Source organism: Ceratosolen solmsi, unplaced genomic scaffold (genome assembly GCF_000503995.2).
Source record: "Ceratosolen solmsi marchali unplaced genomic scaffold, CerSol_1.0 scaffold10, whole genome shotgun sequence".
In the NCBI taxonomy this organism is placed as follows: domain Eukaryota; kingdom Metazoa; phylum Arthropoda; class Insecta; order Hymenoptera; family Agaonidae; genus Ceratosolen; species Ceratosolen solmsi.
The window spans coordinates 3,482,172-3,543,119 of NW_011948412.1; the positions used below are offsets into that span (position 1 = coordinate 3,482,172).

The following is a 60,948-nucleotide window of genomic DNA, read 5'->3' on the forward strand; positions in this document are numbered from 1 at the left end:
AGGCGTGATCGGTTTATGACTACGAAGGACTGGATTTATGTGCCGCGACACTTAAATCTTTGTTGAAACGGTGAAAGTAGGATTTCGACAATAGGTAAAAGATACAAAGTATGCACATTGGGATTGTGCTGATGATTGTGTTGTGGAGACACTGCACATGATGATATTTAGCGCGTGACGCGACGAGCATAGTAACTGCAAACAATGTAATAAGGCGTTGGTCATCGATAGTAAATAATTATTTAATGTTGAAATAATTCTATAATGTTAAACTATTGAACAAATTGATAAATTTATTCAAAATTCATAAATTTACTAATGCAAATTTTCTTAGCGCACATTTTCATATACGTAATAAATAGGTAACTAAAACGATCAGATTTTAAATTATACAATTATTTTATATATTTCATTACTTTACTATTACAAAACGTTAAATCCATTACAAATTAATAATGAGATTTATCATTGAATGAATTTCATCTTAAATACAATTTAGTGTACGTTAGAAATATTGAAACATAAGAAATTAAATTAAATAAAAAAACATAAATTAAATTAAATATATAGAAGTAATTACATGCAACAATGTTTAATTTAAAGTATTAATCATTACATAAATAAAATTCACTCAAAGTAGATAATTCCATCGACCTAATTGGAAGTAATATTGTTGATTGGACATAATGTAGAACCGAAGAAAACGATTGTTTTTATACTGTTATTAAGAAAATTCTGCTAACTAATTATTAAATAATTTCAAATTGTTAAACTTTAGCCAACTTGAAAGTTCAACATACGAATTATATGCAAGTAGATATTTATAAATTCGAACTTGCATATAATTTTTAACTTTCTCGATTGTTACATAGTGTCTAATATTATTATTACAATTTTTATATTTATTTCTAAAAAAAATGAAGAAAACAATATTTCATATATAAATATTAATATATCATTCGTTATTACGTTCAAAGATACGAATGAACATTATTTTCAATTTCATTTGAAACCGAATTATAATTGATTACATATCCCGTTGTAATAGTCGTATATGTGCATATCGCTCACATAAATTAGTCTATACATATATATACACACACATATATATATATATATATATATATATATGTATATATAACCTAATATATCATATTAATTACAATTTAAATATATCATTATTATTAAAAAGGACTACTCTTATTATTGACAAAATTAACATTATATTATTATGTGTCGAACTGTACAGTGTGGAAATTAAAAATATTCTATAGTTTTAAAGTTTATGTACATTATTATAGTTAAATAATAATTATCGTAAATATGCAATAATAAATATAATAAATTTAACAGTTTCATATGTATTTTAAATATATATGATTGAGTTTCACATAAAGGATATTGTCATCAAGAAAAATTATTTTTTTCTAATATATAAAATTAGCTAAAAAGGGTGTTCTCAAAATTATTCTGAAACTTTAGAAACTACAAAAGATTAAATCATATTACATTCGAACTTAATTAAATAAAAATGCTATAATTTCTTTTAGAATTTTATAGCACTTAATGTCGAAAAATTGAACTTTTTATAATGAAGATATTAATCTATCAGAAAGTACATACAAATAAAATTTATAAATAAATACCACATAAAGCATGAATTATTTTACAATTTTTTCAAAGTATAAAGATCCGTTCGTTTAAACAAATAAGACATTATCTTATATCATATAATAGAATATTTCTATTTATTGACTTTATTTAGTAATTTATTATCATACTTCTATAGCTAATTATATATCTAATTGTTATATAATAATAATATTGATTATTTTCAAAATTGTAATAATATTGAAAATGGATAAAAATAATAATAGCAATTCAATATTAATTTTCCAGCATTCATTTGAGTATTCATATAAATCAAACTAAATTAATGCTTTAAAAAATACTTAATCAAACGTCTGTTTGAAATTTTTAAAGGTTAAAATTTATTACGTCAGATGTATAAAGCGAATTTAAAACGATATCTGAGCAATTCTGAATTCTGTGGTAACTTCATCGATACGTAAGCGTAACTTGTAGTGAAAAATTAGGGAATCTTCTTGTTGTAAAGCACGAGAAAAAAGATGAGTTTATATGTAATTGCAATTTAAATAGCGTTAAAGAAAGTGGGACGAGAAAATGTTGTGGCGACTAAAAGAGAGATAGTGAAAGAAAAAGAGGGAAATGATTTACGATTGCAACGCTCTTTAGGTGCGAGACAGCTAAGCCATTGTTCGATGGAACTCGTCTCGGTGAAATTGGTACATTTTCGTCGATTTCGAGGTCTATTTTTTCCTAGCTATTTATTTTTTACGAGAAACTTTTGGTAAACTTATATTGTTCGAGATACTTTTATATACAAGCATTTTGCGCTAAATATTATTGTTTTTGTTTATTTCTACAAGAAGAAATAACGAATACCGTGGAATTTTGATTTTAATCTGGTTCCTGGAAAGTTTGAACGTTACACTCTGATAATACTACGAAATTGAAAATAGACCCATTCCTTTCGTTTATCTCTCCTTTCTTTAGGATGGAATAAAAATTCGAAATTTTATTAGTCCCATAAAACTACGTGACACTTTGTACGTTATTATTTTCTTTTCACCCTTGCAAACAATATTCATATTTTATGCTTACCGTTTTTGAATATGTGCAATATTTCAAAATTACTATTGTTTAACTATATTTATCTAAATATATAAAAATTCTAACTAAGTTAAATTCTAACTGTAATTTGATTTATTTTATCTTTTTATATTTATGCATTTCTAAATTTAATGAGTTATAATATTGATATAATTATTTTATCTCAGAAAAATGTTCAAATGATCCTTATTTAAAGAGGAAATTAAGAAAATAGCCAGGATGTATTTAAAATGATATCTCAAGTTTTCACTCGTTAGAACTGTCAGTTTAAAATATTATGTACGAGAAATCCTTAAAACCCATGGTTTCATTTGGAAAGCTCTATTTTTAATGTTGTAAAGAAAAAGAAACAAAAACGAACCAGAGAAACTTATGAATGTACATCAAATACACTCAAATTGAAACATAGTATTACTATAAATAATGGATCAAAATATAAAAAATCTAACAGATTCATTGTATACATAACGAAATTATTTTGAATATATTTGCCAAATGAATGTATGCATATTCAAATAGATCTATTATTGAAATATCTTTATAACCTAAATATTACATTTAACAACAATAAAATCAAAACTACTCTGTATTACAATATATTATACTAATCTTCATTTTCTTTAACTACAAAGTGATTTATAAACATATTTATATAATATTCTTTATATAGCTATTTATAATCATTGTACAGTACACAAATAATGTATGTTCAAGAGATATGTTCAAATATTTATATATTACAGTTACTAATTTTATATTTTGTCTATTAGTTTAGACAATACTGCAACCTTAGAAAGTTAAATATAAAGAAAGATAAGAAATAAAAATTGACAATATTTCCAAATAAACACAATTAGTACATCTTCTATATTTTTTACAAATTTAATTATTTAATAATTATGACGAAATGGTTAATATTTTTACGTGTCATATAGGTAGAAATTCTTAATTTTTTATCATATTTTATTAAATGAATGTATGAAATATTGTAATAATTAATATTTAATTACAATAGAAACAAATAGCGCTAATTATTATTAACTCGTATCTTAAAACATATACATAATTAATTTTGCACCGATTTTTTAATTAAATATATATGTATATATATATATATATATATATAATGTCACACCAAAAGTAGAATGTTAAAGAAAAGTAGGAATCGAAAACAAGTTCGATTTCTCAGGAAAAGTGTACTCGTTCTCTTCAGATGAAGAATCACGATAATCGGTGAACACTCACCAAGTTATTCGAGAGCGAATTAGAAAAAGCGAAAAGAGCAAGAACAGTGTTTCATACATTATGACTGCTCTTGGAAAATGAAATAGTCAATTAAGTATTCCACTTTAAAACGAAAAATAATTATGAACCATGATATTTCAATTTTACAAAGAGAGCCTCTTAAATCCAAATAAATTAAAAACATGATTAACTTAAATGTTAATAATTTGCATAAATTATTTTACCTAATAGAAAACTGCAAACTATGCTTATTATTAAATTTTATATTGTATGTGATTTTAAATGTAAATTTAAATTAATATATATCTTGTTATTCTTGTTATACTTAATAATTAACCGTTGGGCTCCTTCAAATAATGACTATATAGATATGAAAAACGAGTTCTTCGATTTAATAAGAAAATGTAAAATGAAATAAATAAAATAAGAAGTTAAATAAATTTAAAAAAATTTTTGAATATAAGAAAAATTTTCACAAGTATTAAAATAATTACAAGCGAAATAAATAAAGTATATATCCAATTATTGTTAAAAATCTCTTTTTAAAATAAAAACTATTTCTCGGCAAAGGTAGCCTTTCGCAAACAGTAATTCTTGTTGGACCACACAGAGTTTTGTTGACGGCAAACGATGGAAGTGAGATGTAAAATGGACCGAACGCAAAATGCCCTCCTCACGTAGTAGTGCTGAGCTCTCGACGAGCGCTCGCTCACGACAAGGTGGGGATCTGGATTAAAAGCAAACGGGGCCAACAGCTCCAGTACCAGAGCCATCTCGAACCTTGAACAGTCGAGGTCAAGTTCCTGAGAGTGTCGCCCGGCTCGCGTTATTTATTCTGCTGTCTCAACTATCCGAGACAAGTCGGAAACGACTCGCGCGCGCGCGCGCGCTCATGCACGTTCCTCACGTGTTTTCCCATCAGAGAAGAAATTTTCGCGTGGAGATTCACTCGTCACCTGGAGTCACGAGAATCGAGAGGTGCCGGCTACCTTTATGTAACGACTGCTTGCGCGCTGTTACGTTTATATACACTCAGAAGCCAATTCACGGTCAGTGTCTTAAAGTCAAGTGTTAACGACGATCTTGTGAAAGTGGGAAGGATTTTGAATTTTATTCAGAGTAATACAACTTGTTATAACATATCTACCGAAGCTACTAAAACTATAGTACTTGAAAAAATTATTAATTTGTTACGGCTATATCTAAATTAGATAGAACTTTCAATACAATTCAATGGTTCTCAGCCTAAGCTATTATGACTTTAAATATCATGGCTGCATTATATCCATTAAATTAATATAAATATAATAATTAATTTAATTTTTGTATATAAAATTTGTTTTTACTTTACGTATTTATATAAAAAAAATATTTACAACTGTTTAACTTATTATATTAATAGAATTCTGAAACACAATGTAGCGTTGTCTGTAATTAATTAACCAATTTTTTTAATGCAATTTATTATATTTTGAAAATAAAATTATAAAACAATAAAGCAATGTGTTATACATTTAAAATATATCTCACAGTATAGTACATCAAGTATACATTATTATAATGAAAATATATTTTAATCATATTTTATTTAAGTTTTTTTTTAGCAAGAATAAAGAAAATCAAACTTTCAGAAATGTATTTTTGTGCATTATATGCACCACAGTTAAGCATGAAAATTTATTGATTTAAAAAGTTATATTAAATTAATCATTCTTTATAAAGGTAGAAAGTATCTTTTTTTATTTTCCTTATAAAATTTGAATAATATCACTCGGATACTTCTGTTAAATGCTACTAATTGAGTTACTATCAATAGTAATAATTCAAGCATTGTAAGAGATATAATAATTCTTTCAAATTTTATGGAATATTATTACAAATTTATTTGAATATTTTTTATATTTATAATTTAACGTAGTTTTAATAAGATATTATAAAAGTGACAACATCGCAAATGAATTTATATTTCCATTTATGATAATTTTTTAAAAATTCCTTAAATTTAGTCAAAATTAAGTACTGTATCATTAATATTAACAAAGCTATTCACTATCAGTTAATCATAGATATTATCTAATAAATTTTAAATGCCATACTCAGATATGACATTTATTTTATTAATATTCTGACATTAAAATATATGTTTAAATTTTTTTATTGAAAGTCAACAACATTTGATGAAGAAGATACAATGTATCTTCTATTTTCTAATAACTAGAATAGTTATTAGAATACAACGTTAATTAACTCTTATATATCGCATGCTATTTAAGCGATGGAAACTGTTGACAGGAGCAAAATGAAACTTTGGTAATTAATAAAAATATTTGTAAAAATAAATCATATTGCCGTTATAAATATTCTATTGAGAAGGGAATTTCAAGAGCGTATTGTCGTTTGATTTCATTGTATAATGTAAAATGAAAGGGAAGCGAAGTGGCGCCTTACTTAAATGAAGTGATTAATTTTTTAGATTATGCTACCGAAGAAAGCAGTACGCCTGCTACTGATGGCTGTAACTATCGTTACAGCGCAAAGCAACGATACCTCCTCATCGTTCCAAAGTAACAAAAATCGCTTCCTATGGCAGAACCGCCGTTCCGTTGATAGCAGTGTGGCTTCTACCACACTGCGACACGATCCGACATTCGATCCAGACGTACTTAATCGCTTTCTCGAGGAGTATGCAATTAAAATGAGACGCACTACCCAGCGACCAAATGTAATGCCCAACAAGTTCAAGTTCGATCACCAGGGTCAAATTATCGAATCGCTTCCAGCGGACGTGAGAGTTAGAAATAACACGGAAACTAATAACTCTACGGATGTATTGGTGAGGTTAAAATAACGATACATTTACTTGAGATAATATTATATTCGAAAATTATATTCGAAATGCAAGCTTCCCATTTCCCATTAATTTGCAGTTAATATATATTTTTCTGTTTTAATCGTAATCATAAAGATTATTAATGAACAATTAAAAATTTAGAAGCACAGTAGTATATTAAATTTAAAAAAAACTTACGAAACTTATTATAAACGTACGAAAGGAAAAAAAACAAAGATTTTCACGTGTAATTTATACTAATTCTAAAAATTTGTATTTTAATATAAATTTTAATACATGTTTGTCGTAATTTATATGTAATTATTTAATTACACGAATCAACTATTTATATAAATTAGTTTAAAAATTTTATTATGATTGAATAATTAATAATTGCATTTCACTTTATAAGTATAAAATAATTTACAATTTAATAACTAATCACTAATCCATAATTATTAATTTATAGATATTAAATTATGTACACATATTTATACAAAATTTATAAAAATAAAGTCTTAATTTTAAAAGCAAACACTTAATTTACACAGTAATTAATGTCGTTTACAACACGTCACGGTATCTACTCATTATAATTTCAGACATTATGAACTTAATACGATCTATTAACTACATTAAAAAATTATGTATTAATACGAAAATCATCAGTAAAATTCAGTAAAATTGACACCTAAATGTATAAGTATGAGTTTACCTTTTTATAAGCTATAATTGCATTAAAAGTAAATATTAAATGCTATATTTCTACAAGGTTTACTTTTTGTATACATTTAATACATAACATAGATTAATAATTTAAGATTAAGTAATAAAATATTTTTTCAGTCTGTGCTGAATGATACAATAAAAAAACACAAATTATACAATGCTGATTCACACGGTGATAACAGAAATAGCGGATGGGTTACTCTTGATGCCATACCTTGGTCCAAAAGTAAAATCTCAAAGTGGCAGGCAAATCCCACGACTCAAGGACCTTGGCCTGACACTCAGCCATGGGACAAGCCAAACTTCAACAAACCCTGGAACTCAGAATTTCCCTCAAAGCCACCTACTTATGAAAGCAACAAACCATGGTAAAAATTATCGCTGAATTTTTTAATTAAATTTTTTAATTTTGAGTTATCAGCGAATTCTAAAGAATAAATTTACATTTATTAACGTTATCATTTTTCTATAAAAAGATAGTAAAGATTTTACTTTAAAAGTTATTTTCCTTTCACTAAATTAGAAATCTACTTTTATTTTAATTTGTATTTTGACTTGAGTATAAATTTCTACAAATTCTCTAAAATATTTATGCATATATTTACTACATTAATATTGATACAATTGTTACTTAAAATAATAATATTTCAAAATTAATGAATAATTTATATAATATGAATTTTTATGAATCATAAAATTATCATCGGGCCAAATAATAGATCACGCAATAAAATTCAATATACTTTATTATTTTTACACTCACAGTAGTTGACATATTTAAGATTAATAATATTATTATACAAATATATTTTACCTCTTTCCATTCATTTTTAATATTATAAAAGACAAACGGAACTATGTTACTTAATAATCAAATAACCACGAAAATATTGATTACATTAAAATAAGCACTATACATAAAAGAAACTTTAATATTTACATTATATATCTTAATTATCATTTAGTTGTCATTTTCAATTACCATTTTCAACTGAAATTATTTTTAACTACAAGGCAAAATAAACTAACAAAGCCCCACTGGTCCGATAACTCACCAACAGCATCGAATAAGCCCTGGTACTCTCAGGAACGGCCGCGTCCTGTTCAGCAACAGCACGATCGACCTTCATACCCAGCAATAGACAAATACGAAGACAATCCAAATCAGGCTGAAAAATGGCCTCCTGAGCGTCCCACTTGGGATCAATATACCAAACTCCCTTATCCATCTTCTGATATTATTACTGATAATGGACCATCGAATTTCCCCAGTTCAAATTGGGAAAAACCAGGGGAAAGGTAATATCTTGTCAAGAATATGTTAAATTTATTCGTTATTTGGAAATATAGTATATATGGTGGATAATTTTATTTTTAAATAAGATCATTCTAAAATATAAATACAATTTTTTTAATGTATATTTCTTTTGTAAATTCTAATTTATTATAATGATATGTTGTTCATATATAATTGTGAAAGTTATTCTTTTACTTTTTCCTTATATGTAATGCATTTCATTCAATGAAATGTATTTTTATTTGGTTCATGTAAATTATCTCATGAATACAATTATTATAATTAATATTTGTTAAAAAAAAAAAAAATAGAAGGTCATATATACTTAATAACTTTAGTTTAAATAAATAATTCTTTAAATCAATAATATATATATATATAAATTAAGGAGTTTGGTAAAATATTACCTAAAAGTTAATAAAAACAAATAAAATAAATTAATCCAATTTGTCAACTTAAGTAATTATTATTTTAATGTAAAAATAATAAGCTTTTAACAATATACATGAATATTTTCAATGTTCACATTTTAATTCATAATTTTTAATGTTGAACTATAATTACCCATAGGTGTATGCATTTAAAAAAAAAAAACAATTAAAATAATTAAAAAAAAATTTCTACAACATTAATTAAATGTTATATAATTATATAGCATATATTTATCATACTTCATAAAGAACATTATCTATGTAATGAATAGAAGAGAAAAATGTCAATGTAACATGCATTAATACTCTATAATTATACAATTTTAATACGTTTAATATCATTTTAAATAAAAAACATATCAAGTTTTAACAAATAACAGTTAATAATGAAAAGAAAAACAGTGTGTTTTATAATAAAATGCAGTCTGAATTTTGTTTATAATTTTAATAATTTATGCTTCAATGTGAAATTAAAATTAGTAATCTATAGTCTTTTTATATAAAATCAAATAATTTAATGAAATTATAATAATTTATTAAAGTGAGATTTGTAAAATATAACTTTTACATTGGAATTTATGGAAAATTAAATATTCTTATTAATATTTTAATCATATATAAATGAAAATCCGTTCGCTTTGTAATACACGTTTTTTCATAAAATTTGTTTTAAAGTTCTCATTTTTGAAAACATAAATATAAATAACAAGATTTGTTAATTAAAAGTTAAATTATTCTAGGCTTTCTAAAATATTTTATTGCTGAATCATGGCATATTAAAAACTTAAATAAAACTATTGAAACCCATAAAGACCTGGCTACATTCATCATACCGAGAGCAACGTAAATGAACATGGCGGCTGGAATGATCGTAATGACTTCTCGAATAACAATAAGTTCGGTAGGCCAAGTAACGAAGATGGTTACTATGATAGGCCGCACTTTTCACACTACCAATATCCAAGTACTAATGATCATCCATCGAATCATCCGTCAAGTGGCGATGGACAGTGGGTACTGCTTTCAACAAATCGCGGTTATTCCAAAACCCGACAACGATCTATCAAACTAGATGGCATTGTGGATCCAAGTACTAACTTTAAGAATTTAGCGATCAATAAGCAGACAGAAAATAATCCAAATGATGAGAAACCTGTTTCAGTTTTAACCTCAAAAAGGCAGGTAAGAATATCGATTTTTGGCTTGGAAGAACTCAAGGAAAACAAATAATATCGGATCAATTTTGAATATTATATTGAATTTTATTTTAAATATTCATTTCATCCATATATCGTAAGAAAAGGAAGTAAAATAATAGTTTTAACGACTAAAATAAAGTAAATTTACAAAATTCAATCAAATTGAAATTAAATTAACTACAAAATTATCATTTAATTACACGTGAATGAAAAAAATATTATTAAATAATATATTATCAAATAAGTTATATGTTATTTACTTTATTATATAATGTACGCTTTAATATTTATTTCAAAAAAAATTTTTAAATAAATTTTTTATTGATTAAAAAACTATTTGGCTATCAGCTTATATAGTTAAAGAACTATATAATAATAAATTATAGATTATCACAACCTTTATATCAAGATTTTATATAAAAACAGAAAAAATCATTTGATCCTTCCATACAATTATATCTTATAACAAAATCATTTTAAAATATATTATGAAAAACAATTTTACTGAAGCACTATTAATTTATTTTCAAATACTCATTATATTTATAATACACTAATGTAATTGTGATATTCTCTCAAATTTATAGGTATCTTCCATAAATGTTCTGTTTCATAAATAATATTACTATGAAGAATCTTTATATTGTGACAGTATTATGAAAACGTAATTTTTTAATTTTATATTTATTGTGTAATATATAGAAAATTTTCTTATTTGAGTTCTTTCAAGCTACTAACATTAATTTTAAGTGTCTAAATACAAATAATATTTAATCCAAATTATTATTCTGATATCATATTAATATTATTAATATAATTATTATTTAATACAATTAATAAAATTGAAGCGAATAACTTCAATGAATAGAGGAACTATGGTGTGTAATCTTCATCGTATATAAATGACATTTTTGTGCTTAAATTAATAAAGTCAAAATTTCTAAAAAATTTTTAATTATGTATTGTAAATTTTTTCATCAATATCGACAAATTAAATTTTTGTACAAATCTAAAAGCTGATAAATATATATATAGATATGCATGATAATGAAAATTAATTAGCAATTTACTTAGAGACCGATAGAATTTCGCATGTTTCTAACATATACGCAATGCATAGAAAACTAAAATACATAGAAACGTAACACTGGACAATTAATAATGTATTAGTGCATTTGTTAATTGTATGTTTGACTTAAGATTACATGCCCATAATAAAATAAAATGCCAAAAATGACATAACTAAAGTAACGTAAATAACTGAATTAAGTAGTTATTACAAAGATTGAGCCTAGTGATCTTAAGTCTTATGTATGATAAGAAATTTTATTAGACTATGTAATAAAAAATTTTTTCGCAATTTACAATAGGTCAGACTAACAGTACTACCATCCATAAACGGCACCAATACGACAACATCACACGGCGGCCTCCTAGAAGTCGAGCGCACCTTTAAAACGGTCGATCAAAGCCAGAAGGAATACGAAATAGAAAAAAAAAGCAAATCTAACGCCATAAAAGCGGGCATTATGATAAACAAACGTCCGATTCGCAACACAGTTGGTAGTGTACCATCGAGCTCTGCCGTTTTGGCGGCTGTCGGCGCGGGTATGGTACCGGCGACGATGGCGATGATGATACCTATAATGCTCGGAAAAAGAAAGAAGCGATCGATCTTATCGGAGGAGCAAATGCCAGATGTTGTTTACCTTAGAGTGCCCAAAGATATATTCCCTGGAGTAGATCGGAAAAGGAAATTTTTAATTCAATAGTCGTTTAAAATTTATTCAGAGATTACAGGCATCCAAAAATTTTAATATTTGAATCTTAGAGACAAATTTGCATTCTAATGTAAGACATTCATAGCGAATGCATTAATTATTAATGATGAAGTGATTATAAGAAAACCCTCGGGAAAGAAATTACATTATTTACTAATTTGAAACATGACGGGTAATATATTGAAAAACAAAAAACGTTCTATTTACCTAATCCAATGTTTTAATTAATTGAATCATTCTATGGGAAGGTTAAAAATTAATACATTGATATAAATTTTATAGATAATACTATCGTAAAAATTATATCTATGATTATTAAAGATACGAAATTAAACTTTCTATTTTATAAACAAACGAAATAATTTATGATGTGATAAGTAATATCTTTGAATATTAAATTTTTTCTCCAAGGTGCTCACAAATTATATAATATAAAGACAACAATATAAAATTCCGTTATAAACTGAATATACATATATATCTATATCTATATATATATATATATATATATTAGTTAAAAATAAAAAGAATTATGACAAAACTTTTCAGTAAAACAGATAAGATATTACTTATAATTTGTTGCTAATTTAATAATATTCTTTGTTATATTAAAATGTTTCTGCTACGGTAATAGTTATTTAAAAGATATAATTTTTATATCTTTTAGTTCCCTTAAAACAATAAGCAAATAGTATATATTATGTCAATATTTGAAAAGGTCTGATTCGACATTTATAAATTTAAATTTCAATAACATAAATTGAATATCTGTGTTTTATAGTAGTAAATTTAGTACATTAAAAATTTCAAATATTAAAAAACTAAAATTATTTTTTGTCAACTATATATATATATACAATGTTAAGTCTTATAATTAAAATTAAAAAAAAATCTACTTATATAGAACAAATGTCAAAGAAAGATTTTTTTAATAATTATTATCTATTAAGCTATAGAGACTAAATTATTTTGAAAAATTGTATAAATTTGAAATAATATTTATTTATATATTTATATTATGCTTATAAACATTAAGAAATATATCAAATTTCCTAAACTATTAATGAGTAAACTATTATTCAGTTTTTATTGTTTTTAATGCGTTTTTAATGCTCGACACTAAAAGCAAATGTCATATTGTATAAGGTAAAATAAAATAGTATTTATTTTATATTATTAACATATTATTTATTTAAATTAATTTGTATAGAATTGATCGAATAAATAAAAAATTCTTAAAATTTAATCAAAATCAAATAAATTTTAGTTATGAAAATTTAAATAGCTACTTAAATAACATAATTTTTCTAGTATTTTTTATTTTTTTATATTTGTGAATTTTAAGTACTAAATTATTATATTTCATTAACAGATCAATGTGTTATCATTAATTTTACAATTTGTTACAACTAAAATTGTTTATATTATAACATAATTAATTGTTTATGTATTAACACAAAATTGGTTAATATAATATAATTGTATTACCAATACATGATGTATCACAAAAAATTGCTTTAATATATAATATACAATTAATGTGCAGTTATACAGTTAAGATGACTTATTTTTATTGTCAGTGCTATAAAACTAAATTTTCGATAAATGTTAGCAATCGACGAGTATATCTTTATAGAATTTTTTAATTAAAAAATTTTATAGTAAAATCAAAAAAATAATTACAAACTCTATTTACCGATTAAAATAATAAACTAAGAAACTTTTTAGTAAAGTTAGTGAATAATAAAGAAATATGTATATAACTTAATATGCTTGAAGAAATTGCTTATATTTTTTAAACCGCAATAAAACAATTTTTTGAGTGTAATGAAATTTTGATAAATATGAAATGCTTTTAATGATAACTACAATTACTTTAATACCTCTACTTTATCGACATTTAATGTTATTTAATATACATACCAAAAATTAAATTGAAATTCAATAATTATTTTTAAAATATTTTATTTCGTTAACATTTAAAAATGGTTTGTTTTAATATCTTTCATTTATATAATGGGATTTTTATACCACAATAATAAATCTTTTTATAATGCGATATCTTCGCATATTTATTTATTGCAGTTACATAAAAATATAATTCTTTAACTGTATTTTTGAAAATAGTAATTGTGATATTATTTTTATTTGAAAAATGCTTTATAAATCATTTTACACTCTTACTGTTGATAAAACTATTTGAAATATTTGTTTTATGACTTGTAAATAATTCATTTTCATCGTATTATACAGTTCATTGCTTCGCTTCTTATAGTATTTATCGATACATTTATATATTAAATTGACAATGCTCCTTAAATTATTATTCACGTATTTATAATATTCTATAATATAGTATATAATTTATATTGGATTATTTATTTATTAAACATATTAAACAGAGTAAATATTGATATTTTAGATGAAAAATAATAAAATTAATTTTAAGTACAACTTTTCTGGTGATGTATTTACAAAGCATACGTAGTAATAATTTTTTGCTTTAATCTTATCATACTCGTTCATATAAAAAGAGTGCTTACTTACTGCAAAATAGAATGCATGATTACACATTTTATAAAAGTTTAAAATAAATGAAAAATTTAAAGAAATATATTAATAAGAAAATTAATTAATAAATAAATAAAAATCCCCATGTGTTTTATATTTTCTATATTTCATTTTTTAATTATTTTTCAATTATTTCTTATAACTGCTAACTATAATCGCTTAGATATTATACGATCGATCGCCACATACAGAGTTGTAAAATAATTGTTACTGAAATATACAAAATGTAGCAATTTACCGAGGCTACCTGTTTGAAATATTGAGTTTATCTTTATATATATATATATGATTCATAATTGTCATAATTTAATGTGTTAAAAAAATTACGATTAAAAAATTCAATGATTATATATTTATAGAATACATAATATTAAATATTTTTACGAGTGTATCAATAATCGCATTATAATTTAGATTTTAAGGTTTCCAAACGTTTGTATGTCATATTTTATCTCCTTAGAGTGTAAATATAACTGGGTATTACATATAACGTATTATATTATAAATTATAGTTTTTTTTAAAAACGATAAAAGCATTTCAAACATAAAAATTTCTTCATATAAAGAGTATTAACAAAATAATTAATTGAATATTTGATAAATAAAATTAAAAATTCATTTCAAGTCAAATATAATTTAGCTTACTAATTAGAAATATCTAATTTTATAATATAATATTTATAAATGATATGTTATAATTGATATTAAGGATAAAATCATATAAATTATTTTAAAATTTTCCCAAAAACAATATAAATCCAGACTTATCATATGTTAACCGTAATTATTATTATTCAAATATACACTTTTATTTCAACAATTCACATATTTTTAAATATTATTCAGTAAATATTATTATAATATTTGCTCTATGTAGCATTAAAAAAAATAAAATTGAAACACTTATTAAAAAATTAATTATTGTATATGAATAACAAAAATAATTCATCCATTAATTTTTTAAATGGTCTCTTTCCTTTTTAACAGAACATTATATAATTCCATTATTTTATAATTATTTTCATAAATGGATCTTTTTTTTTTATTTAATAATAATATAATTTTTTTAATTCAAAATAATTTGTTTAAAGCATCGTAAGACAATAGATAAATATATAGTCTGTATTTATAAGTTCATAAATAATATTTGCATTATAAATATTTGCTCTAAAATTAATTGCAAATTCTTTCACGCAATATCGCTTGGGATACGTATTTTTTACTTATTTTTAGCTCAATTGATACTATAATATTAATTACTAGTTTAACAAATTTAATTTAGTCAAATTCATAAAAGCCAATTTTAAATACAATAAATTACACAGCCCTGTTTAATCAACTCATTAACCATTTGATTTAGTAATCGGTTCTTCAGTCAGTGAATCAAACGATTTTATATCAATAATAGAAATAAAAGACAAAACAAAATATTGTCTCTTATTCTTCGCCGTTGAACCTTTTCTGTATATGTCCTATGTATCTAGCTAACCCTTCACTCGCATGCTTCAAGATTGTTAAACCTAGTCTGAGCTTGATTTCGGCTATTCTTTTTGCTATTCCAAGTATGTCAATGCCATTATTTGTAGGTGGCGTTGGCTTTGTTGTTGTTTTAATATTCTCCTGCCAATCTGATATCGTTTCAGTCTGATTGACATTGGATTCCGTTAATTCTTCCGATGATGCCTTATTTGTCGTTATCAGCATTGTTGTTGAACTTGTAGAATAAGTATCATATCGTATTTTTTTCTCAGAAGTTGATATTATATTACCATCCGTCGAACTAATGCGTAATAAAAATAATTATGTTATTATTATTATTTATGGGAAGTATTTTTTTTATTTTAATTTTTTTTTTTTTTTTTTTTTATTCAAATACTTTTATCATTATGTTAATTTAAATTCAATTTTAATTAATTTTTTATATTAAAAATGTATTTACCCAAGTATATCACTGATGATCGATGTATCAGGAAGAGTACTACTTGATGTACCTTTACTAATACTGTCTCTTAGAGTATCCGACACTTTGTTATATGGCTTCTTGGTTGTTGCACTCATCGTAGATTCATGTTTATCATTATACTTTTTCTTTTGGTAATCAATTTTATCGGGCAATGCATCGTCAATTATGTTTAATATTTCATTACTTAGATTTTCCTCTTGTTCTTGCATTTTACTTTCTCTTTCAATTTCGCTTTTTGATGGTATCACTTGAATTACCGAGCTTCTTTCAATCCTCGCACGTTTCAAAGCTGGAACCAAAGCTTGTGCATGGTTTTTTTTTACATCAAAAAATATATTTCTTTTTTTACGAATTAACTTAGGAACCGCTGCTGATTTAACATTCAAATCATCGTCCAATGATTTTAAAAATCTTGGACCATGTTCCACGGCTACGGCTGTTGGAGAAATTTCCATTTCTTCATAAATTTCAGCAGAATTTTTTTTATTATTTTTCGAAATAAATGACGCGGGATTATTTAAAGATTTTAAATCTGGAGCTGTCAGTGGTTCTGCAGATAAATTATTTTCGGAATTTTTTTCAATTGCTGAATACGATAAATTGTGATCGATCTTATCTTGAATTTTAATCACATCAAAAGACTTCTCAACGTCTTTACTCGAATATTCTTTAGGCACATTACCAACAACAAATTGACGATTTTTGCTCATTCCAACCTTTGGAGCAGTTGATACGAAATCAGTTGAAAGCTGTTGTTGCCTCTGACGTTCATAATAATTTGGTGTCGTAGGTACATCAGGATATTTGAATTCAGTATTTCGATAGTTTCCATCATATGATGTAGTCTCAACAGGTCTATATACTACTCGATTTCCTGCATTTTTAAAGGGTAGCACTGGATATCTTGAGGTTTGCTGCTGTACGTGTTCTGATCCTGTATATCTGTAGTAAGTTGGATTCTTCTCACTAGTAGCAATGAAATTATACTTGGAATCGTGATGCTGACCACCAGTCATACCGGAGTAAACTTTAGATAAAACTTCTTCTTCGCTTAGACCATAATTGCCACCATATTCATCAAGGTTGTACTTATAATTTGGTTCTACGTCGTAATTTCTACGAGCAATCACTCCACCAAACGGATACAAGAAGTAAGATGCTAAACCAAGTCCTAAACCTACTAATGACATAACACCTACACTTGGCATTACTTCACGGCTCAAAAAATTATATATTTGTGTACCAATTGGCTTTTGAACTTGGGTTTGATTAGGTTTTTTTTTTTTCGAAGGTGGAGCTTTAGATTCAGGTTCAATTTTTGATTCTTGAATTGACGATAGTTGAATCTTATCACGATTTACATTATTTATAGTATTAGTTGTATCCAAAGGTAATAAATTTATATTATCAAATGTTGCTGTAGATGGTATTGCTAAAGTAGATATAGTAGTAGTGGATGGTTTTCGACGACGATTCTTGTTCTTCTTACGTTTGTGGGATAAACGAGGTCTTTTCGTTGTTGTTGTAGATATAATTGATGAAGAATTTTCGGCAGATGGTATTTGCAATTTAACATTAGTATATTCAGGACTGAAATCAAATTTTACGTCAATCTTCGAATTTTCTAAGATATCCTGATTATCGTTGTTGGTCTTTTGATCTAAACTTAAATCTTCAATTTGCTCAATCGTTAATACTGGGGGATTAACACGAATGGGTTGAATTTCAATTTTTGTTGAATCATCAACGGGTTTTTTTAACGAAACTTTTAGAACATTATTTACTTGAGTAGGACTTGGAATTTTTGTAGTTGATGTTTCCGTAGCAGAAAAATTAGATTTCGAAAGAATACTATGAATAGGTTTTACAGTTGGAACATTAGTGTTTGACTTTTGAGAATTTGTCAATATAGATGCTTTAATTTTAGTAACGAAAGGTGACTTTTCTGTACTAGATATTTGATTTTGTGAAATATAAATAGTAGGTTTAAAAGTCACCTTTTCGATTTTCGATGTGCTGGTAACAGTATCATTCTTATTTGGTCTTCTGGTTGCTAATGGTTTAAACCTATTTACAGTACTATTATTCTTAATTACTTTTGTAACCGCATTTTTTGGAGTTGTAATTTTTGGCTTCAATGAGTTACTACCTTTTGTCGATAGTTTCTTTAGAGGTGTAGTAGACTTTGTTATTGTATGAACAGAAGCATTTGTACGCTGATTTTGTAATTTCTTTTCTGTTGAGGCAGTTCCATTTGTTTTATTTTCGATCGTTACTGTTGACAGTGTTGAACTTAATTGAACATTATTTGTAACGTCAATAATACTTGAATTCTTGATAAATTTCGTAGTTGAAAGCGAGGATTCAGTAGATGGTATTGTTGTAAGTTTAATTTCCGTATTCCGATTAAGTTTATTATAAGCGGTACTGAGTTTATTAAAAGTAGTTGAAGGTAATTTGGTACTAGTCAAAGAATATACCTCATTATCTGGAATTTCAGTTTTAATTTCAGAAACGTTATTGCGTTCAGTAGTTGTTGAAGGCGGATACAATTGAATCCACGTGGATAGCATACTTTTTGTAGTAGAACGATATTTCTGAATACTAGCTTCAGTTGTTGCCATTTCTCTTTCGATTTCTTCTTCAGTCATTGCCATTGCATGTCCAGGATTACTAACCTCAAAATGCCCAAATTTAGAGTTTATTGGAATTCCAAATTTCATTTTAGTTTCATCATCCTCTTTATCGTTACTAATATCACTAACTGCATCCTCGATTCGTGTAGATATATGAACAACTTGCATGGGAGTTTCAATTGTGACAATTTTTTCTTCCGGTATTCGTACAAGATTTTCATGTTTCACAGTAGTATTTAAGAGCTGCGTTGCAACAGTCCTTAACGATTGATCCATATTTTGGATATCCTTTAATTCTCGATGTTGAACTTGTCTATAAATTAAAATAATTAATAATTTGCTTGATTTTCTTATTATTTTTAGTTAAATTAAAATCATGGAGACAAAAAGCTATTATATTTATATTTATTTTCGAATATAATATATAGTAATGTTTTTATATTCTTTTATTTTCAGTTATTATTTTCTAATATATTTATAGTAACAACTACAAATATCATCAAAACTCTATTTGAAGTTCAAAATTATAAATTGTCTTTAATCTAGATTTAAAAACATGTGTAGTCAGTATTTTAATTACATATTTTCTTTATTACATATTATTTGAATAAGTATTTCTGCTTTATTCATTAATACAAATTTAGTAATTACACATTGTAATAATTGAAACAAAAAAATAAAAAAATTTTTTAATATATTATTAAAATCATTTACAAAAATGTATGAAATTTATTAATTTTTTATATATCAAAACATTTGTTCTTACTTCTCAATAATTTCTACGTATTTAATAAAAAAGCTTTAATTATCAAAATATGAATATACTCTAAAACATGAATTGACCAATATAATACATTTTTTATATACAACATCGTTAATAGCAAATCTTATAAATGAGTGTGCTCCTTGTATTATTAAAATAAAATTTATTAAATACGCTAATTTAAGATTAATTTTTCGTAATGTAATTTAATAATTAAATTTATATATAATCTAATAATTATTTTTATATATAGTATATTTTAAAGTATGTGGTTTAATTCATGCCCATAAAAATTGCAATTCTATTTCGATTTGTGATTCAATTAACAAATTTATGTTTAAAACTGGTTACTTTAGATATATTGTTTAATAATTTTTTATCAGTTAATATTTTATCAGATGTATCTGTAAAACTGTCTTATAAGTAAATATAATTTATATAATAAAATAAAAATTATATAATCTATTATATTCATTTTAATGTAAGAAAAAATTAATATTTCCAACATTATTGTCCTGTGAAAATCTGAGATAAAAATAAATATAAAATTTATATATTAATTATAGGAAACAGTATTAATGTTTTCATGTATTATTATGAATGTATAATTACGAAATATTTTTGAAATAAATTAAAGATACATGTTTTAATATAATTTCATTAATATTATAACAAATTTTACATATATCTAATTATTAAATTAATTAATTTACTTTTAATCAAAAGTTTTTTTTTGTTAAATTATTATTTGTTTAAAAAATATATTTAATAAATAATTTAATAAAATATTAGATACATGTTAAAGAAATTTATAAAAACTATACGCATTTTTAGCAACAATGTTAATAAAACTAAATCCAATAAAAGTAAAATTATTCAAATAAAATTACTTACCTTTCATAAGCAACTATTTATATTCTATATTTGTTTATAAAAAACCAATTTTTTAATATTATTAAATTTATACTCTTTTTTATAAATTACTATATTTTAATGTAAATATTTTAAAAACTTTTGATGAAGCCAAATAATTATTGAAAAATAAATTAATAATAAAATTTGTATTTCATTACACTGAACATACTTCCTATAAAGTATTTTTCGTTTATTAAATATGCTAATTTTCTTAAATTCTTATACTGTAAGAAAATATTCTACATTATTACTATAAGCTTATAAATTGGAAAATGCAAAAATTAGATATTCAAAATTATGAATAAATTATTCGGTATTGTTATAAAAATATGTACAATTTCATTTATAAAAATCTTTTAATTTAATTTACTTAATTTAATGTCGTTTGTTTACTTACGTACTTAAAAATATTGTTTACAATTATATTATCTAAATTAAATTATACTATATAGATTATATTTTGTGCAGATTTATTACTTTAATGTAAAGTACAAAGAAATTTTTTATTGCTTTCTGAAATACGTATTGCGGAATTAATATTTATTTGATCAACCCTCAAAAGAATAAAAAATATATTCTAATTTAATATGTATCATTTCATTATCAAAAAGTCAAGGTAAATAAATTTAGGAAAAGCACAAATTTATATTTTTAAATTATACGTACAAATACAAGCCTTTATAAAATCGCGTATATACTCACAGCAATATATCTACGCTTAAATATATAACAAATACTGTATTTTTTAGTATTTTATTTATATTATTTTATAATATCATATATATTTATATATATATATATATATATTTATATATATATATATATATATATATATATATATATATATCACATATATATTTATAATATTATTTTGTAATATCATTGTAATAAAGCAATTATTTTAAGGCCTAAATATCTACAAATTTGTAAGAGCATAAGTTCAGTCTATATTTTAATAATAATAGTAAAAAAAATCGATTTTTCTACAAAATAATTTTAATATTAAGTAATTGAATGGTATTTTAATTTTTAATTATATATATATATTTATATATATATATATATTTATATATAAATGAATGAATTTGACATATTTAAATATACATAATTTAACTATATATAGTCCCACTTATATATTTTATAATAATAATATATACTATCGGTTAAATTATATCACCGAATTAATATAACAAATCATTATTAATTAATAATAAAAGTAAATGAATTGATTTTTATATTTTGCTAAAGTTTTTATTGCCTTTTTTTAAGTATTCATATTTTATTAAATCCAACATAATAATTATCGACAACTTTAATTTCATGTTGTTTTAATTGTATTTAATTATATATAGTTATTACTTATTCATACAAATATTGTATATGGGTGTGTTTGAGTGTATGCATAAATTATTCATGAACGTGTGTGTGCGTACGTGTCTGCGTACGTACGTAGATCTTCCATTTCAAATTTAATAAATGAAATTATTATATTTACATTTGATTTTTAACATTATCAAATTCATAAAGAAAAATTTCGATGTATACAAAAATAGTAAGTTATACAATATAGTAATTCTATTTTTCTCATCGAAAATAATATTTCAATATTTATAATATCTATATTTGTTATAATAAAAAAATGTTTTCAATAATTAATATCTTCATATAAATGAGTTTAATAAACAAATATTAAAAGGAAATGGAATAAGTATGGGAAAAAATGTGATAAAAATACAAAATTTACAGAATTTGATTCCATAAAAAAGTAGCAATAAAAATGCAATAATGTAGCAGTTTTAACGATAATTTTTATAATTTATTTATAGTACAAAGTCATTTTCATATGTTTGAAGGTTATAAAAATACGCAAATGTTATAAAAATTACAAATTAATTCATATAAATAAATTTTGTTTAAAATTAAAAAAAAACTGTATGTATTAATTTGCCTTAAAATTAAGTATCATAAAATATTCCAAATTATAAATTTAAAACTCTGAAAATTTATAATAATTCTTAAACATTTATGAGAGAAAAATTTTCCCATTCCCAACTTAAAATATATAAGCTTATTTACATCTAGAATAAATTATTCATGAAAATTTTTGGATATCTCTATCATAATTAGTATTAATACATCAATAAATATATAAAAACAAATACTTATAATTTTAATTTTAAAACCACATTAATTTCAAGATTTTACGGCATAATTGATTTTTTGTTATCGCGCGTAACGGTAGGTTTTTTTTGTTTCAATTTTTATTAAAACGCATTATTGGTAAATTATCAGTTTTCGAATACTTGATGGTTTTTTTTTTAATTACAATAATTAAAAATATTAAGATTTGCTTTCCATTTTTATTAATTATGTCTTATACAGTTTGATAACATAAAAAATTTGAAAATATTTTATTGGCATAATCATATTCTCTGAAAGTTAAAAAATCAAATGAATTAAAGATTTTAATTTAAATTTAAAGTTAATTCAATTTATGTTGATATGAATGAAAATAATTAAATCACTTGGAAGATAATTCTTGCCTAACATAATAACAAACACTTAGATAATTTTATTACCTAGGATTTAAATTATTAGATTAGATTTGAATTACTAGAGTATTATGTATCTTAAGAATATAAAGAATGTTTTAATATAGAGATGTTTTAATCTAGATGTTTTAATATGTAGAAAACAAGTAAGATATAATTATTTATGATTGCTTCAAACTGAAATTTTTCAGATTATTAATAAATGTAATCAAATGATTCTGATTTTATTTCATGCTTAAAAAAATGGTTTCGAATTATTTTTAGTTAAAAGTTATAAGTTACATTATTGATGTCTGTGAAATAATTAGAACATAAAAAATTTCGTTTTTATTAATTCTCCATTTTCCAAAAATTTATTCTCAAAAAAGGATGATAAAAAAGGAAATAAAAATTTTTTTTCTCCAAAGTTTATTTCGAAACATATTTCAAAAAACAAATAGTGTGATCTTAAAAAATAGTTTATGAACATTTATTTGATAATATTCAATTGTAAAATATATTTGCATTTATTATAAATATTTATATAAATAAGTAAAATTCAATAATATAAATAAGGCAATATTATAACCAGATTATTAAGCTGCACGATAGCTTATTTACTTATACTCTTTATAAATCATGTGATTAATCATAAAAGCGCGTATTCTCTTATGTAGCAATAATAACAAATATAAATTACATTTTTTAGATAATGAAATTCATCTCTTTTTCTTTTTCTTCCTTCTTCTACCTTTCCATTCATTTAAGCGTATATATTTATCTATTGAACTTTGCACCAAATCTTGTAAATTTGAATTTAACTTAACTTGTATTCCACTGCTATTGTTATTATTCCACGTTCGTGAAAAGTTCAAATTACTCGGAAATAGCCAGGGAAAAAGAAAAGCTGCAACGCCTAAAATTCCTGCAGCAAATGCAATAAAAGGTGCTACAGCGATCCCGAATATTCCATAATTTATGGGGTTTAATACATTAAAGTAAGTAAATACAGATGATATAGATTCTAGTAATCCTACTGGTGATAATGCATCAAATAATTCATCGTCGTCATTATCATCAATGTCATCACTAGGTAATACATTCGTTTCTCCATTACTTCCTAAAATACCGGCACTTCCGCTACTTCCAAAATTATTGATTCCACTTATAATTGAGCTAGGGTGAACTGGTAAATTTGGTAAACTAGGTAATGAAACTGTTCCTAACGCGTCATTTGCTTGCCCCGTTCCAACATCTTGTATTATGGGTGCTGTTTCCGAAAATTGACTCACTTGAGAATCCGAAGCAATACTTGTATCATCACTGTTATTGCCTACTCCATTGGATGAAGATAATCCATCAGCATTGTTATCCATAAATTCGTCAGATCCAAAAGAATCGAAAGAACTTTCACCATTTTCCGTATCTTGCGCAGTTTCATCAGTTTCTCCTATATTAATATGAGTTCCCTGAAAAAGCTGAAAAGTAGGGTTTTCGTGTTCTGACTGAAGAAATTCTGTAGTATTGAGTTTATCGGCTTGCATTTGATTTAGGGAATTTTTAAAGTCGCTATTATAATTATTATAGTTATTATTATTTGGATAGATATTAGTCAAAATATCAGAAGAACTTATAGTATTTGGTAAACTTATTGAATCATCAATAACTGGATTAAATATATTTGTATTTAGAATGTGCGAGTTAATGATAATATTTAAATCTGTACACCCTTCTTTACTTTCAATCGTATTATTAATCTGAGTAATAGAATTAATCATTATTGTAGGACAATTTGTGTTAGTTCCTAAAACCTCTGTATGTGGCACGTATTGTCCTTTTGTTTGGTTATTACCTAATGAATCATTTTTATCCACCATAAACATAATATGTACATTCTGAGGTGGTCTATTATTTCCAATTTTCGTTCGATTTACATTCTTAATGTGTATAGGTGAAGTCAAAGTAACATTTGGCTTCTGAGTATTTAGATTTAAAAAATGAAATACTGTATTTTGCGTAATCTCTGATGTATCTCCATAATTTTGTGAATTGACATTATTTTTTCTAAGATCATCTAGAAGACTATCAATTCGTATCATTGAATCAATACGATCATTCGATGGTGATAAACTATCATGTATTGGTATTTTTGACCAATTTAAAGGAAGTTGTAGCTCTGGACTGGTAATGGTAGGTTCTTGCTTACTTGATATATTAAATTTTACAACTGGGACTTGAAATTCTTCATTGGCAAAAGATGTATACTTCTCGTAATTTAAAAGATCTTGAATATTTTGTAAAGCTTCATTTGGCCAATTTTTTAATTGTACATTTGTAACATATGGCTTTATCTTGTACGATGTTGAATTCCGTTGAATATTATTTGATGATTTGAGATGCTGAGGTATTATTCTAACCAAATTTCTTGACATCATTCGTTTGTCGCGCATTGCTGAATTTAAGTGTAATACATCGATTTGCTTGGATGACAAAGAAATAGTTTTAGCAGTAGGTAAAATAAAAAGTTTGCGCTCATTAGGAAATGTTGAATTAGTAATTATAATTTCATTTTTTTGTAATAAGGATTCAGATCTAGGTAAGAGCATTGGAGCTTGTGAAGGAGATATAAACGGAATCGTTAATGGATTGAATTTATTTGAATTTGTATAAGTCCATTGACGATTTCTTTTTTTTATTAATTTTAGGCTATTGCTTGTTTGTGTAATACCATAAGATAGAGCATCAAGAGGAACGTAATTCTTTCTTTCGGTATTAATACTTAAATTAGAAAGCATGGAGTGTGCAATTCTATTTGACTTATTACTACTATTACCATACTTAAATCTAGTAATACTGATAGCATTTCTCGGATTAGACGTGAGCGAGTCCGAAGGTACCTGTCTCTTCGTTATTATATACCTGCTTCTGTTAACAGCTCCAGCAGCTTCTTCCGTGACTTCCTGTGAATTGCTATCGTCCAATGGATCTGCAAAATCATAAACAAAATAACAATATTTTACTTACATATATATAATAGTATTATGTACATTTTTGATTATGCATATTATATATATCAGTTGTACAATCGTATATATATCTCATGATTGAAAAAGCATAATTTTATATACTTATTTTAAAATTTATACAAAAAAGTTGATTAAAATGTATCTACTAAATTATCTAATTATTTAATTAATAATAAATGTTATTATACATTCATTAAAAAATACAGATTTAATATGAGATATTTTTAAATATATAAACTTAAATTAAGAATAAGATTAATAAACTAATGCAACTTTATTAATCAAATGTATTTATTGAAAATGTTAAAATAATAAAAATACTTCACTTATAATTTCAATTATGAAAAAAGATCAAATAGAACTAAACTTATAATGTTACAATAATGTAAAGTATTATTATATTATATATTACCAGAATATTATGTTTTAATACTTGATATAATCTTGTAATTATCTTTTATTAATTCATAAAATATATCAAAAGAATTTTACTTTATTTCACATATCACAATATTTATTGTTAATTATAGAATAAATTTTTTTTTTAATATATAAATTAAGTAAATTAAAATATCAATTACAAAACAAAGACTCATTTTCATTCAAGAAATTTTACCTGGATCGTGAGGCCTTGCATTTCCACTACTCGCTATGGCGAGTACAATCACCACAATCACAAGCTTAAACCACATTTTCACACTGAAACAAAAATTAATAAAACAGTTATGATTTAAATCGCATAAAATATTTTATAAATTAAATTGTTTTATAGTGAATAATATAAAGAAAATCTTACTTTAAATAAACATGTTTAGTTATTATTATTTTAATATTTTATTACTGTACTCATTAACAGATTCTAATATAATTTATTAAAGAATAAAAATTTTCTCACACTTAATTTTCTTCAACTTACTTCCACTTGTAATATTATATCCTTTTATATCATTTAAAAGATAGTAACAATAAATTAATTGATTAAAGGTAATTTTTCTACAATTATTACAATTTACTGCATCTTTAAAAAAAGCACCAAACATTAACATGAATTTGAAGAAATCAAATGAATAATTAATAATTTTATTAAGTAAATTTAATTGAAATATAAACTATGTAATAAATAATAATTTTATGATTATTATAAGACTATGTATTACAAGTACTTAATTATTAATTAACTGAAGCTAATTAAATAGTATCTTTTTAATTTATTGTAAATATTAATAACAATATTGTAAATTTAGTTTTAAAATTAACATTAAGGGAGTAATTATAACATTATAAGAAAATTAAAAATTACAAAATACTTGCTTGTAATTAAATTTAATAATCTTATCTTCAATAATTTATCCCTTAAATGCAATTATTTTAATTGTAATGAATCAAGGACTTAAGCAGTATTGCACACGCTCCTTAATTTGCATTCCAAGCACAAAACAATACTGGATGACATTGAAACCGTATACTTTTAGAAGTCATCGACAAGGTTAATAGCATCAAACAAAGAACGTTGTAAATCGTAAATTTGAACAAACGTGATGAAATGTTGTTGATAATATTTTTAGTTTTTATAACCATTTAATTCTATTATAAACTATTAGAATAAGAATTAACATATATACACGCGTATAAACAGACGTATGACTATCTTTGTGAAAACGTTTTTCAACTTAAGCTGTATTTAATATATGTATTTTTTAAATTTAATTATATCAATTTAAGTTTTTTTTATAATTTAATAAAACGCTTTATTAATTCATACAGAAATTTCGACAAAGTATTACCAATTTTTATTTTCTGATGCATGCCCACTCATTTAAAAATCTCACTGTAATCACCAAAGAAATTAATAATCTTATTAAAGCTATTTGTAAAGCATCAGCCTTAAAAATATATATATAATGTGTATCAATTTAATAAATGTTCAACTAATTACTTACCCAATTGAATGGTAAAATTAAAAAATATTGCAATAATTTGCAATAAATTTAACTTGTAGACAAATTGTGGTTTTTTAGACTTTTAGATAAAGTGATTAATACAAACAAAAAGTGATTAGCTAATTTTGCATTAATTATAAATATCATTTATTCATAATCTAAAATAATAATAAAATATTCTTATAATATTACAACAGAGATTAATGTACTTTAATGTTATTACACTGATATATATTTAATTACAAAAAATATATATATTTTATCATGGAAGCTTAGTAATAACAATTGTAGGAGATGAGTGAATAATATATTTATACATATAACTTATAATTAATGAAATTAGATAATCGTCGTAAACTTGTTTTATAACTATCTTGGATTTATCTTACTTATTTTATAAAATATGAGATAATAAGATCATAAAACATATTACGAATGTTAAGCTATTAAAATAATGATACAAAATAAAAATTCTAATTTCAAATATAAATTTTCTTTTAACTATCTATTCATAAACTTCATCAAACCATAAATATTATTCTTTGACTATAATGTAAATGTATGCATATGTTACCATATATAAAGTTTTTATACATTTAATTTTTTTGAAACACTATTTTAATTCCTTTTTAAAAAACGTTCATTTCGCAACTAATTTTATGTAAGATAATTGTTAAAAATTTCTATTTAAAAAAAACAGATTCTGTAAAATCTACATATATATATATATATATATATATATATATATATATTACTCTATTCAAAGCACGTGATAACCGTTATACCTCTATATAAAACGGTACAATATTTTAACTAAATAATATTGATAATATCTGTTTAGCTGTTTTTTAACAAGATAATAACTTTAAAATAAAAATCAATATAATAAATGTGTTAATTATCGTTAATAATAAGACATAAAATTTACCATTAACGTATAAAAAAGAATCTATTTTAATTGGATAATTTCCTTTAAATTAAAGAAAATTTTTGACAAATAAATTTTTTATATACATTTAAACACATTAGTATCTGTATGTCTCTTAATAATATTGTTAATTTATATTTTAGAAAGAAACCGTGTAGTTATTTGCATAGAATCTTATATCAAACAATCAATTTATTATCCGATAAATCAGTACTTTTGATACGACTTAATTTTACCTATATATCTCACTCTCTCAATCTATCTATCTGCACCTTTTTTTATTCTCTCTTCTATCTCACTTCATAACACATTCATACATCTTTTTACCGTTGCTTTTTTTATATTCCCTTAACGTATATTTTATTAGACACTCTCGTTAAATAGCCACTTGCATATTTACATCTGACTTAACGGTACCAAATACCCAACTCTTATTTCAAGTTCTATTTTACCAAGCAAGTATATATTAGACTTTACTTAAATGCGCATTATGCATTCTCAATTATACTTATTACGTTATATGTATATGTATTTATAATAATTAGCGGCTAGTGTGTAAGCAATCATAATATAAAATGACGATAATGATAACTAAAGAAGATTCTAATAATGTGAAAGGTATATGTTAGCGTGCACTTTGAGCTTTTATTATACTTGCTGTGTTGTGAAGAAAAAACTTAAATTAGTTACGATCGTATCCTAAGCTAGAAGAAATGTGAATATTTTTATGCTTATCGAAAAAATATTTTCTTATTATTACTTAATACATTCGATTTTATGAATAGGATAACAGAATTTAAAAAATAAAACTTCTTACGCCTGTTGTGGCTTTTTTATTTATTACTTCTGAAGCTTTTAACAAGATTTTATAAAATTAACTTTTTCAAATCCTAGAAGTAAAACTCCAAAATATATGGAAGATTCTTCATTCTAATAATCGTTTATTAATAGAAAAATGTTAATTTGTGTTGAATTTATATTTGGTATATTTAAGAAAGATTTATAAATATATTGAATCTAATAGATTAATACAGATTATTAATTAAAAACTTTAAATTAAAAGCATTTTTTAAATCTATGAAAATATCAATTTTTTGAAAAAATAATTTAATTGTAATTCAACGAATAAAGGGAATAATTTTTAAAAATATTGTAATTCATTAAATCAAATATAATAATGAAACACTACCAGAAATGCACGTCAAACAAAATTATCAGTTTAATTCTGAATAAAAACTTTTTAAATCAACTCCTGTAAAATGAAGTAGTGCCATAAGTCTTTAACACCCAATAATTTCATGTAATAAAGTTTAACTTTAATTCGAAGTTATAAACATTTTATAAGAAAAAATTGTGCAAAACTAATAATATCATTTTTATAATTTTTAGTTTTGGCATATTTTAATTTTTAATACCAATGTATTATAATTTTATGTTCTTATTAAAACTCATAATTTAAATCTGATGTGACAAAATAATTAATTTTTGAAATCAAATGTCCCAGACAATGAAAATATATCATTAAGAAATCTTTAAAAATAGCTTAAATAACGAAGATACAAAAAATCAAAATTTGCATTAAAATAATTTAGATTTTAATATAAATGATATAAATAATATATTCTATTTATTAAAAATATTTTCTTTTTAATAAATTCTAATAAATTTTTATGTGTTTAATGTGATTAATTTAGTAAAATATTTATCATTCCTTTTATAAAGTATAATATTATATTATATTATTGATAAATATTTAGAAATAATTAACTAGTAATCAGATAAATATTTTAATCTGTTATTCAATTTACTAAAAAAAGAAATAGACTTGAACAAATTCACATAAGATGAAAATAATTAACTACATACTAAGAATTTATTAATGACGCATAATTACTTATAATTTGTTTTCACGTAAAATGTTCTGAATACATCTACATATTGTAGTAAATTAATAAAAAAAATTGGCTTCTAATTTTTATCATGAATATGTAATACTTTTTATAATATCCATTTATTGAATAAATAACAATTAGAATGCAATATTATATAAAGAAATAGATATTATTTACATAATGGAATATAAAATATGATAAATAATATTGTACTAATGCGTTTATAAAAAAGTGTATAGATATTACAATTAATATTGTATAGATAATATAAAATTAGATAAAATGATGTATTGATTTTATGATTAATTGAGTTTGAATATTTACACTCTATATTAAAATAGATACCTATTTGTCAGCCTCTTATTTCAATTAGACTATACATAAATTTAATTGTTTTCGATCTCAAATTAAAAAGCATTGGATAGTAATTGTTTGTATGATATTCCTGTAAAAAATAATTAATCAAAATTACTATAAAAATATTTTAATTTATAAGAAGAAATATTGAAAATATAAAAATTATATTAAGTAAAGTTTTTAAAATGTCCTCACAATATTTGCGTATGTATACATATTTTAAAATCAATAGAATTTTGTATAAAATTAGATAACATAAGAATATAATAGTTTTGTTATACTTAGTTTACAGACATCGAGACTCATTCATCATATCAGACTTTAAAATGAACTATTTTCTAATTTTTTTAAATGACTGCACTTCAATATTCAAAATATTTTTACTTGACTACCTAGTAAATATTACTTACGTTTTCAATATGCTTTCAATTTGTTTTTAATGAATGTTAGTTAATAAATAAATAAAATGTGATATACTTTTAGTAATCAATTACTTTCAAATAAATTCATACAATTTTTGTACGATATATAAATTATTTTGTATTGAATTATTTATTATTTTATACTTAAATAATATATATAAATATAAAATAATGCGTATAATTAATTATAAAATATTTAATTTAAAATAAATATATATTATTTAATAATATTACTTCGAGGCTTAAGTAAGTAATCCATTAAAAATAAGAAACTAGATTGCTGTTTGTAAGCAAAGTGATGAATTACTGTATCAATCACATACGCAAGCTGCGTAATAGCGGAATCTGTTAAGATTGCGGACAGGATTTACATATTAATTATGCAGCACCGATTGAGATCTGTAATACGAATCTAGATAATCTATGCTCAAGAAGTTTATTCTTCTTCCGGAACGGCGCTCGTAGGCGGAACAAATGATCGCAATAGCCTATAACCGCCTTGGAGTGTCAAGATTGAAATGTATTGCCAAGAATGGAAAATATATTCTGAATCACGTACATTACATGTGTGGTAAAATTTCTATTAAAAATTTCTATTAAACCGAAGGAAATAGGTTTGCATATTCGATTTTTATTTGTAAACGAAGAAGTAAAACAGAATACAAATTCCGTGATCAATCTATAATATAATAATTTGATATTAATAATAATATTTCTACTTACAGAATTTAAAATTTATCAAGTTCTAGAATGATTAAAAAATTCATTTTTGGAATTTTCTTTTAAGTGTAACGATTATTTTATTCTATATTCAATAAAAAGTATTTATTAACTATATCTGTTTCGATAAACTATTGATTCAAAACATAAATAAATAATGCAATAGTAAAATAGAAAAACATCGAACTCATAGAACAGCTAATACCTATGAACCTTTTTATAATACTGTTTATGAAACTTTTAACATCATATAAGGTATAATTTTGTAATTTATTACTTTTTAAAAACTTATATTAATGATTAAAGTATAACTTTTATTCATATTTGAAATAAGTAATATGAAACGACTAAATACACAGCTACTTTATAAGTGAATATAAACATTAAATATACCATTTTTCCTACTGTGGCTACAATGCAGCATTAAGTATAAAAATTATGTTTGAAATTTCAGGGAACATTTGCATTAATCGAAGAAATTATATTACAAAATAGGTATACAATTGGTATTGAGGTCCCCTTCTTCTGATTCAAGATCATATCCAAACATTCCAGATTATTCCTGATTACAATATAGGTTGTGCTTATAGTTTATGCATTTCTTTTACCATTTATGGAGCGGAAAAGTTATTTCCTACAACTTTCATAAATTAATTAAAACTAGCTTAAGGAAAGTAAAAATTATTTATATAAATTTATGTGTTATTTCATTATTCAAATAGCATATAAAACTTTTATATAAATTATAATCAGTCTATTAATGAGTAATTTTTATAGTTACTAAATTTTTTAGTTATTATTTATAAAAATTTATAAAAAAAGCTTTTCCAACATCATAATTTATTTACTCAAATTAGATATTTTTGCAACATTAAACGACTATGGTGAATACCAACTAGCTATAAATGATTAGACAAATATATGAAAGAAATATTTAATATTTATTATTAATATATAAATATTATGAACATACATATATTTAAGCTTTCTAAATTAAAAAAAAAAAAAACTTAAAATCTTTATTATCGAATAACATGTTATTTTTAGATTATTTATGTAAATTCATAACTGGAATAAAAGAGCCCTAAAATACTGATCGTATGGTCGACTCTTTAATAGAGAAAAATGCTTTCAAAACTCACCTATGAAAAATAAAGCATTCGCCCAGAATGTGACGTACTCTATAATCACGCACTCCCGGATTCTAAAACTGACGAATTTAATATATACGATAGACAAACTCGAGGATGGAAACTATCGCGAAAATGATAACAACATAGCAATGAGCAAAAGAAAAAAAAAAGAACAAGGAACAGCACGAGGGGAGCGAAATGACCAAAGTGATAATTGAAGGATTACCCAATAGAGTAAGCTCAGACTCGCAGGAGATAAAATCGCGCGGAAACGTGTATAACTCGAAGCGCACGGCTCACTGAGTCAATACTTATGGTCGCCACATGCGCGCGGGTCCTACGCTAGGTGGACGTCACAGGACCCCGTTACTCGGCGGCGTTGACGGCGGTGGCCGCAGCACTCACCAGATGAACCTCCCGGGTTATAGCGGGTTGAACGACCTTGGAGCTTGGTACGTCCGAATGTGTGCGAGCTGACCGGGAGAATGGATAGAGTTTTCGGCGATAGCAACGATCATCGTTACGTCTAGTTAATAAAGAATCCAAGCTATTTTGTTTATAAAACTTATGTTCGCATTTTATTTCCACCTATGTAATAATTTCATCGGAAGGCTCTTAAGGCTTATCGAGATGATTCTTCAATATACTTCTGTGACAAGGGGTAGAAAAGTTCCGAATGTTTTTCAATAAAATGGTGCGCTCTTTTAACGAAAGAATAGACTAGAATAATATTATTAATAAGCATTAAGCTTTCCCCACTGTTCACTTCGTTAAAACGAGTTTCAATAGGACTATCTATAATGTACACTATATGTTTCCAAGTAATTCTATTCGCCATTTTATTTGTTAACTGAAGAATTTAGCACACAATTGAAATAAAAAGCATTGCAGTCCTTGAATATCATTACTTTACGTTAGTTTCTTTTATTCATTATCTCTCCTCATGAATTTTCGTATAAAAACAAAGAAAAAGAATAATAGATATGTGTATTAAAAATTGTATGATTATTCGTATGTTTAATATTTTCAGGCATATTGAAGTATTATTTTCAAATTAAACAAATATTTTTCATATAACAAAACGTTTTATAATTTTATTCTCATATGCATATATATTAATTATGTTTTCATGCACTTTTAAGTATGTATTAATAATTAGCTAAATAATAAATTTATATAGACGTAATTCTTAATTAATATTATTATAATTTTTAGTAAATCTATTTAATAATTCAGCAATATTTTGATTATATAATATTAAATCTAAAATAAAGGAACTTAAATCCGTTTAATTAAATGAATATTCCGTTGATTATACTAGAAAAATTCTATTTTCAAGTATAAATATATAATTTTATATATAGCTCATCAATAAAATATCACATTTTTATTTCTATTATACAAGTCAAAAAATACTAAAAAAATGTTACACGGTATTTTATTTTGGATTATCACAACACGAATATAAAATTCTTATTTTTAATCTTGTCCAATAATAAAATGTGATATCTAAAAAATATAATTATAATTTTGAAAAATTATAATCAATTAATTATAATGCAATGATTTAACCTATCTTAACTAGTTATATCTAGATAAAAAATACTATATAATTATTTATTTACTTCTAAATTGATTTCGCTTATGGAAACTTAAACAAAAATTCATATTTATACAAAGGTGTTTAATTATTCGTTATATATATTAGATAATAAAAAATTGGTTTCATTTTTATCTTACTAAACAACTTTAAACACCTATAACTATCTGATGTAAAATACAGATATAACTGAGATATAATCATAAAATATATCGAAAAATATTTTCATATAATAGTAAACCTTATTTATTTTTATAACATGTAATATATTCATAACCACTTATTTTTTCATTTTTGTTAAACATTTTATTTTTTAATTAAATTAAATTAATTTAATTAAACATTAAATTTTTTATACTAAATATTTTTTTTCATTATACATAAAATTCCAATGTATAATATAATCCAATATAAAAGTCAAAATAAATTTTATTCATTTCAATCCTATAGATGAATAAATATTTTATTTCCATTCAGAATATAATTTCAGATTTATAATGTTGATTAGCTGCTTTCTATTGAATTTTTTACGTAATAATTAAATCTATAAATGTGTTTATTTGTGTAAGAATCGAGTATCGTAATAATAAAATTTTTTTTAATATTACTGAACAATTAAGATCTCTATTAATGTATATATTTTCAACTGATGGATTTTTTTTATTAAATTCTTAATGTATTACAATACATAATGATATACAAACATTATATTTAAGTATCATAAAAATATTAGATTAAATAGAAATATAATATTAAATAATATTAAATATATAATATTAAATTATATAAATATATATAAATAATTATAAATATAAATAATTATATAAATTAAATAAAATATTAGATAATATTTTTTCATTAAGTCTATAAATTATTTGTCATTGTAATTCAGTGTCATGATGTACATTCTTCATAGTTCGAAAAAATAAAATATCTACAGAGTATCGAATTTGTTTTCCATCTATTGCATGCATCGAGTTGAGCTAGGAAAAAAAAAACAAAGATATGCGAAGCGGTTCCCGTTTGCATGCTATGTTATTATTCAGCCAATCAATCCTTTATATTTTTGCTTTCGCTTGCACACAACTATGATGCTGTAATAAAAAGTAACTGTTCTTATAGTTTGTTTCTTATATTGACTAGTGTTCTCATTTATTACTCTCAATCGTATTTTTGTACATCCTTAAACCCACACAGCGTTATTTTTCATGTCTCGCAATTTGAAGAAAGACTATTGTCGACTTTACTGTAAATTTGCGCTACAATGGATATTACTGGTACGAAGTTTCATCTACTTTCCGTTAGAATAACGATTTAAATTCGTTGCAAGGAAAAGCGCAGTGTTAAATGATAAAAATTTGCTCCCTTATTTAAATAAGCTAGTAGACGCAGTATTGAGGTTTGAAATTGTCAATAGCTACTTCACTCAGCTAAGATCCTATTATTGTTCGCCTATTGATTGTTTCATAATAATAGAATATCTATGAACGCATTTAAATGCCAATAATGGGATCGAGAAATTTATTAACCATATTATGTAATTCAATTATTTTTATAGTAATATAATAAGCAATTAAAATTTATCTCATGTAAAAATATGTTATAAAATTCGTTTTTATTTTTATACCTATGTATATTATATATAGACATAATTAATAAAAATTTATAAATAATAAATATAATTTTTAATTATAAATATGATAGTTTTATGCACATATTAAATAAATAATATCCTAAAACTTTACCCTACATGTTTTATATGTAGATAGGTACATAATTCAAGTTATGTATTGTTAAATAAAATTGGTTACTTTATAAAAAATTACTAATATATTTTAATTGTCTTACGAAAGGTGAATAATATAAATAATGTTATTTTAATTGAGTAGAATTTATTATTCAACAACTAACTTCACCAGTTTGCTAAATGCTAATAATTTGTATTAAAATATGTTTAAAATATTCAATATACTCTTACAGTTTGTGTATTTCTATGAATTTTATAATAAAAAATATTAATGCATCACTTTTCTACTTAAGAACAGTAGAACTCTTACTATAAGAATATTTACAGATAAATAAAAATCCTAATTTAGCCTTTAGATTAAAAACACTTTTGAAATATAGGATTTTACATATTCTAAAGCAAATGTATTTGTACATAAAACAATAAATTTCTATTATATGTATTTAACTAAAATTTTATATTACAAGAAAACATTTTCTTTTTATAAAACAATAATAATATATATAATAATATAGTATTAGTTTTTATAAGAAAATAATTTATCTAAATTATATTATTACAATATATAATTAAAGATAAAGAATATAATTCCAATAGGATTATTTTTTTATTTTTTTCACACATCGTACAGATATAGCCATCATTTATGAAGTTAAAAAGGCTTTAACCGTATTATTATACATTATTAAATGCATTCCTTTCCTAAATCCTACTTTAAGCTTCAAGACATTCTATGTCTTCGATTAACAAATATATTAATAATAATTAATTTTCTGATAATTTCCATTCGGATGCTATAATAAAAAAATACTGAAGCGTGTTAGTGTGAAATTATTGTGCAATACTATTGCCAGTATATCAATGATATTCAATAGTATAAAACAATATATAAGAAAGTAACACATTAAATTACCATAAGACAATTTACCTTCAATGCTTTCAATGATTCTTTTCAAGTATTGATGGAACTATCTTTAAAGTGTACTAAAATGAAATAAAAAAAGCTTAATTTAAAATCAATTTCAATATCAATATAAGTATATACTATTCGCAATATAATACTGATTTAATTTTTATTACTAGATAAATTTTTGTAAGTTTGTGTTATTTTAATGATAAGAATTAAATTTCACAAATTGTTATAAAAATTAATAATGTCTAATTTAATTCTAATCTTATTAATCTTATTGATTCAATCTAATTAATATTATATATATTTATTATATACAGGTTTTTACTTTTCAAAAGTCACACTTTTATTATGCTTTCTAAGTAACAAAATGAAATTTGTACAAATTAGTATTCAGGCCTCAACAATTATATATAACAATGATGGATAAAAGAAACTTATTGAAGCTAGATAGTGTATTCAATAATTGAGTTTGTTTATAATTTGAATTAGATATTGCTTGTAAACATCGGAAGCTGTTACCAAATACAAATATTTTTGGCATAAAAATTCTTTGTATTCTGTATACTCGTGTTATATAATATTGGTCAGAAAAATTTTTCGAGTCGGAAAAAATTGAAGGAGAATTTCGGATTCCGAAATTCATAAGTGGAAATAAGGAATGCGGCGTTCATCCGTATTGGGAAGATGAAGAATGAAGAAGGGTCAGGAAAAACGGCACCGCCCGTGCGTCATATCACCGCAACACTACAGCTATGTACTCGTATGTGGGACATAGCGGAACCTGTCGTGGTCTCCCAAGATATACGCGCATGAATGCGCTTATGCGTAGGTGTGTAGATACATCTGTATGCATGCGTAAAAACACCTATAGGTCAGATAACTAACGTTGCTGTAATCTGCCTCTTTCTCTTTCTCCGGAGCCTAGTACTTTTATTTTCTCCGGAACATCAGTTTGCCGTATTCAATTTCCACTGCATTTCGGCTTCATCTTCAACTCAATTTTATTTCTATTTTGCTGCTTTCTATACATAAAATGACTTTTGAATACTTGTATCTCTATCTCTCTATCTTTTGCTTTTTTCCCAGAAATATCAACAAATTGCAATAATTAATTAATTTTTTTGTTAAACAAGAGTATTTATATCCACGATGGAGATCCTGATAAAATTAAGTTGTTTAATTTGACAAATGTAATTCCCATTTATGAAATTATAATATTTCAACAACATTTATATTTATTTAATTAAACTATTTAATTAAATTATTTAAAATAATCATCTTCTGTAATCTAATTCATCAATTATTCGAAATACTAATAAAATACGTGAAATTATTAAAAACATAACTGTGACGTAATTATTATCAAGATATACTTAAATATATTAATTTTTAATTACAATGATTAACTACTAGAACAATACACTGAAAGTTTTTAATTTATTTTAATGTATAAAAATTTGTTTGAATCTAAACCAAATTTTTATTTGGTTTATAATTACATATAATTTTATTAAAATAATTTTTCGATTACATTTTTTAAAAACAACTTAATAAATAAAATTATCTTTTTGATCTAGAAATATATTTACATACACTTAAGTATGTATCAAGGTATAACATTTTTTTATATATTTCTAAAAATAACATTAATGTAAATTATTACAATGATATAATTGTATCATTAACATACTGTAATATAATTCTTGGGACAATTTGCATTAAATTTATTATTTACGAAAAGCTATTTATAAAACTTTAAAGGTAATACATAAATTTTCTTATCAATAGATTGGATAAATAATTATTTATACCACATATTAATATAACTATAAAATAATTACAGTTATAAAAAAGAATAATTATAATTATTATTACAGTTATTATATTTATATATAGTATTTATAATATATATATATATATATATATATATATATATATATAGGTATGAGAATTAGCAATAATTAAATAGAATACTAATATAATTTATAAATGACCACACATATATATGCAAATTAACGATTATATATTAATGATTTTCTGTTATTATCAATTCTACAATCAAAATTCTATCAGTCATTAACCTACTTTAAGTCAAAGTGTATGAAAAGAGTTCCAAGAAACTATATCGTTATCTGTCTTAAATCCAACCGGGTTACTTTGAGTGAATTTGCAGAATCACCAGGTATGTACAAGTCTAAAAGTCTTCCTTAGCTGCCCACGCATTAATAGCTTTTCTATGGATATTGTCCATTAATATACTTTTCGAAAGAGCAATAACCAGTTTTAATCGTCTATTACTCCATTCCTTTGATATCCTTTATTAGTGAATCACTAGCAGGTTCCCGTACAAATTCATGTCACGGAAGCTTCTTATTGCGGTACTCTCAGTTCGTTAACGCCACTTTCTTTACACTATCTTTTTTCTATTCGCTATCCTGCCAAAGGAACGGCTCTGAATGATTTATCTCAATCGTGTATAGAAATATGCGTACACAAGCTATTTTTCATGCAAAATGTGAGCGCCTGACGAAAAACAAAGTATACTACAAGCAGGTGATTTAAAAAGAAGAATAGCAAAACTTAATTGCCGTATTCTCATGCTACGTTGACTGCGGAGTTAAATACCGAATAGAGTGCGTATTGTAATATTGTTATTTTGTTTTGCGGTTTGCTTATCTCTACACGTATGTATACAGTTTATCGTATGATTCATCATGTATTACAATATAGGTATTCTCCATCATTTATTATTTATAAGAAAAAGACATGTAAATATCATCATAATGTAGAGATTAAATATTCGTATAATACCCTCATATTATACATTATTATACAAAATCAAATGAAAAAAAATGAAAGTATTTTTTTTATACTACTTTAAACATATAAAAATATATACTAACAGTTACTATATTCTATATTTAGTTCGCGCTGATAAATATTTTTAATCATTTTGAGTTTTTCGAATCGATTCGTTTTTATCTTCAACTAAGCAATATAATGTACGTAATAAAATAATTTTTCATTTAAATTAACTTACAAATTAATATCCTATATTTTGTAAATATAATATATTCTATATTGTACAGAAAATATAACATTTTTATCTAAAAATATATGTTGATAATAAATACAAAATATCTTTTAAAAAGTCTGTTATTTTTTATTATATGTTTTTAATTAATAGATTTTCTTTAATAATATAATAAGTCATTGAAATTACTTCTTTTTCATTTAATTTTACTAATATGTAAAATCTGTAGTATTTTTAAATCATGTAAAATAATTTAAAAGTTATAATAATTTTACTAATAACTAGAACAACTACAAGTATTATAAAAAGTTAACAATCCTCGATCTGTCATAAGTTTAATCATCGCATATCTTCAAGTATTAGGGGACCATTCCTCTAAGTATTCTTTACTAGTTAACTTAATATGGTGCATACTTTTTTATAATATATATGAACATAATTCGCACGTACACATATTATGAATTTATCGCCTTTCGATAATTTGTCCTGAAATGTACGTATATATAAAATGTATTTTCATTTTTAATTATTTAATGTAATTTTAAACGTAAACTTCTTCTTCAACACTATTTGAACGAACACTTTGTATATTTATAATTTTTTAATATCAATATATATAAATATCATATATCTATGTATATATCTATATATACAGATTTTTTTAATTAATAGTTCCATACGTTCAAAAGTATAAACTATTTAAAAATAAATGATATTTATTAAAAGTAAAAATAGTATATTCTAAATGAAAAGTTTATTTTTATTTGAAAAAATTAATATAATTTTTTATATAGGTTTTATTATATGCATTTATATATACATTTAAAAAAATATTTTTAATTTTTTCTATTTATTACAATTTTTTGTAAATATTTGTTCTAAGTAATCAACTTTCTTTTTTATAGAAGATCTAAGGCTGAAAAAAATTCAGTCATAAAGAATGAACTTATAAAATATTAACGGTAACTTTAATATTAATCATAGTTTTACAATAAGAAAAATATTTGATTGTAAAAAGCTTTCATTGTAATAAATGCATTACATTCATAATATTATTAATTTTCTCATAATTGAATACCAAATACTTATAAGCAATTTTCTATTTAATTATTTCATTACTTAAGGAACCCATTCATTACCAAGACTAAAGCACTTGCAATATTCTGTTACTAAATTATAAATTATCATTTATTTATATCAAATATTAAGACTTGTTGAAAAATCGAATGTATATATTTATTTCAAAAATGAAAGTTTAATATAAAATGTAATATAATATAATTATTTCGCTTATAGTATTTAAATATAAAAAAGATGATAAAAAAAGATGAAAAAAATGAATATATAAAGATATATTTAATTTATCATATGTATTAAAATATTATTAAAAATAATTATTTAATAGTTTTATTTATTTAATAATTTTATTTAATGAAATATTAAATCGTAATTTAGAAAATCAAACAACAATAATATATGATAAAAATTTACCTAATAAAAATATAAATCATATAAATTAAAATTAGAAATAGAAATTGTCATGTATGATCTAATTACTACATAATATCATAAAACTTTTCCATAAAAGCATACATTTAGAAAATTATAAAATATATATACAATAATTTCATATATTTCATGTTTACCCAACCGTTTATGTTAAATATAATGTACATTTTACGAATCATCAAATGTCAATCTGCAAAAAAAAAACTAATTGATACATTTGTTGAGTTTTTAATAATTATAAAATGAATAATACTATTATAATCATTAATGATCATATTCGACATTTGAATTTTGTTCACTTAGCTATACTGTTATACATAATTAGCATATAAAAATATTTAAAAATTATAATACTTTTTTAATCATATACTATTGACATTTTGATATAAATTATTGATATACTATTACATAATTTATATGGTAAACAAATATTTATTATAAATAAATTTAAGTATACTTGATATTAATATTTTATATTTATAATATAAATCTAAGCTTTCGTCAAATATGCTCGACAATGATTTTATTTCAAATATAATGCCCAGTAATAAATAATTGATTATGTTTCGCAAATAAAAGTATTATAAAAAGGAATAAAAAAAACAAAAATTCGATGACAGAAACCGTATGAGCAATCACGGCCTTCCGAATAACTTCTGCAGCGATTACTATCGAAGCGGAAAGCTTACCAAGGCATGCATCGCGTGACCATGATTATATCTTACCTCCTATTTATTTACACTATATTTTATGCATTTTCTATCCTCGAAATCGGCCCTTTTTATATATATTTTATATATATGCATACAGTATTTAGAAAAACGTATTTATATAATACACAAAATTTGATAGACTTATTATATTGCTGACAAAAGACATTTTTATGTTCATACGAGGTAACATGAATTTCTCGATTCAATTTTTCAGTTGTTAAATGAAGATAATCCCTCAAAATTACTATACTTGAATATTATAATTCGAATATAATTAATTTAAAGACTCTGACTTAATATTAGTTACTACTAAACCTTCATTTAATGTATAAGCAGATATTTTTTAAACAAATTATAAAGTATGAAAAAAGATGAAACAATAAAATTAAAATAAAATAGAAATGCAAATAAAATCAATAAAGAAACGAAAACAAACTTAATGAATAGATATTGTATGATATAAATATATTGATTATATTTCATAAAAATATTATTAATTGTTTTATAAAATAGAGAACATTTAATAAATATTTTCGTAGGTACTGGCAACAAGTATTGCATTTATTCTTTATAAATATAATACTCATTCAATTTATATGATCATTTTAATATGAAATTGTAGTAATTATTCTTAAGTGTTCATAAAATAATATCTCGAAAATTTTTTTTCTATAATTCTATTCTATTGACAAAAAGCAGAAAATATAAAAAATAAAAAATAAACAGTATCTTACATACTTTAATCAATTAGTATAGAAAGTGACGTTATACTGATAAAAACGACACTATAAATAAGTATATTTTTTATCTAATTATAAGAGTTGATTTCATTAAATAAGGCTAGAACGAATTTATGTTTCCAATCATGATCTCCCTTATCCCGTTCTAATGACTCGCAAGCATCTGAGAAAATGTACCATAAAATGACAATGTTTATCTATTCACCTCATTTTGATAAGTAACAAAATTCTATAAAAAAATCCTAAAAGTAGCATGAATTATATTCTTGTCATTAAATGAGCTGCATAAAAAAAGAATTATAAAATTGTCTAAATTCAACAAACTAATAGATAAACCAATTATAATAAAAAATAAAATCCAAATTAAAAATCAATAAAGCATATTTAAACTTACTTTTAAGTGATAAAATATATTTTTACAAATAAAAATATTTTCATCTTTTTATGATTAAAAAATAATGATTTAAGCATTAACAACTTGTAAAATATATTAAGTATAAAATAATTAAATCAGTAATATTAAATAATATTAAACAACAATTATTTTATATTATATATTATATATTTATATTATATATATTTATATACAACAATTATTATTTTATAACGACTAAAAAAAATATAATCATATTTTCATCATGAAATTAATATGGAATTAATTTATTTATCTCAAGTATAAATAAATAAATACGAATATAAACAAAAATTATGAAATCATAAAATCAGAATCGATAGAACAGTTTATCAATAATGTTCATTGTACGATTATGAAGAAAATATTTTATTAAAAAAAAAACATAAAACTGATTATAAAATATTGTTACATCAGACATGAAATATATATCATCCGAGTAAATAGCTTTAAAATAAGTTTATAGATTCATTGATGTTATAAAAAACAATATTACTTTACAAATACTCTCTGTTTATAATTATTACCATAATCTTCAATATTAATATATTTTAATCAATAAATATTTGTATTATTTGTTAATCCAATTATATTTTGTTCATATACAATATACTTTTTCATTTTTTTTTTTTTTTTTTTTGGTTTAAGATAGTCTAAAATTTTATATACATATAACATTTAATTAGTTAAAAATTTATTGGTACCAAAAATTAAACGGAATTTTATTTTATAAATTATTTAAAAATTAATTTTAATTCAAATTTTGGACTTCATAGCATAACTATATTAGAAACATTTTTATTTGAAAAAACGAATTTAGTTAAATATTTTATATTTAAAATATTTTACTAGGTACTTATTTATATCTAACTTTTTTCTATTAAAAATTATTACGGAACAATTGCATTCAAACACAAACTCGAGTGAAAAAATTTATGGTTAATAAAATTACAAAAAAATTTGTAAATATCAACTAGATTTTTATCTTTATGGCGGTTTAAACGGATGTCTCTCCTTAATAACTTATGATACACAAATTATATGTAAATTTACTAAAATGATACTAGCTTAATTTTTTCTTTTTAAAAACTGGCTTTTATTTAAAATTATTCCATACACTATTCTTAACTATTATAACGGATTATTAACATAAAATGCAAAATACGTTCATCCCTCTCGCTTACCTTGTGAAAAAAGTCATAACATTTTTTCCTGTACTCGTACAAGAAAATTTTCCCATTAAAAGTTAGCAAGAAATTAACGGTAAGAAATACCTACTTCCATTAAAAATCTTCTATTTAATCTTTGTATATAATAAAATCTAGAAAAATTTGTCTAGATGATCCACAAGAGAAGGAATTGAGCCACATAAACAACTGACTTGATAAAATTATAGGTTAAGATCCGTAGTGAAAAAGTAGTTCATAAAACTTTTATTATCAATAATAAATAATGATGTTTTAATTAAACATTAGAATATAAGTAGCTCAAAACTATATTATTAATAAATTTTCAGGCACTTTTTCATTCTAGAAATCGTATTCTTGAATTTTACTAATGATTCTGAAGATCTATACCGATTAATGTTATACTTTCTTATAGACTTAAAACGACGAGCTATTATGGAAAAACAAAATTAGGTAGTTACGTTTTCAAGTAATAAACCTAGTTTTATCATGACGTTTATACTGTTTAACTATTTTAAGTATAAGGTATTAAAAATCCATATATAACAAACAAATATTGAAAAGCACATTTTCATATAAAAAATTATAGAGTATGTGAAATAATTCGAACAGCTGGCTAATTTTAGATTCGTATATCATCAAATACGATTGTTAAATATAGTTTTAATCATCTATAGGCAATTTTCATCTGTAATTTTATGATGAATAAAATTTATGACACGTTTTAGATTTATGTCTAATATTTATAACTTCTTTTTCTTTCCTACGTTTTTCAATGCGTACAACATAATCAAAATTTGCATAATTCTTTTCTAACATTTAAATATTAACAATAAACCGACTACCATAACTATTTGAACTCCATCTCTCTAAACACTTTAGTTATCAATAATGATAATTAGTAAAATTAATAAAATAATTAATAAAATGAACAAATTTACATATATTTAATTTCATGAAATCATTGGTCAAAATGTCATTCTTCAAATACTTGGGTTCTAACAATAATAAGCGCAAATCTCTGATAATACACTCGTGTTGACCCGGATTCTCCAAGCTAATATTATACTTTGAACGAGCAAGCTAACGCTCCGATTACATACCATCCGCTTGTCGACACCATAAAGGTTGAAGACACTAGTGTGCAGACTGACGAATGTGTGCGCGAAACATTATTCATCGTTAGAGGTGAAACTGAGAGAGGATGACTTTTATCGCCTACGGAGAAAGATATGCATACGCGATATCTCCCATGGACAAAGAGAGGAATAGAAATGAAAAAGAAAAAGAGGAATACTTTGATAATTTCGTTCATTAGTTTTCCACGCCAACTGTCCTCTTTCAACCTTTGCCTGTTGTTTGAATTTCTTTTGATTTGAATTAGTCGCACGAAACATTGAAAGTAATTTCCTAGAGCGTGACAAAACGCGTTAAAAATTTAGACGCTGAGATATAATTAAATAATAACTTTATTAAAAGTGTTTATTGAATTCTATTATAAATATTGTCCACTCAATATTATAATTAAGAATATAATAACTTGAAATAAAATTCCTCTTGAACATGAAGAATAATATAAATTTCGTACATAGGAACAAAATGACAATTTAAAGCAGATTAAAAATATTCGTCATTTTTATAGTTGAATAAAACTAAATATTTGTTTATTAAAATATTTTAAAAAATATATTTATTTGATTTCCAATTTATAAAAGTTCATATGTAAAATGCGCGATAGAGTATAACTATTAAATACATTATATTTCGGTAGGTTTTTCTTTAACATTGTTTACACGTTAATGATTTTTAGGGAAAAATATTTTTAGGAAATATAAAAATTTATTATTTGCTCTAAATTTCTTGAAGAAATAATATGTTTATAATTAGGTGCTATCTTATTTATACTTTTTGTCTAAGAATTTTCAAAAAATGAAAATATTAAAATATTATCTTTCTAAGAATAGAAATTATCAATTTTGTATACTCTTAAATATTTTATAAATATCAAAATTAAAATTACATTAACTAAAATAAAAATTTATGAAACAATTTTGTTTATTCAAAAAATCCTTAACGATAAAACTTCATAAATAATATGTAATTTGAATTTAATCAAACTTCTCTTAGAAATATATATAACAAATGATAATATAGAATATTTTAAGATACAAATAAAATTTGTAAAGGGCAAAACACGGTCTTAAAATCAATTATAGAGGAAAAATGTTTAAAATAGTTTATTGCAAATATTATTGCGTAACATAAAATACGATTCATTTATTAAACTTAAATTTATTTGTACGTCTTATAAATTATTTCTAAATACATTATTAAAGGCGCATAAGGAATATAATAAAATTAATTTAAAAGCAATAAATTTAAATCTCTTACCCATTTTAAATTCTCTCTAGGCTTTGAATAACATATGAGTGTAATAAGTGTTTGTGCATATACACGTCGAATTATACACTTCCTTTTCATTACTTATTGAAATATTAGACTTTCCATTTTTATCTTCTGCTCTCTGAAAATATTCATTTTTTAAATATAATTATTTTACTATATAAACTATCTAAAATTTTAGATTTAATTAGTTTAAATAAAATATATATAATTTACTTCCTTGTGATAATTTCTTAACTATTATAGTGTTTTCATAAAGATTAATAAATCCATCTCAATTGAAAATATTTTTGAATATAAAAATTAGAATATTAAAATTATATTACGTAATTGAATGTAACAACGAAAGAAAATACATGATATTTTCTTTATATTTATATTTTTATTGTACTTTATAAGGTAACATATTAATTCTAAAGAATATTAATTACAATTATCATAGAATTTATACTTATCAATGTGTTGTAACTAATATAAAGGATTTACAATTAATGTACATTTAGAGAAAATGGCGTTACAAAATATAACAGAGTTATATACATGGTTTCCATATATTATTCTAATTAGAAGACATGAATATATTAAGTATATTTATGTATTTATATTTATTTAAGACTACCTTTTTCTATTTATTTTGTTTTATTATATAAATATTATATATTTATTTTATTTATTTATACAATATTAAAAAAATAATTTTTATGTATAAATATATGTATATATATTGCGTTAAAAAATATATCATAAAAAATTTAATAACCTGAAAAATAAATGTAATATAACAATTTGTCGTAGAAATAATGTTCTTAACTTATATAGTAACTGCATTATAAAAAATAATTTTCATTTACGTAATCAGTTTTTATATACAAAATTAAAGTCGTTTGTTAATAATATGTACGAATATATTTGTATAATCATAAAAATAGCATATTGATTTTAATAAAAAATGCATATTATAAATTTTAAAAATATATTTTTAATTTTTACTAATATATCATACTTAACTCACAAAAATAGCAATTATTGAAACTTTCTACGTAAATAATATAGAAAAAAATTAAAAGAAATTAATTTTGAAAATTAATTTTGAAAATTAATTTTGAAACATTATATGTAATAATGAAAATAATACTGCATATAAGAAACATAAGCATAATCGATAAATAAATATTTTATGAAATTAGTATTATAAAATTTGAAATAAATGAAATGTAATTACTAATAGAATTTTTATGTGTACAAACATTTTAAAAATACAGTAATATTTGACTATTAAACTATTATAAGTATTATGTAAAATATAAATGTTTTTATATTTTATCAAATATAACTATTAATAGGTTATTGATATCTAAACTTGTTATACTTATATTATAAATTTATAACAATAGATTTTTATCAATAAAATTATATAAAATATTGTAAATCTCATTAATTATTATAAATAGAAATCCCTTATTTTAATTTTTATATTTAATTTAGACATAACTGATAATTTATTTTAATTGTTATTTTTATGATCTTTACGAGGTTAAATCGTTTTGAAAGCTAATTGTAAGCGCAAATTAATGTAAATCTAATAAATTTATTAATTTAATATTAAATAATATACGTAACGTATTAAACAATATCTACTGTGTATTTCAAAACAAGAAATCATTAATAAAACAACTTCATTTGGTAATTTAAAAAAAACGAACAAGTTTTAATAATTCTAAACTTATTATGACAAACATATGTGATATTACCTTTTCTTCTCTGTCATTGACGCATATTGTTTATATCCAAACAGACACGCGTTAGTAATCGATAGAATATCTTGATCGATCAAGTATTTGAAGTATATCCAATCTACTTCTCATTCAACGGGTTCTCCTCGTTTCTTCTCTCTGTCGTAACGTTTCAAGTCCTGCAGTTGTTCTTTTTATCAACAACATATCTCAGATTAAAGTAATGACAGTAGAAGGAAGTGATATGAATATCTTTTAATGAAGTGCGGATACGAAAAATCCTTTATTTTTAAGAGCGATTTAAATTACTTATTAATAAATGTAAGTTTTATTATATGGATGTTATATTTCACTGGGTTTTTTTTTTATTTTTTTTTCTATTGAGAAATACTGTACAAGGTTTCACTGACTTTGTTTTTATACTTTGCATAAATTGAAAGTTGAATGCTTCTTATAATAATTCAAATATTTTCTCTTAGGAATAATGATAATTAATATAATTTTTCAAAAAATATATAAAAATGTTGAGGCAAATCGTGTTTTATGGTATTATACTAATATTAAAAATTTAATTCATAAAATCAAAATAATTATTTAATATACATTAAATAATTTGAATTTTCTTTTTTGATTAAATAATATTTATTTAAGAATGTAATGAGTGTTAATCATTCACATTTATTTTTTGATCATTCTACACTACTTTCACGTGTTATCGTTTAGTCTTCAAGTGAAATCCTTTAACTTCTTTCTGCCATCTAAGTCTGCTGGAGTCTTGTCGACCTTTATAAACAACACAGTTAATCTCTCTTCTCGACCCCCTTTATACCAAGTCAATAATTTATTCCTCTTTTCGTCGGTATTGAATAGACTCATAGATTTGTACTTGATTTCGAATGTCCCAGACCTTTTACAACTTTCAGTCACAACTTGTCAACCTATTTTATTATTACTAATTGAATTTAACATTTGCAGTTGAATTTCCAGTAATTTACAATATCTGTAATTATTTGTGTACTATATGAAAATTATTTATAATAAAATTATATATCAATTATTATATAAAAATTATAAATATCTCAAGGACATTATATTAGTAATTAAAAAATTCGTCTTTGCATTTTTACATGGAATAAACTTTTGTGCCCGAGTCTAAAATCTTCTTGTTCCATAACAATTACGACAACTATTAGCATTACAAGCTGATTAATACTAATATCGAGAAGCTTCTCTTGAATCGTCGAATACAACGTGCAACAGTCATCTTCCCTTTTTTATTTTAAACTCTCATCGCCTAATCTCGTGAATATCGATAACCATAACGTAACCCACGGCAATTACAAGGCCAAAGTATTTATCATCAGCCTCCCCTAGATCCTAGCAACGACTGCGTCCCCCAATCTTATAACAATCCGCAAAATCAGGATTTTACCCAACAATCCAGCGATCGAGCTCTAGAGACGTGGTGTCCTAGCCACGAAGAGCTTAGACTAGAACTGAAGCTGCGTCGCGAGCGAAGAGCACGCCCCCGATGTGGTTGCCGTTTCTCCGCGGTCTTACCTATACTTGTGATACTTGCCTCTCTAGCGGCTTTCCCGCCATTTAATATAGTGGGGGTTTCAATTGCTCGATCCCTTCTTTCGCACTTTTCCCGCCTCAAGTGTGCTTCTTCGCTTTTGTTTTCCTCCGTCCTCCTCGTATTTTGTACGCTTCCCACGCGCCCAGTGTCGTCTCGGCCAAATGTAAAACTGTGTTACTACTTGTTTACGTGAATCCACAGCTCGTAGTAATTACTACTCGATTGTTTCCTTTTTTACTTGCGAAGCCAGATAGCGTGGGATCAAACTAAGACTATTGTGTAGGCGTGCCGACACATTGATGAAAATGTCACTCCAGTATAGTTCTCAATGACTTTTCAGAGATCATGGGGTTCCGGAATCGTGGGGGAAGCTCAGCGCGTACTTTCATCTTGAATGCGCTGTTGACCGAATTGCCATCTGCTCCAGATGCGCCTTAAGTAGCTCAGGGAAGTGTCAGGTATAACAGTAAAGCATGAGTGACATAAGCTTGTATTGACAATTGACTAAAAAGTCAATTATTAAATCAAAATACTTGAAAAGTAGCTTTTATCGTGCAATATTTTTACTTTAACAAATTAAAAGTTTTTGATTTGAAATAAAAAATCCTTTACTAGAGAGAAACTTATTTCACTTAGCGCAAAAATAGAAAAACGAATTAGTTTAACATTCAATAATGTCCAATTTAATAAATTTAGGGAAATCCAATCAATAGATACCTCTTTAATTTGTAATTAAATAATTTTATAATTTATAGGTAAAAAATGTTTATTATTTTCAAAAGTTCTATGCTCACTCTTTACTTAAAAAATATAATTTTATTCAAATTTCTTTTAATATATTTTTCATGTATTGAAATTTGCATTTAAATAATTCAAATATTTCAAAATTCAATAATTCAATAATTAATGCTTTTCATAATAAAGTTGTGAATCAATACAATTAATGTATTAAATTTATATCATTTATGCCAAATAGGAAACTGCAAGTCATCCAAAAACTATAAACTGAAAATGAAGTAAATAAATAATAAGATTAATGATAACAATAAAAATAACTATACAAAATATAAATTGTATTTATATATTTGTAACTAATATTCCATTATGCATTTATGTAATTTATGTGACTATAAATCCGATATACATAGCTTACCTCATTACAAAATTGGTTTTTTTAAATAACTTACTTCATTTGTAAATAAACTCAATAAATTTTATATTTTATTTATATTGTATAAATATAATATAAAAAAAATTGTCTTCTATTATATTAATACATAGATTTTTTTATTGAGCTATTTGAATTGTGACTAATTTTTTGCGCTAAATGAGGCTAGTATATTGATCGATGGATCTTTAACTGCTGTATTACAATTAATGTAGTTTTCATTACACATCCTTTACTGACATTTTTTAAAACTATTTTTATTTCTTTTTTATGTGTCGGTCTTGTATAATAATAACAATTATATGGAATTTATTTAATGATTTTAATTTAATATTAATCTGCAAGTATGAAAGTAGTTTATCAAAATATTACAAAAATACTAGAATATTTTTTACTTAATGTGATTATAGGATAAAAAATTATCTTAATTACTAATCCAAAGCAATTTTGTTTAATAAAATTATAAAAAAATATTTATGTACGAACGTATTCTTCAAAACTTTTAATAAATATTAAAAATTAAATTATTATTATTACAATCATAATGAAAAAATTTTTATATATTTGTTTTCATTTATAACAATTAGAATATGTGTAATTAATATTATTTTTAAAAATACCCATAATAAAACACAATTGATTAAAATCTATTTTTCATACTTTAGAGATTATAGTATAGTTTAAAAAAAAAAAATTTGGAAAATTATTTAAAAATAACATTATTTCAATTTCTTACTCAATATCCTACCAATAAGATCATTAAAATTAAAAGCAAAGCAATACTAAATCTAAAATACATACCTTAAACAGTGTATTTGTTTAAATAGGCATTAATTGTAGTTATTTATAATTACTTCATAAATGTTAAGAACAAAACATTTTTTCAAAAGTGAATTTTAAATTTATATAAACGAGGACTTACTGTAAACTGGACAACTGCTTACACGCTGATACTAACAATAACCCTACAATTCTAGATCACAGTAGAGTGATATTCATAAGCGTATAATCGTAAGACTATGCAATTTATGTATAATTATAAAAAAACGAGCTAAATAGAATAAAATAATATAGCGCAATTATAATTACGGTAAATATCGTGTTAAATACCGAATATGTACTGAAATTAATTGAAATAAAATTCTGTTACTGTAATAAAAAAAAAATAAAAAAAAAACAGTATACGACAATAATCTAAAAAGAATAGTTTTAAAAAAATGACATACTGCTTTATCTTTAAAATTGGTTATTATTTATTCCTTTATTATATGTATAAAGATATTTTTCCATTCAATTAATAGATGGTTGTAGAAATTATAGGTAACGTCAATAAAAAGATATAAACGTAGCAAATTTTAAGTAATTTTCTTTCTAAAATTGCATAAATAATTATATATTTATCTAATTTATAATTTATTAAAAATTTTGTTCAATTAAGTTGTCAGTATTTTTACAATTACGTATAAACTTAAATGTCTATTAATTAATGGGAAATAAAATAATTGTAGCTTTATGTTTAATATTTAACAAGTATATTGTATAATATTTCATATAACCTACAATTTATATTATTTATCAATTGTAATATATAATGTAATATATATATACACACAATATGATTAATTATATAATAAAAGTTTATTAAAATAAATTAAAAGAATATACTATTTTAATAGGCAAATTTATTTATCAACAATAAAAAAATCTCATATAAAAAAAAATATATTCTAATATTAAAAATAATAACTAATACAATAAAGTTTTAATTTAGATAGATAATTAGATAGCTAATTATAAATGTATTAATTAGATTTTTTCATAATCTCTTATAAAGTACTTCATAGAACATAAATGAAGCTTATTGTAAATATATTTGAAACTTAATTATTAATGTTAACGATTGCTATAAATATTAATCTATAGAATGATTGTCTTCAATTATTTTCTTTAAATGTTCATATTAGTTCGTGGTTAATATTTAATGTTTGCTATTATTAATACTATCTTTATAAACTAAATTTTTAAATTTTAAAAATTATATTAAAGAAAACGATTCATACAGGCGAAATTAGCTCGAATAATTAAAAATAAATAAAAATATGAACAGTATGTGATAGTAATGAAAGGTAATTGAATTACTTTGATTTTGCATTATCCATGACTGTACTTACTAAAATTCCTCTAATACAAAATTTATTTAAATTATCCAATCCAGTATAATATCTAAAGAGTTGTCCACTTAGACGTACTTGAATTTTAACCAACGTTATCATAACAATAAAACAAACTGTCTATACATCAATGATCAGACCGTTATCGTCTAGCATTTTTAAATTTTAATACACGTTTAAATTTCATACGACCGTTTAAGTGGAACACAGAGATGACCTTTGCATTCACAATAGAATTTATGGTTCGATATATAAGGCACCTTATATATATATATATATATATATATATATATAAATAAATTTTATTTGACGGATTCCACAATCTGAATAATTTGATAAAATATAATTTATTTAAACATGTATCAGCATTGTACAATCATTGTAAAATATAATAATTTTTTTATTGCGCAAATTGAATTATAATAGGTTATTTTTTAAACTATAAATTTATTTTAAAATACTAATTTTGCGAGATTGAATTAACGACAAAATTAAGAATTAATCACAAAATTGAAAATTTACAAAGTAATATGCTACATAACTATTTTTGACATCGTATATTGATATAATATATTTTATAAAGTATATAATAATAAAACAATGTGCCAATAAAAGAAAATTAAATACTAAAATTAATCATACATATTTTATCACAATACGTATTCCAGTTCTTGTAATTGTTAAGATTTTTTAATATTTTAGCAAACAGCTTAATTTTACTTACATAAGGTATGAAAGTGAAATTTGTTAAAAATAAACGAATTCGAAATTTTCTAATTAGTTTTTATTTAAAATTAATTTAAAATGGGAAGAACAAGTTATTTTATTATGCCAAATATATTCCTTTAATAAAGCCTATATATATATATATATATATATATATATATATATATATATATAATTGCAGCCTTGCATTAACCTCAAAGAAATATTTAACAACAATTTAAATATTTATTTATATTATATGTTATTAAAAACATATATTTAATATTGAATAGCACATTGAAATTTAAAACACTTTTTAAATAAGAAATGGCAGAATCATAATCTTCTAATAAAAATTGCAAATATTACACATTATAGTCTACCTAATATGATAGGTAATAAATTTTAAAGATAATTAAAATGGTTTAAGTGATGTTATTTATATTTTCAGTTTTTTTATTTAATATTACATTTCATAAATTAACCACGCATAAATTATTGAACCGTTCTAATTACTAAGTTCTAATACAAAGAATAAATTTCATAAATAATAAAATTTCGGTTCCATCTATGCTATTTGTGTCTTGTTATATTTTAATTTGTTACATCGTATTGATATCGATTACTGCGGTATTCTATATTTTATATATCATATTTTTTTGAAATATATAAATGAAATTTTATTAATATTATATCAAAATGTTTTAATTATTAATAACATAATGGTTATCAGACCATATAAATTAAAGTTAAATTAGTTATTATTTGTAATTTTTTTTTTATGGAATAAAATAATTGATTTTATTTATTATTATTAAATAATTTATTTACTTAAATAATTAATTATATGTATATTAATCCATTCACATTGTATTTCAATTTGAAAACAAAATAAGAAAATCATAAAAATTAAAAAATTAAACTGAAAAATGCGATTAAACGAATGAAATGAGAAGACGATAAAATTTGTATGAATAGACAATCTGGTATCATTAAATAAGGAAATTACAGCAGGTCTTTTAGAATACTTAATTAAACATCCTGTTCTACATTTTCCACGTTATTAAATTACTGTAAAATTAGTCATTCCTTCTAATATTAGTATGAATAATAACATTTTTTAATTATATATCATTTAAATTGAAAATAAAAACTGAAAATAAATGAAAAAATATTTATTTACTTAATATAAATTTTTCTTATACCACTAATTTATATTTATGTTAATTTACTTATTCATTTATCTTATTATTAATCTATATTATGATACATTATAATTAATAAAATTATTAACTATATATAAAGCAATAATATATAAAAATATACAAACAAGTAATAAATAAAATAGTAATATATTAGTTTAAAATATGTTTACTATTGATAATAAATATATCATTTGTACGTTAATATATATAATACATATAGAATAAACTTATAATCGACATTATAAATTTAGAAAATAATAAGCCTTCACTTTTCCATCTAGAAATTTGGATACCAATAGAAATAGTGACAATGTAGAATACTATTGATTTTAGTAATTTTTAGTATATATTTAATTAATTTGCTTAAATTACCAACATATACATTATAACAATTAAATTACGCATTTGGAAATCGTGAGGTAAGTTTTATTCTATAAGCTAAAATAAATTATAAATGATGAAAAATCTAACTAATTATTCGAATTAATTAATTTTACTAATTATAATTTTGGAAACATTATACTAGACAAGTATTAATAATGCAATAAAAATAATAAATTTCAATGATTATATCGAAATTATCTATTAATTCGAATCTACTTCACTGTAAATAATTTGCATGTCTTTTAGAGAAATACTTTTAACTTGTTTGTATTTTTTTTTTTTAGGGAAATTTGAAGGGAAAATTTCTGAACAAAAACATATCTTAGTATAAAAATAAATTAACTAAATAAATTTAAATTGATTCTATTATAATTATTTATTTTTAATTGTGTACATATTTAAAAAATATACTTTCCAAAGCAATAAAATATATAATGAAGTTTTATTTGAATTATAAAAATATCCAACAAAAATATTTTTAAATATCAAATCAACATAAAATAGACCATAAAAATAACAATTTATCTGAAACATCTTTTTGAAGTGTATGTTATGAGAGATTAAAATATATAATGAATCCCTAATAATAAAGATATCTAATAAAATATATTAGTTTTAAATTTGGACTTTTATTGCAAGAAACCGTTCAATATCTGATAATATAACAAATGAAGTTTCATTTTTAAATAAATTTGAATAATTTAATACTATTTTAATAACAGGCTCCGGCTTATATACTGCCTATCTGCAAATACAACAAAATGCTTAATAAAACAAATACATAACTGTATACATAATTTTATGAAAGCGTATGTTTACCAATGTATACATAACATATGATTGTATCTACAATGTAATATGTGCACGTGTACAGTGTGAATTTATATATTATTAAATATATATATATATATATATATTGTATTGACAAAATACTCCTATAACTAAATGTACTTTTAATATTTGTATGAATTTAAATATATTTAAGAGCTTCTAAGAGTATGTTAATGATAAAATGTCAATAGTAATTCAGTATGATTATCAACTTTCAGATTCTTTAGGGTTGAAAAGAATAATAAATTCCATACGATAAAACTCGGTCAGTGAAATTAGGAAATGATGTATCAAAGAGGAGCGGATATTTCATCTTATCCCTAAGTAGAATTAAATCAGAATTCAGGAAATGAAGAATCTAGACTCCTTTATAGTCGGAATTCTTAAAACTAAAAAAACTACAAACATTATCACCACTTGTACTATTTGTGATCTAGAATGCTTGGTAATGCTGCTTGGCATATTTGCCATCTATGTCAATTAACCAAGACGCGAAAAAATCAGTTCTGTTGGCTGCTCTTGAAATCACTCAGCAAAATTTACGAGTTCTCTAAATGGTGAAATTATACAACTATAAAGCTTATCAGACTCATTAATATGGAAATGTTGATGACGATCCCAAGTGAATATCTTACAAACGAATGTCTACGACTGGATATTGAATAAATAGGTAGGCTCATTGAGTAGCAGCAACTGAATTTAATAATAAAAACATGGATTATATTGCTAATATGATTATGGGTAAAAGGGCGTTATTTAATCTCAAGCAGAAGCATTCCTGATCCATAAGAATATATGTCGTAATGCTGGTTCAGTTAGGTTATTTTTTAATAAATCCATTCCAACCTTTTCACAACGTTGATTCTAACAAATTCTCTTTTACATAATACTACAGTAAAATTGTGTTTATATAATTTTCTGTATATAAACAGAAATCTTTGTTTACATAATTTTAGACTTTTTGTTTCTATATTTTGATTAAATAATTCTAGATCTAAGGTTTTTATATTTTCTTTATAAAACTGTAGACTGTGTGTTTCAATATTTTATACACGTAATTATATTGAGTATAATGATATTAAGCATAAGTATGTCTGTTCGTAAATTCTATACAAGCTAGTTTTATCATATTTATTTTAGTAGGATCAAATATATTATTTATTTTTATAGAAGATTTTTTAGTATTCATTGCAAATGTTTAAAGAAAATTAACTTATAAAATACGTACGTATGGAAATTCACAGCTACAATCGTTTCCTTTGATCAACATAACAAAACTCCACACCATCACCCACTTTAATTACATTTAAGTATCTAAAACCGTACGACCTTAAACGACGTGAGCTCCATGCGGTTGATGTTACAAATTTCAAGTCTACATAATAAATAACAATTTCAAATATATTATTAAATTTTAAAAACTGTATTTTATAATAATATAAGTCCAAACAAATTTGTAATATTAAAAATTTTGAAAATTTTATACAATTATTAGTTTTTATACATAAATCGAACGTAGATTATTTTGTTTGATTTTCTTGGAGATGCCTTCAAATTGAAATAAATTAATCTTATTATTTAAATAATAATTTTAAAATATATAAAGGCAACGATTCTACTATACATAGAGTAACGTATGTGAATAAGACACTTATATTCTGTGCCACAATTACGATCACACTAAACACACGCGCTTGCATCTATGTCGGAAAAGATATTATTTTTAAGCATGAAAAATAATCAAGACGTGGCACATCATTTTCTATAACGAATCGAGCATTTTTATAAAATTCAAAAGAAATTGGGGAAACAATTGCAATCGGAAAATCATTGCCGAACTCAAAAACAATTTTCACTAATCAAATGTCACAGGTAGATAATTATCACGGCATTGCATGTGAAATCACGGAAGGCACTTCACACTCAACCGCTGACAAGGCCATGAAATCAACTATAAAAATCTGATAAAAAAAATTGTAATAATGTGCATTACTCATATAACAAAAGGTAAAATGAATAAATAAGAAAAAATCATTGAATATATATTTGTTTATGCCTTAATACGCTTTATTTACAAGTAAATATATTATATCAATATCACTGTTATAGCTGTATAATCCTCAGATACACAAGTAATAACAAATAATTTGTTTCTTATAGGATAAAATATATCGATGTCAAAATTTTTTTCAATATTATACCAACTATTTCATTTTTTTTTTCTGTTGATTAAAACAGAAAAATTACAAATAGGATAGAGCTTAAATCTATTTCTATATAAACTTATGCCAAACATACTTTTATTTTATTATATGTATTATTTGAATAAAAATATGTTTTCAAACTGAATTACTTCTTTATTTAAAATCACAAATAATTATAAACTCAAAAAATGACAAACGAATGTAGTTAAATAGTCTTTCTTAAATATAAAAAAAAATTTATAAAAAACATATATTAAACATTGTTACTTTAAAAAATATAAATTTTCTGATTTTATTAGAAATTCAATGAATGATATGATTGAAAATAATTTAATGTAATAAAGTAGTAATGATTGTTTTCAAAATATAAATAATGTACATTGTTTATTTCAAAAGTAAAATAAATGAAAAACCAAATAACGCAAAAATTAAAACCAGATTGAAATTTGTATTTCTGACTCATATTCGTTTAATATTTTTGTTTCATATTACTAAAAGTTCGTGATAATTATTCGCAAATTTATTTCTTGTTTTTTATTTAGAATTTACCTCTTTTAGTTCGACATATATATAATTTTTCCGCCAATTTCAATATTTATTATATTGAAACTTTCAACTATTCTATATTTTCGAACCACATAATTTTTCTGCTAAGTACTGTTTAACTAAATGTTTATACTTTTTTTTTAAATATTACAAAATCGCAA

At 23.0% G+C, this 60,948-nt stretch overlaps 2 protein-coding genes across 5 annotated transcripts; one reads left to right on the forward strand and one right to left on the reverse strand.

Annotated features, from left to right (window-relative positions):
• Positions 1 to 4,692: 4,692 nt before the first annotated feature.
• LOC105367438 (uncharacterized) lies at positions 4,693 to 12,244 on the forward strand. Of its 3 annotated transcripts, XM_011506156.1 has the most exons (7): positions 4,693 to 4,988; positions 6,413 to 6,772; positions 7,616 to 7,866; positions 8,513 to 8,797; positions 10,039 to 10,408; positions 11,013 to 11,089; positions 11,796 to 11,856. In XM_011506156.1, exons 2-6 carry the CDS (start codon positions 6,416 to 6,418, stop codon positions 11,043 to 11,045), a joined length of 1,296 nt encoding a protein of 431 aa, XP_011504458.1. In that variant the 5' UTR covers positions 4,693 to 4,988; positions 6,413 to 6,415; the 3' UTR covers positions 11,046 to 11,089; positions 11,796 to 11,856. The 3 variants fall into 3 exon arrangements, with proteins under 3 accessions (XP_011504458.1, XP_011504450.1, XP_011504466.1); XM_011506148.1 differs by lacking the exon at positions 11,013 to 11,089 and having other exon boundaries at positions 11,796 to 12,244; XM_011506164.1 differs by lacking the exon at positions 11,013 to 11,089 and having other exon boundaries at positions 10,039 to 10,404; positions 11,796 to 11,878.
• A 3,821-nt stretch (positions 12,245 to 16,065) lies between these two features.
• Positions 16,066 to 50,303, reverse strand: LOC105367458 (uncharacterized). Of its 2 annotated transcripts, XM_011506183.1 has the most exons (6): positions 50,013 to 50,303; positions 48,250 to 48,382; positions 27,228 to 27,310; positions 26,505 to 26,571; positions 16,717 to 19,689; positions 16,066 to 16,557 (listed from the first exon to the last, which is right to left on the reverse strand). In XM_011506183.1, exons 3-6 carry the CDS (start codon positions 27,301 to 27,303, stop codon positions 16,215 to 16,217), a joined length of 3,459 nt encoding a protein of 1,152 aa, XP_011504485.1. In that variant the 5' UTR covers positions 27,304 to 27,310; positions 48,250 to 48,382; positions 50,013 to 50,303; the 3' UTR covers positions 16,066 to 16,214. The 2 variants fall into 2 exon arrangements, with proteins under 2 accessions (XP_011504485.1, XP_011504479.1); XM_011506177.1 differs by lacking the exons at positions 48,250 to 48,382; positions 50,013 to 50,303 and adding an exon at positions 34,013 to 34,162.
• Positions 50,304 to 60,948: the final 10,645 nt, after the last annotated feature.

What these genes read in the sequence shown, in the direction of transcription:
- LOC105367458 (XM_011506183.1), bottom strand. Translation starts at nt 27,303, where the DNA reads ATGTGGTTTAAGCTTGTGATTGTGGTGATTGTACTCGCCATAGCGAGT. An exon ending in GGAGCTGTTAACAGAAGCAG is followed by an intron (nt 19,690 to 26,504) that starts GTATATAATAAC and finishes TTTAATTTATAG; the next exon opens with ACAAGTTCAACATCGAGAAT. An exon ending in ATCATCAGTGATATACTTGG is followed by an intron (nt 16,558 to 16,716) that starts GTAAATACATTT and finishes ATTACGCATTAG; the next exon opens with TTCGACGGATGGTAATATAA.
- LOC105367438 (XM_011506148.1), top strand. Translation starts at nt 6,416, where the DNA reads ATGCTACCGAAGAAAGCAGTACGCCTGCTACTGATGGCTGTAACTATC. An exon ending in TATGAAAGCAACAAACCATG is followed by an intron (nt 7,867 to 8,512) that starts GTAAAAATTATC and finishes TTTAACTACAAG; the next exon opens with GCAAAATAAACTAACAAAGC. An exon ending in TTTTAACCTCAAAAAGGCAG is followed by an intron (nt 10,409 to 11,795) that starts GTAAGAATATCG and finishes AATTTACAATAG; the next exon opens with GTCAGACTAACAGTACTACC.